The sequence below is a fragment of the Syzygium oleosum genome, unplaced genomic scaffold (genome assembly GCF_021117445.2).
Source record: "Syzygium oleosum isolate NSW1041296 unplaced genomic scaffold, Sole_v2.1 Sole_v2.24, whole genome shotgun sequence".
Classification (NCBI taxonomy): Eukaryota; Viridiplantae; Streptophyta; class Magnoliopsida; order Myrtales; family Myrtaceae; genus Syzygium; species Syzygium oleosum.
In genome coordinates this window covers 6,189,476-6,261,564 of record NW_026607508.1, presented here as the reverse complement: position 1 = coordinate 6,261,564, position 72,089 = coordinate 6,189,476, and the positions used below count along the sequence as shown (strand labels likewise).

Here is a 72,089-nt window from a genome sequence, read left to right as displayed (position 1 = left end):
AGTGGGACCATCTCGTGGATCTCTCCCTATGGATTAAGCACAGCACCGAACTACGTAAATCCATTATGTTCAGGTTTTATTTTTCTTCAATATAATTTTACTTAAATCTTTTCATTTGGTCATGCTTCCACGTTAGTTATAACAAATTAGTATCGCAGCACACGGTTATTGTTGACTGATAGTTTTGGGATTTTTTCTGTCTGCAATTGTCGTTATGGCTTCTATGAAATTTGGGCCGGAGAAATTTATTGATGAAAATAATTTTGATTTGTGGCGGATGAAAATGCACATATTGTTGGAGACATAGTCCTTGGATTGAGCATTGGAGGGAGGTGTTAGATTATCCTAGATTATAAAAGCGGAAGAAAAGGTTAATAGTTTGAAGAAAACGAGGAGTATTATCCTGTTGAATTTAAAGGATGACTTTTTGGTTGAAGTGGCAGATGAGATGAGTTTACTATAGTTTGGGCGAAACTAGAAGCATTGTATACGTCAAAATCGCACTCGAGGAAACTTATTTTGATTTAGCATTTCTTCACTTCCGAGATGATCGAGGGAACATCAATCTAGGATCACCAGAGTTTAATAAAGTCATCGATGATCCAAAGAATATGGATGAGGAGATATTTGATAAATGCAGGCTATGATGTTCCTTTGTTCTTTGTAAGGAGCACTTTCGTGATTCGAGTGAGACAATATCCGTAGAGGAGGTGAAGTTTATATTGTAAAGAATTGGCAGAAGAAGCTAGAGGGCAACAGTCGGAGAAGCGGCACTAAGGGTTCGAGTGGGGTTCTAGCAAAGAGATTAAAACCCTAAGTCTAGAGTGAAGAAGTCCTTTAGATGTTACAAATGTCAGAAAGAGGGGCACATCGAGAGAAACTGCTTAGAGCCAAAGAAAGCTCAAAGATCAAAGAGTGACGTTAATGTCGCATGGAGGAACCGAACTACGTTCTATGTGTATCTACTAGCTTGACTAGAAATGAGTAAATTGTAGAATGTGGATGCACGTACCACATGATATCATATAGGGACCCGTTTCCGAGGGGCAGTATTTATGGGCAAAAACGCTGAGTGCACGGTCAATGGTTTTGACTCTGTTGAGATCAAGATGTATGATGAGACCATCAGAACTTTGCGAGATGTTCAACACGTTTCAGATATGAAGAAGAATATGATCATTTAAGGTATGTTAAATTTTTTGAGTTGTCGGTGCACTTGTAAGTCTAGGACTTTGAAGGTTATCAGACACGCATTCATTTGTGAAGGGGAAGTGGACATGTGATTTTTATACTGAGATGCACAAGTAAATTGTGTTAGAAAGTCACATATCGGAGAATTAATGCGGTGTAGAGCGATTAATATATCTAAATTGACTCAAAACTTATTGGTTTAAGCTTTTCAGCGAATGTGGGTCTAATTGGATATATTGATAAACTCGGACTTGAGCTCCCTTTTAAAGATCTCATCGGGTGAATGTATTGTGTTTCTGCTGTACGCTCCCAACAAATGGTATTTGTGCTGGCTGTTAATTAGTGCTCCACCCTAATTTGTTACGGTGTTCGGTAATATCTCAAGGAATGAATATCATGGCCAATGTAGTTTTCGGGTAGTGGGTAGTGGGTGTTGTGGTGTATCAATGCGGTCTTGATGGCAACTTCCATGGTTCGATCTGGAGAAAGAGACCGTGGATGAAGGTCTGCGTTGGAAATTCAAGTTGAAATATCTTGATGGAGAAGTATACCTGAATTAAGGGAAAGTAGATCTAACCAGCTTACACATTAAGAGTAGATTGTTGAGATGAACGTGTGAATTGTGTTTAAAAATCCCACATTGGAAAATTGGGGCTACGTAGAGCAATTAATATATTTTAATTGACCCATAACTCATTGGCTTAAACTTTTGAATAAAGGTGGAGTAAACTGAATATATCGACAGACTTGGATTTGGGCTTCCTTTGGCGATCTCCCCACCTAAAGGTATCAGGCTCGACTCCTACAGTTTGATCCCACCTCGTCAGAGTCAAGGTCAGACAAGGTTACGACACACTTCACACGAGCAAAAAGCATAGTGGATTACATCCATTTAGATTTGTGGGTGCCTTTTCAAGTGCAACCAAATTGGAGATGTCAGGTGTATGCCACCCTTTATCGATGACTTTGGCCGAAAAGTCTGGATTTACTTTCTAAAGCACAAAAACGAGGTTTTTGTCTGTTTTAAACCGTTTAAGCTATTGATAGAAAGTCAAACAGGCGAGGAAATCAAGAGACTTAGAACTGATCACATGTTAGAGTAATATTCTAATGAATTCAATGACATCTGTAGAGAAAACGATGGCAGCCATCAAGGAGAAATGATTCACGGAACACCTAACTCGCAGCAATCAAAGGATGTGACTATTTTAGTGAACTTTTTTCGGTTTTAATTTTTTTGAGGATGAACTTTTTCGTACTCGTTGGCAAAGCAAGGATCAATCAATGCTGAAACTGATAAAAACAATCACAAGCCCCAATCAGCCACAATTTTAAAAACGTGCTAGACCTATAGAAAAAATTATTCGATATTAGTCTTGAATTTTTGCATGAAATGTCAATGTAATCTTTTTGATTAATTTTCATCAGAAAGCGTTGATGCAGCAGTATAGTCATCACTAACTGTCCTACAAAATCTTTGCAGAAATTGGCTAGAGGGATTATACATGAATTTCTTATAAAGGATTAGAGCTCAATTGGCAAAACTATAAAATTCAAGATTGAACTGGCTCCATTCAATAGGATTATAATTGATTGGACAATTTTCCTTAGTCCCATGTATACTTCTGAAAAAGAATATAAAACAAACATTGCACGATACTTTTATTTTATTAATATCTCTCTCTTGAGCTTTTCCTGTGAATATTTTCACTGTCTGGACCTAAAACATGCTTTTGAGGACAAGATTAGCTACGTTTACTCAACATGTTCCATTCGCTGCGTACGACATGTTAGGTCATTATAGTTCCGCCGCATGACACCCCAAAAAATTAAGAGAAATAAATTAATTAATTAAAGAGCATCTAAGAAGGTTCTATACATTAAAAAATAAAATAGAAAAAAAAGGGAAAAAAGAAAAACTTGAGATCCAAGTCGCCAAATGAAAAAAGATCCGCAATGACCGGCAAGGTGATAATTATATGCAAAATCTAGATATTGTACATATACCAATCCGGATATCCAGCATGAAAGTTGGCAGTTTAATATGAAATCCTTAGATTGAATTACCTGCTGATCTATCTAACAAGGAAACAAAAATCTCAAACCTTGAAATGCAAGAAGAAGTGGTGATCGGATCCCCAATGAATCTGTTCCGAGATCCATTCTTGAAAAATTAGAAACTTGAATCGAACCAGTTATACTTAGAATCGGAGAACTGACCCAACTAGCCAATTCCAAGCCAGGCCTTGGTTCTTAGGTAGAACTAGGTTTTTTTTGTAAAAATCGCATAATTGATATTATATGTATATTTTTAACCTACAACTAGTAAATTCTTATTAGTTAAGTGGTCTTGGGTGCCTACTTTAAGTTAGAGATTATGGGTTCCATTCTCCCTTAGTAGCATCTCACTATTGCCTTTCTTTACATAAGGTGTACAATCCTGGTTCGACCCTAGAACCGGCCTTCAAATCAAGAGTTGAATTGGTTCCTCTCAGAAATCGATCGAGTAAGACCTACTATGGATTGAACCGGCCTGATTGTCACCCTAGAATTTATAGGTAAAGCAAGACAATTTCTTGGGATTAAAAGTTGATCTCGATTCCATATTTTAATAGGACTTAAGGACACGTGCAAAATCAGTAATTTGATTTTTAAGTTGTGACTTTATAAGGATTGTTTGTGATGGTAGAGAGGCCAATTTGTAGAGGCTGATCTATAAGAGTATAAAGAATTCTTAATGACAAATTTTGCTATTTTTCATTAAGTTATCTGAAAATATTAGAACTATAATAATTAGCTATAACACATCGCAGTGAACAAGTCAACACTTTTGCTAAGTAAACTTCTATTAGGGTACGCTTGTTCGGGGAAAAATAAATAATTTGAAAAATATTTTCCTAAAAGTGATCATTTATATCACTTACAAAACTAAATGAATGAAAAATATTTTCATTGTCCATAAAAATGTTTAAACGTAAATTGTTGTTGATAACAAAAACATTTTTCATTGACTAATTACTTCAAGTGATATAAACAATCGTTTTTAGGAAAATATTTTTCACATCATTCATTTTCCACAAAATAAATATATGGGATTAGCCAAAATTTAACCCTAACATCTAACTAATGAGAAAGACCGACAATTCGAATGAAATGAAATCTATTATCCCGTTGTCAAAATAAGGTCGATAATGTTTTCGTTAAATTTGAATTATTTACAAACACCAAAAATAATAAAAGAGTTGATTACACAAACGGCCCAAAGTATGATGTCGTCTCTAAGCTTTTAATTTGTTTAATATGGTTCGTGAACTTTGGCCCAATGTATAATATCGTCCCTAAACTTTCTCAATCTAACCCCTAGACTAAAATATCCAACGTTATCCTTTCATTAATACAAATTAACAAAATTTGCTGATTTAGCTTCCAATCCGGTAAGTTTGAATGGTGGAGAAAAAAATAACGTTACATGTGGATTATACACGTAAGATATTCAACTCAAATTAAGATATAATAATCTACGTCATCAAATGACATGGATAAACTTATTTTAAATTGAACAAATTAAACAAATGAAAAGGATTATTATATTCTAATTTGAGTTGAATATCTTACGTGGATAATTCGCATATAATGCTTTTGTGTCCATCATTGACGTGTACATGATTGGAAACCAAATCAACAAATTCCGTTAATTTGAATTAGCGGAATGACACCATTGAACATTTTTATATATTACAAGACTAAATGAAATATATACTAAAAGTTAAGGGATCACATTGAATAAATTAAAAGATCAAACAGACATTATATATTTGGTCAAAGTTCATAAGTCAAATTAAATAAACTAAAGATTTATGAACGACATTGCATATTTAAAGTTAAATCTAACTTTTAAGGGCCTTTGATATCATTTTCCGTGGTTCAAAAAGCCATGAGCGGAGGAGGATTCATTATTGATATTGTCAGACGAAATTAAGCCGGGTGCAATGAAAAATTCACCAAACTGGTAAAATCTACCCTTTTTTTTGTTTGAGCCCTGAAAGTTAAAAAAAAAAAAAAGAAGAGTAAATGGTAAAAAACGAAAAAACAAAAAGCTTAACTAGACCTGCACCTGCACAGTAGGACCGCACGCTCCAGAGCGCTCGAGAACAACAAAATGGAAGCAGCCTCTGCCACGTGACAACCGACCCGACGACCTTCGACGCACGTGCCAACGCCCCCCCCCCCCCCCACGTGACGTCATCCCGCAGGTAATTGAACGCGGCCGGGTCCTGCTGTAATAAGGCTGTGGCCGCATCAGAATCAGACCGAGCTGCTCCTTTTTTTTTTTCAAACCTCACGTGTCTTCCTCCCGCCCAAAAAAAAAAAAAAATTTTTAACCATGGTCAAAAGAAGAAGAGATCCTTGTCAAAAAATAAAAAACACTCATATCTTGACTTAGGTTAACACCTTTAAAAAAAAATCAAATTGGTGCATCACGAATACTTTCAATCTCACACTAATTCTAGTCTCGCGAAAAGTTTCAAACCGACTCTACCGACCCTTAATCTAACATTTATGTCATATATGTATTTTTGAGTCGGGAGTATTGACTCGAGATTTTTTTATGAGACGAAAATTGGTTTGGTCTAAACGGATTGTGGAGGTATCGATTTGAAATTTTTTGTGAATCAAAAAATTAATTTGGAAAAAATGTCTTAAGTTCCAATTTGAGATTTCTAATGGCACAATCGTCCGATTTGTGTTTTTTTCTTTCAACTAAGCATGTAGACAAAGTTAGACGAAATCATTAAAAATAAAATATTTTAATTCATGTTATCTTCAAACTTGTTGTGTACTTGGTTTCGTTAATAGCAGTATTGAGACATGCAGGTGCGCACCTTCGAAAGTGACAGAGGAAAAGAGTAATTATCCTTTGAACGAAGAATGTGGATAATTTTAAGGATGTGCTTATTTATAAGGGTTAATACCGCAAAAAATCTCAAACCATACCCATCATCACACAAATACCAAATTTTTTTTTCGAGCTACTAAAAACCCTAAGCTTGCCCATTGTGATACAAATACCCCAAATTTTTTTTATCAAACTTATACAAATATGACAAATATCTAAATAAATAGTATATGTGGTACACATGTATAAGTTTTGATTTTTTTCGCAACCCAAAGGAAAGTTTATGGTACTTATATCACAGTGGATGAGTTTAAGGTTTTTGGTGACAAAAAAAAAGTTAGAATAAATGTGTCGCGGTGGGTATAATTTAATATTTTTGGGTGATATTCCCTATTTAATAACTACACCCTGATTTTTCAACTTTCTATCATACAAAGTCGATATAAATAAGAAAGATCCAATAAATGCAAAAATGAAAATTTACTTTTGAGTCAATAATATATCCGCTTCATAAGTAAATTTTTTTTTTTTGACGAGAAAGTTCGAATTAACTAAAAAGATCTGGATTAATTCGCACAGCGCTGTACTAAAAAAGCTTTCTCGTTTGTTAATCGCGAAAAAAGTTTGAAAAAATCGACGTCGTCGTCGCCTAGTCCCCATGAAACCAAGAAAGGAAAAAACGCAGGGGAGGCGGCGAATGACGGTTTTGCCCTCGTCCCCCCGTCTGTCTCCGTACGACCCCTGCATAAATACCTCCTCAACCACCATCTTCTCCGAACTCTCTCTCTCTCTCTGAACGCAGAGGCACCCTGTTCAAAAAAAAAAACCAGAGAAGAGAGAGCGAGAGACCTCGACCTTCTCTCCCTTTCTCTCTCTCTCTCTCCGACGAGCAATAAGTGAAGAAGAAGGGTCTTCGAGTACGGGCTCTGCTGCAGCGACAGTCAAGAGGAGGAAGAAACAAGAGAGAGTTAAACCCTAATTTTCTGGTCCCAAAAGCCCAACGCGCACACAGAGGAGGAGAGGAAGGAAAAGCTGCTCCTTTCCCCCCTCGTCCGCCATTGATGAGCTCTGCCCTGCGCCCCCACTCCCCCCCTTCATTCAAAGCGGGGGCACACTGCTCACTTTCCTCCTCCTCTGATCGATTCTTGAATCTCTTCTTTTAACCGACGAATCTCTGTGTGTGTGTGCGCGCGCGTCTCTCTCTCTCTTCGTTTCTTAGCATCTGATTCGGGGTTGCCAGTTCGAGCTAAGTCCAATGCACGAGTGATCAGATTCGTGCTTCGTCCTCACCTTTGTTGACTTTCTCTCCTCTGATCATTTTCCACCGGCTTTCGAATTGCTAGTCTCTCTTTCTGTCTTCTTCTTCTACTGCATCTTGTTCTGGAGAGAGAGAGAACCGGGGTCCGTGAGAGGGCGTCGGGGATTTACCCTTTGCTTGAGAGGATGATCGAGCATCGCCGTGACTCGGACGGTGAACTCAGCAGCGTCGAGACCTTGAATTCGGGCCACGCCAGTTCGATGAGCAGCAGCTCCCGCGGCAGCTGCAGCAGCTTCAGCCGCCTCTCCTTCGACGCGGCCCTGCTCGACCACCACCACGGCCTCGGCGCCGCCTCCGCCGCCGAGGTCCTGGCCATAAAGCCGCACCGGTCCTCCTCCGACTCGGTCTACTCCGCCATGCTCCGCCGCGGCGCGAGGCCCGGGTTCCGCGACTTCCGCCTCCACCGCCGCATCGGCTCCGGCGACATCGGCACCGTCTTCCTCTGCAGCCTGAAGGAGGGCCCGGGCGGCGGCGGCGATCCGGCGGACGGTGGGGAGACGCAGCAGCCGGCGCCCCTGTACGCGATGAAGGTGGTGGACAAGGAGGTGGTGGAGAAGAAGCAGAAGAGCCAGCGGGCGGAGATGGAGCGGCGGATCCTCAAGATGGTGGACCACCCTTTCCTGCCCACCCTCTACGCCGAGTTCGAGGCCTCCCACTTCTCGTGCATTGTCATGGAGTACTGCTCCGGCGGCGACCTCCACTCCCTCCGCCACAAGCAGCCCAACAAGCGCTTCTCTCTCGCCGCCGCGAGGTAACCCACACACACACACATTCCCCTCCTCCCGTCGTGTCACTGTGTTTGTTTGTCCTCTTCTTCCTTGTTCATTTCAAGAATGTGTTGTCTCTCTGGTTCATTTTTCTTCCTCAGTTTTTCTCAAACAATGTTCGTGGAGTTCTTCCTCCTTTCCCACGAACCCTTTTCTTCCCCATTTTTTCATGCGATGTTGTTTCGTTTCGTTTCTCTCTCTGCATGGTGCGATTCTCCATGTTTTGTTCTCATCTGCCCTTTTTTCCCCTCTGAGAGGTTACCATCTTGTCTGCTTCTCTGCTGCAATCAGCGACCTTCCATGGATCATCCTTTTTCTTCTTTTTAATCAGTTTTTCATTTACGAAAAAAAATATAAATAAAAGCAGAATCGCTTTCAACGTTTCCCTTTTTCCGCTCTGGAGCTGAGATTTTCCAGGATTATTTATCTGACAATAGCCGCAAATTTCCTTTTTGGAAAAAAATAATGCAATTCAATTTATTGTAAATAAAAATGAGAGAAAAAAGAAATAAAAAAGATTAAATTTTTTTTTATTTTTTGGTGGGATTTTTGGTTTTTTTTTTTCAGGTTTTATGCTGCGGAGGTGCTGGTGGCGCTAGAGTACCTCCACATGCTTGGAATCATCTACAGAGACTTAAAGCCCGAGAACGTGTTGGTCAGATCGGACGGTCACATCATGCTCTCTGACTTTGACCTATCCCTATGTTCCGACGCCATCCCGGCCGTTGAATCCCCGTCGACATCGGCGGTGGCGACCCCGGACCCCTCCCGGCACGACCCGCGACGGCAGACGGCGGCGGCGGGCGCCCCTCCTCCTCCCCCGCCTCCGTCCGCTTCGCCGTTCTCCTGCCTCCCCAGCCCCAACCGGCTCTTCCGGTCGCGCAAGATCCAGAGCCTCGCCCCGGGGAACCGGATGTTCGTGGCCGAGCCGGTCGGCGCCCGGTCGCAGTCCTTCGTCGGGACCCACGAGTACGTGGCGCCCGAGGTCGCCTCCGGCGGGTCCCACGGCAACGCCGTCGACTGGTGGGCCCTCGGGGTCTTCATCTACGAGATGGTCTACGGCCGCACGCCCTTCGCCGGCGCGTCCAACAAGGCCACCCTCCGCAACATCGTCGAGAAGCCCCTCGCCTTCCCGGGCCCCGCCGACGCGCCCCCCGCCGCCGCCCCGGAGCTCTACGCCCGCGACCTCATCGCCGGCCTGCTCTGCAAGGACCCGGCCCGCAGGCTCGGGTCGAGGCGCGGGTCCGCCGACGTCAAGAAGCACCCCTTCTTCAAGGGCCTGAACTTCGCCCTCGTCCGGTCCCTGACGCCGCCCGAGATCCCCGGCCTGAGGCTGAGGCGGCAGAGGACAACGACGGCGGCGAGGAGGCAAACGACAGCCTTCGATTATTTCTGAGCGGTGGGGAAGCAGAGAAACAGCGGTGGGCTTTCGGCCACGTGTCCGGCTAGACCTGCCAGGTTTTGGGCCACTGGCAGTTTGATAGTTTGTACATTTGTGTTTCCTTCTTGTTAATCCTATGTTTAGGAAGTAGGTTGTCTATGTCTCTTTAGGGTTTATCATGTGTACGAACTTGCCTAACTTCAGAAAGAGAAGTCCTATTCATATAGCTAATCTAATATCACCATATTAATATAAAAATCACATCACCAAAAATTTATGCAGTTTTTCTTTTTATTTCGTCCTTTCGCAACGTACCCACTATCGTGTTTTAGTACACAAATCGTGGGATGAATTTACTTTTTATTTATTTTTTTGTTGGGTTAAAAGAGCATGAAAGAGAGAATAATTTAATATCACTTAAATTAAATTAAAGTTGCCTTGATCACGATCGTGGGAGACCAAGTGACCACATTTACCTGTTCCAACGACAGAGAGAATCCCTCGCAGGGGATGGTGTTCCGCAATGCCCAGCAAGAGAGATCTGTCAATAGAAATTGCTTTCTAGACAGAAGGAATTTCCTTTGGAGGAAGTATATAAAAAAAAATTTGATGCATTGAATAATCGCCTAAGAAAGTCTTGTTTTCTGTACCTCCTGTTTCTTCATGTTACAAAACAGTAGTTTGTGTGAGCCGGTCCTATAATTGAAAGAAGGGTTTCTATCCCCAACAAATTTTATTGTCACGAAAGATCCAAAATTGGTAGCTTGCGCGTGCCAATCCGGTATCCCTAATCCAAATTTACTCCCCCCATATCAGACCCCAAACCGTAGATTTGGGGTAAATGTGTCGCGGAGTATTGGTTTGACATTTTTGGTGAGATGAAAATTAGTGTTGGGTCAATGCGTCATGGCTGCCGGTTTGGGATCTTTGGTGAGACGAAAAATAATTTGGATTGAATATGTTATCGGATTTTAGCTGGTGATTTTAATAGTATTAATCCCTTAAAGAAGCTGACAATCAACAATTCATGCATAAAGGGATTGATAAAAATGTGTTTGAAAGCAACCTGTGCCTTATCAAGAGAGACAAATAAACAAATTGAGCTCAATGGGGGTGGTTATGACTTATGAGATGATGCAATCCTCCATTGGCTTGGAAAAGTAAAAAAAAGCAATAAAAATAAAAATAAAAATTCACTTTTTCTAGGGTTTGAGTTTGACCACCTCATTTACTTTCTATACCAATCGAAGAATCTGATCCGGTAGCTTTAACTGGTCGTAAAAGGGTGCCCAAAAAATATTAAATAATAACTAATAAATAATGAATAATGAATAAATAAAAAGGTGGAAAATTCTCCCTAAATTCCGTTGCCTTTTGACTAACCTCGGTTATTCTTAGAAGGTCCAAAATAGAAAATTCCAAAGATGAGCTAAGAGCTAAGAGCCATTGTCTTTTGCTTGGAATATTACGTTTCGATTTCTTTTTTTATTTTATTTAATATTTGCATTTTTTTTTTAAATTGCACCCTAATTAACTCAAGGGGGACCCACCTAGAATATCCAACGTAGACAACGGGGAAAATGTCATGTGGGGAAGTAGGATCGTGCGGGGCATAAGCTCAGCAAAACTCAAACATTGGGAGATTTATTTATGTTGTGATATCTAGATTTTGTTAACTAGTGTTGATGGACACTTGTCGACCAGTCCACTCAAGCAAGGGAAATTCGTCATTTTCAAGCATTGTTTTTCTCGTGTTATGTACGGTTAAAATATTGAAAATGTCATTTTGTGTATGTTGGGTATTGCTAGACAAGTGACGTGAGATAGCCGGATTAGAAGCGATTTGCCAAATTCGATGAATAGTGCCCACAACCTTGATAACACGTTACAATGTCCAATCCAACCAGACCCATCAAAGGGGTTGATCAGGTCGAGTCAGGTCGAAAATGATCCGAGCCAAATAGGCCCATTTTCATATAGTACAAATCTAGTAATCCATACATAACCTAACCCATACGCAACTCATATTTGACTCGATCCATATTACTAAAACACTTCCACATTTAACCAAATCTAGGAACACTCATACGTGGATTGAGTGAGCGCCAAAATCGAGGGACGGCAAGAGAAAATGAAGAGAGAATCATATAGATGGGTTGGGTCTGAATAAGTTATAAATTCATTTATAATCTATTTACTAAATATAATTAACTTATATAACAACTCAACCATCATATATGAGTTAAGAAATGTGTCAATGACCCATTTTGACAGATCTAGTGAAGGGAGATTACGTGTATATAAAAACACATAAATCTTGTAGACAAGCGACGTTGATACTTTAATATATACGATTGACAAGACTGGTAAAATAATTTCATGGAGCCTTCTCTTCTCTTCAATTTGGATCATTCAATTCGATTCCACCTAGAATAAAACCATTCATGGCCTAGAAAGAAAAGGAACATCATTGACTTATAATTGCACCGAAAAGAGAAGGAAGGAAGCAAAAAAAAAATCATTGGGCGATAATGCATCGAGGGGAACCGAAGCTGAAAAAGTGCGTGACATATTATTGTGATTGGAAAGAAAAAAAAAAGAATTTGGGGGGACAGGACATATGGTCACGCGCTACGCGTCGCGTGGGGTGCCACCTCCTGACGTTGGTTTGACTCCTCTCCTACCGTTTTCATGGGCGGGCTCACTCCAACAATTCTTGCTCCCTATACTTTTTTGCCAATTTGATCAAATTAGACTAATCATATATTTCAAGAATTTACAAAATTCATAGTGAAAAATGTTCGATTGACCGTTAGTTCTATGTTTTTATTTTCAGTTTTGAATTTTGAATTTGGCCCAGTAAAACCTTTGCGCTTTATTTTCGGTTGTAAGAATAATTTCACGTCTCCCGAGATTGATTTCTAGGATTAGTTCACAAATCGACTGACAGTCTTTCCGTCAAATATTGCCAGCCTATGAAGATACATATCTCGCGCTATGTGATCCCTTTTCATATTGGTTTTGATATAGTTAGAACTGTTCTTTCTTGTGATTATTGTACCCTTTGTCTTTTTTTTTTTGGTCGAAATTGTACCCTTTGTTGGCATTCCATCATCTTTTGTTGTTAGGTATCCATGCAGGGGTCGACACTTCAAAGATGTTAGGTTTTTTGTCATTTCTATTATAAAAAGGGAGCTCTAGGAGACTTCATTTTTTTTTTTGTTGAGAAATGTACCTTATGCCTTCGTTGTACTAGTGGTTCAGAGATGCCGACAAATAGCTTTATGATTTTCATCGACGAATGCTTTTGGAGCATGAGTTAGATAACTAAATAGAGAAAAATCGTAACTTTTCAATGTAATATTATTCTTATGTTATGCGTAATGAATGCTTTGCAAATCTTAAGAGTTTTTATTAAGTAAGTCTAGCAAGTATCTTAAAGGCATTCGATTAGAGGTTGTGATTGGTCATATGAAGAAAGAACTATTTGCGATTTGGAGATTGATAAAAACCCAAGTTTTGATTTGCTTTTTAAATCGATTTGAGGTATGCTTACTCAAGAAAAAATAAAAATAAAATAAAAAACAATTGAGAGGAGTCGTGGGAACTGGAAAGTGAGGCTTAGGGATTCTTGTTTTGGGACAACACATGGGATGTCCTTGAGAACACCTGCCAACCAGGCAGGTGACTTAAACGCCCCTGTCCCCCTTCCTGTCCCCACCATCAATTCTTACCCCCACCTGTCCCCACACGTACACCTAATCAACACCTCAAAACGTGTAGTGCCCGGAGCCTGCCACGTGGCATCGCTTCCATCTAGCGCAATGAGATTAGCATTGGGAGAAGGTTTAATTAATGAAGATAGTATTGATACGATGGTAGTGAAGATATACCGTTCCTTGCAAATTAACGGGAAATGCAGAAAACATGAGGCACCGAGGCTTTATTTGTTTCGTTAAAAATGTGACATTTCTCAAAAGTGTTTTATAGGAAGTCATTTTCTTGTAAAATAACAATATTTTTCAGTGTTTGGCTAAAATTTGAAAATGAATTGAAAAATATTTTCCGTCATCTGATAAGAAAAATATTTTCCGCCATTTGATAAGGAAAATAATTTGATTTTCCTAAATAAATATACACTATTCAGACCCTAGTTACTTACATAGAAGCAATCGGGGAGCCGACTATGGGCACCAGGGTCCCGGGTTCGGCCTTGATGGACTTGGACACGAGTACAAGCATCAATCCTGGGTCCACAAAAGCCGGGCCTGAGAAGCCGATGTCCTTGCCCGGCTCCCTAGTGCCTTAGCTCGAGTCCATAGAGGCCGGGCTTGAGGACTCGGTGCCCATGCCTAGATCTTGGCACTCAAGCCTGAGTTCATTGAGGCTAGGCTCGGGTCAACAAAGGCTGAGTGTGAGACCATAATGCCAGGGTTCGGGAACCCAATGCCTGTGTTCGAGTCCCTGACGCTCTAGTCTTAGTCCATCGAGGCTAGGCTTGGGCTTGACCTTGATGGACCTAGGCTTGGCCTCGATGGACTTGAGCGCAAGCATCATGGATTTGAGCATGGGCACTAAGGGGTACCTCGATGGATACAGGTTCGAGTGACGAGGACTTGGCACTAGCACTGGGGTCTTGGGCCCGACCTCTATGGACCTAGCGCGGCGCCGTGGACACGAGCACGGGCCCCTGGGTCCCGGGCCTTGGCCTATATAAACAAAGGCTTGGGCACTAGGGACTCGAGCCTTGGCCTTGATAGACACTGGCTCGGGCTCTGGGAACTCTAGCATGGCCTTTGTGAACCTGAGCCCGGGTGTTGGGGATTTGGGCATGATTGTTAGTATCCCATGCTTGGCCTTTGTTGACTCGGGCTTGGGTACCAGGGTATCGGGCATGGGCATTGGAGCCTCAAACATGGCCTCAATGTATCCAAGAGCGGGCACCATGGACCCAAGCACATGCATTGGGGTCACGGGCCCGGCCTCAATGGACTCGAGCCTAGGCGCCGGGGGCCCAATCTTAAATGTCAGGTACTCGGGAATCGGCATTGGGCTCTCGCACCTAAGCGTAGAGTTTCTAGTTTAAGGGCCGATTTATAGTCATATTTTGAAAAATGATTTCGTTTTATTATAAAGGAAATCATTTTTTAACAAAATGTTTTCTGTTCATTCATTTTTCACTACACACATGTGCCTTAAGGTTCCGTTTATTTTACGAATAATTAATAATATGGAAAATATCTTCCTATTTTGATCATTTATATCTCTTAGGAAAAGAAATAACAAAAATTGTTCTCTTTATCAACAAAAATGTTTGGCCATGAGTTATTGTTAATAATGGAAATATTTTTCATTGAATCATTTTTGTAAGCAACAACAGATATTAAAGTTAGGAAAATATTTTTCAAATTATATTTTTTTCGCGAAACAAGCAAGCCAGTAAAAAGAAATGAAAACGTAGGTGTTGGTTCTTAGTTGAGTAACAGAATTAGGGGTAGTGAAATGAATGAATTTCAAATTAGCCTTGTCACCTAATTAACAGGTATTAATAATCCAAGAACTTTGAAGGCTTTTTACTAATATTATTAGTAATTTATTATCAACTTAAACGCCTAATAGAGAAATATTGTTGTTTCCAATTCATTCTCTCACTCGTGTTAGTTGTAATAATCAATGTATTGACAAACAACATATTTCAACATTAAGTATGATTAACAAGTATCCGAAGACACTCATTACCAAGATCCATATTATTATATTCTTAATGAATATCTTATAAGGATTTTATTAACAAGTGCCCAATAGCACATGATAAATACCCAGATTAAAGAAATTTTAATTTTTCCAAAAGCGCCGTTCTTGTCATATCATGTGTAATTAGTTAATCGGAAATCAAACATTTCTTCCTTTTCCAATGTTGTTTCTTTAACAAGCCCCTCAACGAAAAACAGTTCTATTTTTCAAGATGGTAACTTTTGATACATGTATTTTCAGTGTTTTGACAAATTCAAACTTTTCTCATCAAACATACATAAGCATAAGATTCTCATTAACCTAATTATATTATTTACAAAATCTCTTCTTGGGTAAGAACTAAGAGATCTAGTGCCAGTTCTCAAGTCTAGGCTGCTTCCTCGATGGGGCCAACCAAGAAGACAGATACGTTAAATTAGGGTTTGACTTTTGTACATATGAAACTGGCATCGCACAGAGCTCAGACTCAACTAGATTGTCTTCCAAAGCGAATATAATATTTTCGTGGGTTTTTGTGCAAATTGACTTATTTGATAGCCAAGAAGATGCTTTGTCGACTGGTCTTGGGTTGGCAATTTGCAAGTTGGGGTTTTGCTGCGTTGCCTCACAAGTTTTGCGGCTGTGATGCCGGCTCAGTGCTCGACCACACACGGCGTTCTCAGAATCATGAATAAAGAAAAGACCCAAGAACACCAGCATGTGTCATGCAGTACGTTGTACTGATCTTCTGGACATGTTGCCTTCTTATGTGTCGGAGATTTTGCAAGAGCTCAAGGAATTAGGAAATAGACTGTCATGACCCGCATGCAGATTAAGCTAAAGATTAATATGCTCGATGTCGGTAATTGGAACTTATCGATAAGAAAATCGGTCGTAGGAAGTTTTCTCTAAATAGAGATCTAGAAAAACATTACCATTAGTTTAAATTGGGAGAGGTTTACCTATGTCTGGAAAAACCATTGATGTTGCCTTCTGAATGAATGACACCTGATGTGTCTATTTATCATCACTTATTTGTTAATATGACATAAAAGCCTATTCAACGACGTTTTCCGGAGAATCATAAAATATACAACTTCGCAAACCGAGAGAGAGAGAGAGAGAGAGAGAGAGAGAGAGAGAGAGAGAGAGAGAGAGAGAGAGAGAGAGAGAGAGAGAGAGAGAGAGAGAGAGAGTTAACCAAAGTCCATGTGTATAATGTGAACTACCCTTAAAATAGGCATACTTCTAGAAGTCTTTATATACTTTAAAAAAACACTCATACTCACCCGTTAAAACCCCAAAATATAACCACGGGCAAACATTACAATGGTCTCATAGCACGAAACTTTCATCCATTTGAATCAATTATCACCCGCTAACATTTAGGTATTTAACATATGGTGATTGGCTTAGGTTGACAGAGAGTACTCTTGTCCGAGCAACTAAAAATCTCTTATTTAACATATGGTGATTGACTTAAGTTCATTTTTATAAGTAATAGAAGCGATCATTTTTAGAAAAAATATTTTCCAAATCATTCATTTTGTGCTAAACAAACGGAGCCTGAAAAATTTGAATAAAAAAGAAGAAGCCGTGTGCATGTGCAACTATGATTAAGTCTTGCTTAGGGTTTTGGTCTCATTAGTGGGTTAGTGTTATACTTTCTAAAAGTTAGTTTTGAAGTTCATCTAGCTCATCCATGAGCCATTTCAGGAAAAAAAAAAAAAGTGATCTCTGCGCGCCCACGGTTGGTCGTGTGCATCGTCGTACTTGAAGCTACATGATGTCGACCGACGATGGTCCTCATCCAAATCCACCTCCTCCATTAATCAAATATTCAAATGCTCTATATTTTCCGTGAAAATGTATATATGTTTTCTATCGTTCCTTGTCCTTTCGACAATTAAATCATTAATTTTTTCAAATAGATCAAATCTCGAAATGTTTTATCTAGGACGAATTAAAGGCCAAAAGCATTTGAATTTTGCTTTATACTGATTATAATTCCAAATTTACCCCCCTCCATATTTATTTTATTAAATCTTAAATGATTCTCAAAGACAAAAACTCCTTTCTTTCAGACCCAATTATGAACTGCAAAAGCTGCAAAACGAGGTACCATTTCTCATAATCGACCAAAGAGAGGGTGGGCCACTCGTCGGACAGTGTCGCCATGATGTTGTCGCACTGTTGTTTATCCACGGGGTTTCGGTCTTAGTGGTCGCTAAAAGCTTGAGAACTGTCATTCTCGTTTTGTTTTGTTCCGTGCGTCCACTTGAAATTTCAATTTTATGTTTGGGACAGAATTTTGCTATTTGGAATTTTCATATCGTCAGTTTTTGTTTTGTCAGAATAAAGTTGCTTTTAAACTTGAAGAAACTATTTTTTTGTTGGGATAAAATCTTTAAATGAATTCAACGTTGGATGAGATCAATTATGATCGTTAAAAAGCCCAACACACACACACACATATAAAGACATACAAACCCCGTAAATCAGCGATATTTGATAATTTAACATCTCTCTCACATGTAACTCGAAATGAAAACTGTATGTAGAATTTGACAAACAAATAAATTGGGCCAAAATTTGGCTAAGATATATTGCAAAAATAATCCACCTCAAAAATTTATACTTATAAATGTAAAAGGTATATAAAAAATGTATAAATCCCGTACATAAAGGATAAGTAATTTTTTTATCAATAGCGTTTCGGACACTTGGAATATAGTCACATTTCTCTCATCATGATTTTTGTATTTTTCCAAAGCTTCCTCATAATACATGAAAGGACAACACTATGAGGGAAGGTCATATTTAAACGAGAACAAGACAAGGCTAGCACTTGTTACCACTTTGATGATAAACGTGGCATATTCGAAGGTATACATCAACTTTTTGACGGGGAAAAACGAAATGGAGAGTACGTTATTTGCATGTAGCAATAAGAAATGCCATGTGGGCTTGACATGATTATGGCGCTACAAAATAGTATGAGAAAAAGAACAAATCAACACTCCATTTATTTTATGAATATTTGCACCAAAAAATGATTAGTTTTTAGTTATTATCGACATATGGTAGACTTAATTAATGAGAGCAAAATTTCATCATTTAAAAACAAAATTATCTATAACTTGATGAATTGACAGCTTGAAAGAATCGACAAAAATGGAGTGAACAATTTCGGATGCAACAATCAACGTAGTGGAATAAAGCAATCTTTAAGAAAGTAGAGTTAATCGAACTGTCAATTAAAGCATTTGGTGACCATTTGTAACCTTTGTTTGTAACCTCTGTTGATAACCGTCGATATCAACGTTGATGGAGGCTTTAAATAGCCATATCATACTTCAGAAACTCCCCCTCCTATGCACAAACAAACAAATGTGTTATCTTTCAATTATCTTTTAAATCCCCCACTGTAGTTATAGTTCCCAAATTTGTGTCGTCGATTAAATTCCAACGTGTTTCTTAGTTGTGATCTCCAGATTTGCGTCGTCGATTAAATTCTGATGTGTATCTTTGCTATATATCACGGTTGCCTTGTCGTTGATTAAATTTTGGCTTTTCATTTTTCCATTCTCAGACTTTGTCGTCGATTAAATTTTTGCATTATTTGTGTGCGTTTGGTTCTGTTTTAAGTGATTACATTCCCAAGCCTTTTGTTGATTTAATCTTGGCACAGTTCGTGTATGCTTAGTTCCATTTGAAGTGAAGTTATTAATTTTCTTATCTATTTGTGACATTTCCAATCGGAATCGCCACGAAACTTGTCTTTGTAATAAAAAAACTAAAGAACGACTTTTGGTGAAATGTAATTCATTGCGGAGTTGAATTCTAGCGAAACATCTTTTTGGCACACCCAGTGGGACTAGTGTGGTTGATTTGAGGAAGTACAATGCTGAGAACAAGGAATCATCCATAGTCTGATCATGCATCGGGCAACGGTGATACAGTTACCCTGTTCGAGACCTCAACCGCTCCAACAATAAAGCAAAGTCAAGGGGGCAGCATCAAAATACTGGAGAGCAGACGAGGGAGTTAGCACCAAACCTTACCTGGGGTGGCTACCATGAGAGGCTGCTCGAGGAATAGCATAATAAGATGACACATTAAGTAGCAAGTCACATTTATGATGTGATTAGTTCGATGGTCGTCAGTGTAATCAACGATGTTATCTCCAAGCTCAAGACATTCAATCAGTCCATACTGATCCAATCGAAAACGGTGGCTTCGGAGTATGTTCCTCCAACTTTAAATCAATAGAACTGTCGAAATAATTTAGGCCAAATGATCCCACCACCAGTGAGGATATTTCAAAGGCCTGAAAATCCTATCTACCCTGAGCTTTGGGGGGCAGGAAGGGTGTTAACTTGCGAATCATGATCGAATGGCCGAACTCGTTGTACAATAATTTAGTGTTGACAGAGGAATGGTTGGCCAGTATATATGAAGCCACATCTTGATTGGGTTGACACTATACCTTATCCAAGAAAATTCAAAATCCCCGACTCTGTTGTTTTCACTGGCGATGATGACCAGTTGATTGTTGAACACATTGGTCGATTTATTGCTCAATATGGAGATGCAGGAACAAATGAATTCCTAAGACTTAAGTTGTTCCCTTTGTCTTTATCAAAAACTTCCTTTAATTGGTATATGAATTTATCTCCTAATTCAATTCATAGTTGGGCTGAGATAGAAAGATAATTTCATTCTCAATTTTATAGAATTATACTTGAAGTATCGATTGCAGATTTGGCTAGAATTTATCAATATGATAATGAATCAATCGATTAGTTTGTTTCTTAATTCAAGAGGGCTAGGAATAGATGCCTTACTTCACTCTTAGAGAAAGACTTCACAAATTTGGCTTTAAGTCGATGACAAGGGGTAAATGATGAATATTGATTATCTAATTTAAAAGAATCGAATGATCGATAAGCCATTCCATTTAAATGGGGCATTTGTTTGCATAAAAAAATGACCAATTTATATTTAATATTGACACGTGACAGACTTAATCAATGAGAGCAAAGTTTGGCCATTATGAACAAAATTATCTACAACTTGAAAAGATCGACAACTTGATGAATCAACATCTTGATTGAATTGACAAAAAGTGGAGTCGACAATCTCATATTCACCCATCAAAGAAGTAATAGTCAATGTAGTGGAATAAGGCAACCATCAAGATAGTGGAGTCAAAGTAGTGGAGCCGATGTAGCCATTTGGTAACCATTTGTAACATCCCTTTGTAACTTTCATACTCTTCATAGCCCCCCTCCCCCGGGTGTACAAACTGACTAACATGTTATCTTTTAATTCTTGCATTATAGTTATAGTTCCAGATTCACGTCGTCAATTAAATTTTGACGTGTTTATTAATTGTAGTCTCCAAATCCGCATCGTCGGTTAAATTCCAATGTGTATCTTTGCTGTATATTCGGGGTGCCTCGTCGTTGATTAAATTTCGGCGTTGCATCCTTACGTTTTTAGGCTTTGTTGTCGATTAAAATCTGTCATAGTTTGTATACGTTCGGTTCCATTTGAAATGATTACATTCTTAGGATTTGTCGTCAATTAAATTCTAGCATAGTTCATGTATGTTTAGTTCCGTTTGAAGTGCATTTATTGATTCTTGTGTCTACCTATGATATTTCCTGTTTAAAATTGCCACATAACTTGTTTCGTCTAATAAAAATCGAAGAACGACTTTTGATGAAATGTATTTCGTCACAGAGTCAAATTACAGCAAAACAACGGAAAATAAATTATTTGAAAAATGTTTTCCTAAAAAATCAAAAGTCTATTTGTACAAGCGATTATATTTAGGAAAATGTTTTGCAAACCATTCATTTTGGCGATTTATGATGCCATGACAATAGATGAAGGATAAAATCATGATTCAAAAGTAGATGAAATCTCTACACTTGAATCTAAATTCCTTAAATCACTAATAATTTCAAAAAAATCTTCTTGATATTCGTAAAACAAATATTTTTTATTTCATAAAAATCACAGTAAAATTTTAAACGTTTTCTCAATAGGTTATCTATTTCTACTTTATTCCCACACTAAAAGGGCGAACACTTTACCCAGTGTATTATTAACGGAACTTGTGCAAATACTGTACACATCTACTTTTTTTTTTTTTTGGATCGAAGTACACATATACTTCAATAACGTGAGTTTCCACTTACTAATTAATGTGGCACCTCGACACAGCATCTACAAGTGACTACTTGTTATTCAAAGTTACTAAGATGCTCTCAACTATGATTCCCAAGTTCTACACTTTGTCGACAATCTAGATTCAGAGGGAAATGAAACTTAAAAAAGGAAGTTATGAGACAGGAAATAATTTGTGTCTAAAATCATTTGGATGCGTAATGCAACAACAACAACAACAAACAAGCCACAATTGGGCATGATAGCGAAATGGTAAATGGGTCGCACAGTATTCCATGACTTCACAAGTTTAAACAAGCGAACCCTCTAGTTTACTTGTGCCTCGGGCGTTTGCTATTTTATGTGGAGAGAACTTCTCTCGTCTTTTCTCAATTGGAGTAACACATACCTTTTTTTTTCTCATATGATTCTCACCAACATATGCATATTTGGCCAGGCCAAGGTGGAGATTCTCGAGTTGAGATAATGTTTGTGCGGAAGTATATCTGTATTAATGGGGAGCGAACCTAACAATAATGGCTGACAAATGAAGGGGGAATTTGTTAAGGTGCACATATGAGGGTGTTAGGCAAAAGAAATCTCATATTGGGGATGTGTTGTGATATGGAGTAGTTAATGGCCGTAATTCATTGACTTGAACTTTTAAGTGAATGTTAATTCAACTAAATATATTAACGTGTTTGAACTTGATCTCCTCTGTGGTGATCTCCCTAGATAAGAGTATTGGGTTTCTAATGCGTTGACCCAACATATATCATGTAATGTGATGATATATATTAGAGGAGCTCCAATTTTTTCGCTTTAATTCCATTGAAAATTATTGAACTTTAATTTTTAGGGCAAAAAAAAATAAAAATAGAGAACATCTTGCGTGGCGATCGCTTATTAAAGGAGCTAATGGAAAGGACAGCAAGCGAAGTAATTCTAAGCTTCCTGGTATATCAACTCCCATATTCCGAGCCCCAAAAACACACAGACAAAAAAGAGTAATTCTAAGTTAGATTGAGGTTGGGTTTGTCTTACGAAAAATTAATAATTTAAAATAATTTGTTAATATTTTTATCATTAACGAAAATGTTTAGATATAAATCTTAGATTTATGATGAAAATATATTCCGTTGACTCGTTTTTGTAAATGATACAAATGATCATTTCTAAGAAAATGTTTTCCAATTTTTGAGCCGTAATTTCCCTGACATCCAATCGACTACACTAATCCTTAGGGTTAAGTTCCATTTATACTCGAAGATTAGACAACTTTGATGACTGATGACTTGATTTGTCCAACCAAAATGACTACTCTCTCCGCAGATATGTTCCATCATCCATTCCAACTTGTTCTGTTCATCTTCTAGGCCTCTTGCCCCAAAACCCAAGCCGTAAAGCATAATCAAGATATCTCTCCCATCTCATTCATCTACTAAGGCAAATATCAGGACAAGAGCCCCTGAAACCAATGTCTCCAAAATACAACCGGACATCGAATTGGCTTCCTAAGTGGTACGCAGCCGAATTGAGTTAAATAGATCGAAATCGGGTAAAGATCATCAAACTATTACGGAGGGAACACGATTGAGCTGGTTGAACCCATTCGACACGATCCGATTTTCAAAAACTCCGGCTGACTAGAGTGGCTTCCAAGAAATCACGCTCGTTGGAGCTCAAATCAGCGATCACCCTCGCTCTAGAAGTAACTCTATAGTAAAGCTTAATCAACTTAACAAGCTCAACTTTACACACTATCAGTAGTCTACTGATAAGGATTTTCGTTTATTAGGATTTTAGGAGCGCTCGTTAAATAACCGATTTTTGAAATTGCATAGTTTTCAATGCATTGAGTCATTGACTGTTCTCGTGGCATATCAAATGATGCCATGAAGTTAAATCAATCTAAAGTTTGTATGTTTACTAAGTGTCACGACATACATGATCCTAAAAATATGTTTCGAATGTCTCAACAAAAAATATTCGATTCTCGAGATATCGCCTCTATATATCATAAGGACAGTCAACCCATTAAAAATTGTGAAAATCTCCTCATTAAATTTCTTACAAACCCCATAATAATAACAAAACCACAAAAAAGCCACCATCGCATTATTCACAATTAACATTACCCTAACAATAACATGTTTCAAATGTCTCACGAAAAAGTCTTTGATTTTTCAAGATGTGAATCTTGCATATCGTGAGGACAGTCGATATACTAAAAATTGGCGACATTTCCTCGTTAAATTTCTCACGAAATCCATAATAATAACAAAACTAGAAAATAAAAATAAAAAAGATTTACTACCGAAATTGTTCACATTTAACACCATCTCGTGGTCCTCGAACTTCTGACGTACGCAAAGCTTTTAATTCACAGTGTTTATCTGCATTTGTAATTTTGCAGGTAAAGCTGTGGACCTAACGCGCAGGCCCAGAAGCCTCTGCCACCGTAGGTCAACAGACGGCTGTCGTGGCGAATTCCTACTGGCCAGAAGCTGGCCCAGGGTCAAAGTCAACGGGAGGGCGGGGGGGATGGTTCGTGTGCGTCGGATCAGCATCAGACGGCGACAAATTCGCGAAAGAAAAATATCAAGTTTGAAAAAAGAGAAGGTGGTTGGTCGGGTCCTCTCTCTCTGACACACCGGCTCTGTCTGACAGATACGGCGCGACACGCGCGTAATTATTCTTTTTTATTTTCTTTTATTTTTTGGATATATTTTTTATTTTTTGAACCCCGGGGTAAATAATTGCAAGCTGTAATAAATTAATAATTATGGTGCAATAATTAAAGAGTTTTGGTCCCCCCCCACCACCCTGTAAAAATCTGCACTCGTGCTATTATCATTGAGCAGAGCGACGTGCATAATACCATTCCTCAGTGTGGTGAACACGTCAATTAAAAAGTGAAACCAAGAAAAAGAAACAGAGGAGAAAAAAAAGAGATCGCCTTTATTAACGAGTGTCTCGAAACAATAAATTAAGAAAAATACATAGCTTTCAACTCGTTCAGTGTAGTCGATATCTTAATTTGAATTATTGTTTTGTTAAATATACATAACTAATACGATCGCGCGAAAACAAAAGACGGGTTCATTGTGTTCACAAGCCAATGGGAAATGCATCGTAAAAGGTTTGTTTTGGTCATATCATCATAAAAGATTTAATGAGTGCCTCTGGAGCACTTATTAAGAATGCTGATTAACGGATATTACTTTCTTCGGAGTATTTATTATAATGCATGCATATGGAAATTTAAATAAATCATAGATAATTTGTCTATTTAGTGTCTTTGGTAAACTTATTAATCATATTTTTATGATGAATATTTCGATTTTCAAAGTGTTCGTGATACACTTGAGAAAAGTAATGCATAAAATATTAAAAGATTATCTTATTTGGTTGCATGCTTAATGAGTGTATATACGATTCGGGAGAATTATCCAAAAAGTTCTAAAATTATTACACTTTTGCCAATGCAATCCTAAATCTTTTAATTGTGCCAATTGAGTCATAAACCTTTTCACGTTTTGTTAGTTGAGTTAATCCAGTCAATTTTGGCAAAAAATTGCTAATGTGGATGCTAATTTGGTACATAACCAAAACAGTTAGTGCATTGAAAATTAAAATATTTCCTTATTTGATTTTTTTACGAGTGTATTCGGACACTTTATTACAAAATCTAATGGATATTCTAGATATGTATTCTATTCCAACACGTAGGGCCCTTTTTTGGCCAAATTGCCCGTTAGTTTCTAAATACAATTAGTCTCTATCTTTCAGGCTCTCTGGTCTCAAAATTACTTTCTCATCCATAGAATCCATTCAAAGTGGCAAGTGAAAAGCATACTTGCTGATAAAATTCATCATATCAAATAAAAATTACAATTCTATCATTCACACATCATCAGGCCTAGGAGAGGAAGATTTAGAAGAACATGTGAGGAAACATTGTAGGCTTTGGGAAATTTACTCTTCTCTCGGCTCTTGTTTTTATTCAAACAATTACCTCGCCTTATATAGTCGAGGTTAAGGGTAATAAAGACATTTTTCATGACCAGCTATGGTTGACATCATAAATTCTAATCCATAGAATCCATTGAAACTCAATCTTATGACAAAGCTTACGACTTTAATTTTACTAAAGCAGTCATGTAACCTTTGAAAGATTCCCTCATTTGTTGATGGGTTTATGATCTCGGTCAAGATCAGGATCTTTAGCGAAGCTAACATCTGGTTGCCACGTGTTTGCAAAGATAAGATTCTCCAGAGTCCTAAGGGTCTTGGGACAAATCCATAAGTCCGATCGATTCCGCTTATGTTCATTTAATGCCTGGTGTATGGCAAGATATGAGTGAGAATGATTCCATGGCATTTTTTTCATGAAAAGTATTAGGATATAAGAATTTCAAAATAGTCTTATTCTCTGAAACTACATCGAAAGGATGTTGTACCGGACTTTCCACATAGATTTTTTGCAACTTTCATATGAAGATCCATGCACCAAAGAAAGCACACTGTCCGAGTTTGTGGCCTCCATGGTAATCGACACAATGATAGTGCATTGGCTAACTACAACTTCTTGTAGATTAGACTTCTGATTGCCAAAAAGGGAGCCAAACCTCCTGCTTTGTCCATACTAGGGTGGAACTGTCTAAAACCAATATGTATTTTCTTCCTTACCTCTTTGATTCCATCTTCACCGACCTTGGGCTGTATGACTTGTGCCACGGAGAAGGAAGATTGATCACTGTAAAATTCAAATGCCTAGCTCCAATTCCAAAGGCGCCATGAAACAAGGACCTTTCAAATTCCAATCAGACACAAATTGCTTAGATTCGTGTCTCGTAATGTGGCTTAAGAAGGTACATCGGTGAGATGATGCATTGATATGATTTCGTCTATACATTATCTAATCATCTTTACTTTCAAGAGAGTCTTCTATACATTATTTGTCATGTCAACAAGGTACGATGTTTTGCCCGTCTGTTCAATTTTAAAGACGTGCGTCCGTTAGTGTTTTGTGGGAACAAAACACGATTGCTAAATTGCCGCTAGAAATATATGATAGGCAGTGCATTAAACATCAAAGGTGTCAAATGTTTGTTCTTTCGTGCCAACATGGCAACACAATCTACTAGTTGAAAATGAAAGTGCTCGACAAGCAAAGCGACTTGCTGCTACATTTAACATTACAAGATCCTCATAGACGGGAACGACTAAAGCGATTCTTTGATTAACATTTTAAGTAATATATTGTGAATTTTATGCAAAACTGCACAATGACGCCCGATATCGGATTATCAGCTATAGAGTTCATCATTACCATGCCCAGCTGCAGTTAACACACCAATGTCACAGAGACCAAAATAAGACTAGGCACTAGAACTATATGCAGAAAACATAGCTCATAGTCACAAAACATGTTCTGGAGAAGAAAATGCAGAGACTTGAACAAAGGGAACAAAAGCATGCACTTCTTGGGGAGTGACCATCTGTGAGCGCTTTTCTTCATCAACAAAATAGGAAAGACTCCCACTTGCGAAGTTTAGGTTCAAAAACTACACCAGAAGGCGTGCAGGATGGCCGCTCAACCATCTCTGCCTTGAAGCATGGTACGAAGTCTCAGCAACCATAAAGAATCCTCGCCTGTGTATGCAGAACAAAATCATTAAAAACAGTACATCATAACAGACTGCTGCGAAGAGCTACGTAGCAAAATTATTCTGCGACTTAAAGCAAGACAAGGGTTCCTCACCATGCAAGTGCGTCAACCGGCAAACCCCTAATCATAGTCAACCCCATATCTAGTGAAGTCGTCCCAATCAGAGAATTCAGGGTAGTTATCACTATCAGACAGATCGAGGTCATCAAACTCATATGCGTACTGATTATCAAAGGAAAACTCAGATTCATCATCATCATCATCAAAGTACTCGACATCGTGAATTGCAGCATCAAATTCATAGTCATCTGCGGGGTCATATGGACGCCTTAAATCTTTGATCTGTTCAGTGCATCTTTTCCCCAAATTACCTCCCAGATTAACATTGAAGCACTGGCGCAAGTCGAGATACTCAAGATGAGGACAACCGTCGAGAATCGCCTTCAGACCTTCATTTGTCATCTTATTCCCGAACAGTTGGAGGTGGCGTAATTCATGCATGTTTTTTGCTATAGCTTGTGCCTCATCATCACATTCTATGTGCGGATATCTATATCCCTGCCTATTCAATTTGAAGGACTTCAGAAGAGGACAACATTGGCCAACAGTCTCTAGGGCTTCCTTCGAGAACGAGCAATAAGATAATTCAAGGACCTCCAGCAAAGGAAGTTTTGTGGCTGCTTCAGACAGACCCTCATCTGAAATGTCAATGCAAAATACAAGTCGCAGACGTCTAATATGATTGCACCTGAAATGGAATAAGAAATGCGTGAGAACAACGATGGTTCAACCGAAAAACAGACATGTTGCAGAGTAGCAATAATATTGTTAACCACTAAGATAAAGAACAAAGCGCTTATTGATCTAGAGCACGGGCTGTAGAGAGATTTTTTCATCAGCGCAAAAAGTTATTGTATTTCAACAAAAGGAATTTCTTAATCAGTATCCCTTGGGCACTTTTTCAGTGGCCAACAAAGTGCCCCATGGGCACTACACGTTTTAATGCACAAGTGTTCTAGTGAAGTGTGTAATTAGTGTTTTGGAAAATGGAACTTTCCTTATGTAGTATGCTTAATAAGTGCCCTACGGGCACTCGTTAACAAGACATGTCCATAAATAGGGAAAGATGATAAAATCACCCAGAACCCTAGATCACAAGAATACTCTATGGATGCAGCCTCTCATTGGAATTCTTACAAGTAATGTTCAAAACAGTCAACTATATGACTTTTGTTCAGGAAGTCTGCTTTTGCATGCCCATGGCATTACAAGATTGTAAACTAAACAGAGACCTATGCAATTGAGAGATGCAATACTTGGTCCACTATTGACCTATCGGTATAGCCTTTTAATAAGCAAGACTTCCATATTTTATCTGAAATAATAATATGACATGGAATACATAAAATATGTATAGAAGTTTTCGATAACAAATATAAAGGTACTGAATCAAGACATCAAGAAAAGTAAGATCAAATTCAAAACCTAAATTAAATCAATGGAAATTATGTTCTATTCCAGTCTCAAACCATAAGAGATGTTTCACAATAAACATGATATAGGCAAAATTCCAGCAGTCAACAACCCAACACAATCCAAAAGCTCTGTTCTCAATGCTCGGTAAAAGAAAGAAAAACTCCCTTGAAGAGAGAAACTTCAGTCAATAAAGAGAGCTAATCTGATCACAGATCTAAGGATTAACATATAAAAGACTTCGTTCAAAAACAACACAATAAATAAAGTTTGTTGATTTTAATGCAGTCTTTCTCATGTTATGTATAATTAGAGTATTGGAAATAAAAACCTTTACTTATTATGTATGATTAACATATATCCCAGAGGCACTTGCTAACAAGACTTCTTATACAAACCTTATTCTTAGGAATTCTATCGACAAAAGCAAACCTAATGCTATTAGACTCTGAAACTCATGTTAAGAACCAAAAGGACTCCAAAACGAAAAACTTCCATGCCAATTGCAGTAAATCATGAAGTAACTCAAGTTGTATACTCTGGAATCAAAACACTGACAGTGCCATCCACTAGTCAGATCAAGACAATTATGTACCTATCCAAGACCTGCATAAATACCATCAAATGAATCTAAGCTGTCTCTGCAAGCTCAATGAAAACTCAATGATGAAGACTTGAGCACAGAGTCTGGACGAGGAAATAGAAGACAAACTCCACAGTGAATTAAACTAGAATATTTTCTTTGCTGAACAAAATAAGGGACAAAAAACAGTTTAAGAATGATATCACTGGAATCTGAAGCATACTCAAGTGTTTTGGCAAGCATCGGTTGAAGCTACACTTGTCCTGAATTAAAAGGCCGAGAAAGTGATGGAGCTGCATGGCTATACCCTATTTTGTTGACCTATATACCTTCTACCACACCAAACTTTAAACAATATCTGAACATAACTAATAGCAAACACAAGAGGAAATGTGTCACATAAAACTGATCAAAACGTAAAAGCACGTAGGAAAAGAGAATCCTAGAGTGAAGTAAAATAGAAGTGCTTTTTCCATATCAAGCACTTATGGAAGCTCTGTCACAATTCATGTTCCTCACTTTATTTAGTAATGCTCAATACTCACCAGATGGCATTGTATTGGGATATTTACAACCTTAGTTCAGTGTTCCTTAATGGTTTCAATTGGGTTGAACTTTTGCCTCATCCTAAGGTTCAAATAACAGCAAAAATTGAAAGATACCAAGGCTGAACATACGGGATGTAGACACAGCGTAAAGAAGCCATTTGAGAACTCCCAAGGAGAGAGAAAGTAACAAAGGTGGCGTCCTTTCACATAAAACTCTCAACCCTCGTTCTTGGGAGCTATTGCAGGATCAGAACTCAATTTCCTTGCATGATTTTTTCATCAGTTAGTTTCCGGAACATGTAGCTGATTGAGCCGACATCGCACTTGTATATAATAAGACGGCCCACACAACTCAGAAGTACCAAATCAGTCTAATGTTTAAGATCCACTAAATCCAGTCATGCAACAAGGCAAACCTCTGAGTACAAGAAAGAGGGTTTTCCAAATACAATTTGCTCTCACCATCCGGCGTGTTCGTCTTCTGTTATTTTATTTTCAATTCTTGAGGACACTTTGCAAGAGGGAAAGAAAGGGACTTTCAGATGTGCAGAATGTCCACTTCCTCAGGACTCATTGAAGCCTCATATTTTTATACCTTCGCGTCCCAAAGAGAAGTAAACTCGTGCTCAATATGATTCCTAAACAATTTCGACGATTCCTATACAACTTCGACCAAATGACATCGATGGTATACACTCTTGGGATTAACCATCATTTCAATTCCCCACCAACGACAACGTATGCGTAAGAGCCAGACCACGCGCTGCAAGTACAAAATCTGCGCGAATTCAAGGGGGGGGGGGGTGAATCGGCGAATTACCGGTCGGTGGTGTACTCGAGGAGCTCGTCGGTGCCGAAGTACTCGATGTTGATGTGGACGCAGCCGCCGTGGCTGCGGTCGACGGCGTCGCGGCACATGGCCGCGGGGTCGTGGTCCATGTCCGAGAGGTCCCCCGCGTTGCGCATGTCGATGGACCGCCACGTGGCGGGGTCCTTGCAGATGGAGCGCCAGGAGGTGCACACCTTCTGCGCCGTCGTGAGGATCTCCACGGCGCCGAGCTTCAGGAGGATCGTCGTCGCGATCTCCCGCGGGAGCTCCAGCCAGTTGGGCGACGGAGGATCGTCGGTCGCCATTGTTGTGGAGTGTGGATGGAGTGTTGTGTGGGGCTAGGGCATCTGCTGTTGCAGAGGAGAGAGAGAGACGAGCGAGCGCGTTCGTTTGACCGGAGGAGAATCATTTCGTGCCATTTTGGTCTTTTTTTTATTTCGTTTGATAAAACTTCCAAATAGAAACTCGAAATGTGATTATTGTGTCTCGAAAGAGAGTTTTTAGTAAATGATGCTCAAATTGAAAAGACGAAAAAAAAAACGTGCTTTACTTAAGGTTTAGTTCACATTTTACTAATTTTTTTTGAAGAAATAAAAAATTTAAAAATAGTATATGTAGTTGATCCGATCCGATTTCTTTTGGAACAGAGAACCGGACTGGCCAGACACTGGTTACACTTTTAGGAATCGGACCAAACTAGCCGATCCGGTCCAGGCGTTTCCTGGTTTGGGCGATCCGTTTTACACACCCCTAATGGGAAGGGGGAGGTGAGGAGTTCGATTCCCCACCTTCTCAGGGGAGCTAGGGTGGGGATATCTAGTTTTAGATGTGGGTTTCGACTCTCACGCTCTGTAAAGAGGCATGACAAAAGTTTGAAAGTGAGTTGAGAGTTAGAGTAGGACAAACTTAAAAAAAAAAAAAGAGTTCTCGAGCTCAATGGCCAGTCAAATCTCCGTCAATCAACTTGCATGTGCCACTCTCGTGCTTATTTTGGCAGCTAAAGCGGAGATACTTTTGTCGGAAATTTTTGCTTTAACCCAATTTGAAAAAACCCTATATTGAAAAGTAAATTGAAGAAGCAAATACAATGCTAATGTAAATAGGCAAAACAAAACCTAAGCCGACCGGATGTCAGTCTCCTCGTACGTCGTGCCTCCTCCGTCCTCGGTCGAGGCGATAAGAAGCCGGGGAGCACATCTCCGTCGGCAGGCGCAACAGAGACACCATCGGAGGCATTGCCAATGTTTTAAGTTTCTCTTTTCGGTATGTTCAAAAACAAATTCATTTGACCTATCAAATTGTTTCCGCCATAAACCCTGTCTCTCACCTTGAGCCCTTGTAGATTAGTTGCTGAAAAGGCAAAGATTGGAAACCCAAATAACCATGTGTCGCTCCGATCTTTAATTCATAAATCACCTCAAGACCACCATCTCGGACCCTTCTTCACTCCTCTCAATTTCACTAAAACCCGCCTCACGTTTCTCCTTCAATCTCACTATCAAGTAGGAGTGATCGGTTTCTGATCCAGTCCGGTTCCAAGGTGGAATCGGGAGCCGGACCGGTTCCCAATTTTGAGAATTGGGGACTGGACCGATCCGGTCCGATCCAATAAAACCGGTCACTTTCATATTTTTTTCCCACTACAATGAGAGAGAGCGATAAATTAATCTCAACATATTGACAGAAGCGACGATGAATGAAGAGTCATTATGGTGCGAAGATAAGGGAAAAGTATTGTATGTGGGTTTAGTTAACATTTTACTAACTTTTTTGAAGAAATAAAAACTAAAAAAAAAGTATATGTAATCGGTCCGGTCCGGTTCCCCCTTGGAATCCGAAACCGCACCGTCCGGACACTGGTTCCACTTTTAGGAACCGAGAACTGGACCGATACTTCTGGAAACCGGACCAAACCGGCCGGTCCGGGCGGTTCCCGGTCCGGGTGGTCCGTTTTGCACGTCCCTACTATTAAGTGCTCACTCTTCAATTTATCAGTCTTCACTTTATGTACCAATACCTCGCGGTCTCCTCGAGAACTCCAAAAATTTCGAGTGCATTTAGTTCAACTTTCCTAAAGGACTTTGGACGTGGAAAATCTCCACAATACATTGTCGTTCCTTGCTCTAAGGATTGAGGGAATTAGGGCTTGCTTTTTGCTTCTTCAATTCCGGCTCAAAGTGAGATTCGCTCTTGACGATGCAAAGCCAGAGCCAACCAGCTTCTTAGTCCTCCTCGCGTCAGCCCTTCTCCATGCGTTAGCCTTTCAATTCGTTTCACTCGAAGGAATTAATCACGGACATGAGGAATTTCTCCGTGAATCGACTGAGTGGTGGACTTCAAAGCGATCAATCTCTTTCTATATAGGCTCGAGCTTGGTCACTCGCTTGTAAATGAGGGTGGCGGAAACTGCGAACAACCCTCGTGACAACCAGGTATTTGTTCTTTTGTTCTTTTTTTCCTAAATTTAATTTTCGTCATTTCTAATGAAGTATATGTGCATTTGTCTTGTGTTTTTCAGTTTTTGCTATTCTTGTTACGTGTGTGATTTTAGTTAGAAGCTACATGTTTGGGGCTTGTTGCTATTGTTTCCTGTGCTGCCTATCAGTTAGCACCTTTCATTGTTTCCTCGTGGTCGTCATCGTCACCTCTAGCAATGGAAATAGCAAAAGATGTGCTCAAAGTCCTCAGGTTCTTGAACATAATTTAATTGTACAAGAATATTGGTTGATTATCGTGGTAGTCAATTGTTCCTAGGATATGAATTGCGTTGTTTACAGTTCGCTTCAATCGATGTGATGTGTTCGACATTTAACTTGCGAGTTGACTGTCATTTTGCTAGCAAGTTTTGTTCGTTGACATTGGAGTATTACTAGGTTGAATAGGAAGTAATGGTGAGTTCATTCAATTGTTGACTCTTTATGTTCGAATATTGTTTTTAGCTATTAGTTTATGACTTCGTATGGTTTTTAACATAATGAAAGTAACAATGATGATAGCTCATTGGACGAGAGTGATAAAGAACCAAATATATTAGATGATGAAAAGTCGGTGACAAGGGGAGATGATGAGAGAATTCGAAAAAGCAAGAATAGAGGATGAGGCAGATGATGGGTAAGATTCGGTTGTAGGTTCCACCGATAGTTTTTTTTACGAAGATGAGGCAGCTAATGAAGAGGTAGATTCTCTAAGTGGACCCGATATTGATGATTTCAAAGAAATCAATGGCATATCGACCTAATGGTTAATAGGTATGATTCTACGTGTGACCATAATGAGGAAGTGTTTAGTTTAGGCATGAGATTTGAATCTCATGAACGGTTCAAGAATGTTGTGAAAGGTATGTTGTAATTAATGGATTTGACATTTTTGGCCAAAGAGTGAATATAAGAGAATGGAAGCGAAGTGCGTAAAAGGATGGGGTGGAAGGTTGTATAGCAGTTGAATTCAAAATGATGAACTTTTCTCATAAAGAAAGTTGGACATTTCCATAATTGCAATATAAGTCTAAAAAATAGATAAGCCACTATTACATGGCTTGCTCAAGAGTACGTGCCCAAGATTAGAGCCAAACCTACTTACTCTGCTGCAAAAATGCAGGTAGATGCAAGAGAAAGGTTTGCTTTAACACTTAGCAAGAAAAAATGTAATGGAGCTATATGGAAAGCTCTTAGTGATATAAGGGGCTATATATAATATGCTGAGATCTTATTTGGCGGAGTTGAAGAGAGTTAGCAAGGATGAAACATTTGACATAGAAGTCAACCTAGTAACCAAAGTATTTGAGAGATTTTATATTGATTTTGATGAGTTTTTTTTTTTTTTGCATGTAAGAATTTTGATGAGTTAGAAAAAGGGTTTTTAGCAGGATGTAGGCGTGTCATAGGCTTAGATCGGTGCTTTCTTAAGACTAGATTTAATGGTATGTTGTTGTAATATGTAGGACAAGATGGAAACAATCAAATGTTTCCAATAGCTTGGGCAATTGCAGAAGTTGAGTCCAAGGCATCTTGGAATTGGTTTCTCACCCTGTTATTCATTGATTTGAGCGTGGACACGGGCGAGGGTTGGACTTTCATTCGTGATTAGCAAAAGGTGATATATCAACTTTTGTCTTTATTGGTTATTACCCTTTAATAGTGCAATGTGATTTTTTTGTTTTTTGTCGGTTGATATTTTGGTTGCAGGGACTAATGAATGCAATTTCATACCTATCTCCACAAGCAGAGCAACTAATTGTGCAAGACATGTATATGCTAATTGGAAAAATTTGCACAAAGGAGACGCTCTTAAGAATCTTTTCTGGAGGATTGTGAGGGGTACATTTGAAGCTGAATTTGACCTACCAATGATGGATTTGAAGGAGGAATTCCTAAAGGTGTTGAAGACTTTATGAGACAAGGCCTTGAGCACTTTTGTAGGGCTTTCATCAAGACAAATACCAAATGTGAAGAGGTTGATAATAACTTAAGTGACACCTTCAACTGATACATTTGCATAGCAAGAGCAAAACCTATACTCGAGATCCTTGAAAGAATAAGAACTATGTTGATGGAGAGAATGACAGAGAGAAGTCAGTTGATGGTGGCTTGAACATATCCAATTTGCCCAAGGTTAGAATGAAGTTAAATAAGACTAAGCTGGAGTCCAGGTATTGTATTGTATTGCTAGAGTGGCAATAGGGAATAACTTTGAGGTTCAAGTATTTGACAAAAGATTTATGGTTAAATTGGCTGGGAAGACATGTGCTTATAGGGAATATGATATATTTGGAACACCATGTAAACATGTCATATGTTGCATTAGTTTCATGAAGTTAGATATCAATGATTACATTGATGTATGCTTCAAGAAAGATGCTTATGAGAGATGTTATCAATTTCCCCTCCCAGCTATGATTGGACAACAAATGTGGTCCAGATTCAGTGGTGAGCCAAGCAAACGCCCACCTTATAGAAAGAAAAGGGGGGAGAGAGAAGAAAAATAGAATCAAGGACAATGATGATGATGATAAGACATTGATGAAAGTTGGAGTCCAAATGCGATGTTCAAAGTGCCTTTAGTATGGGCATAACAAGAAAACATGCAAGAATCTTACAAAACCAAGGCCACCCAAAGAATTTATTTGACAATTTTGTAACTTTTAATAATAACTTTTTTGGGGCTATAATGATCGTTAATGTTGGTGTTTTTTGTGTTTTTTACATGTAAGCAAAAAGAGGAAGACCTGTCACGCCCCGAACCCCAACGGGTTCGCGACACCCCTTCCACGGTCGTATTGAACGCGACGTCCCAGGACGCGTCGCCGACCCAAACGAACTACGCAAGCGGAAGCGAAATAAAACAACCCAGACAGTAAAATATGACTAAGGGATAACACAAAACAATAATTCCAAATACACAACATTAAAACGGAGTAGTGGTTGGATATCCTACTTCGCTATACAAAAGAGGGGCACACAAAAATATGGGGCAACTTGACCCGTACTTGATCTCCGAGATACCCTTGCAGCGTCTCCAGTCACTCATGCTCGCGGATCTGAAATGGTTATATAATAACCGTGAGAACGAGTCTCAATAAGCAACCCCCTACACCCTACGTAGGCCAATGCGTACCCAGACAAGTCGTACATGCAATCTACTCCACAACATATAAAATTCACGTCATTGTACTTACCTCGCCATCAAACGCATGCTCTGCACGTTAGTTAAACGTGACAATGCAATATTAATAGTCTAATAACATATCACAATCACTCAAGCACCAACCACACTAGCACTCAATCAATCCAACCAATTCAATCACACATTCAATCAGCCAGTCCAATCAATTCAATCACACTCAACTCGCATACGTGGCCGAACAACTTTCCACGACCTCCCAGGTCCTTTCACACTGCCCGCGCCACTGCGCCTCAGGCCCAATCTCACAGCCCGCGCCACTGCGCCTCAGGCTCAGCCCTTAGATCAAGCCGGGCTCGGTCCCGCGTAACCACGCCTCAGGACATTTCTCTCGACCCGCGTAACCACGCCTCAGGTCATTACTTGCCTTTCTAGCCACACCCGCGTAACCACGCCTCAGGTTGGCAGCCCTCAGATCAAGCCGGGCTCAGTCCCGCGTAACCACGCCTCAGGACATTTCTCTCGACCCGCGTAACCACGCCTCAGGTCATTACTTGCCTTTTTAGCCACACCCGCGTAACCACGCCTCAGGTTGGCAGCCCTCAGATCAAGCCGGGCTCAGTCCCGCGTAACCACGCCTCAGGACATTTTTCCCTTTCCAATGACCCGCGTAACCTACGCCTCAGGTCTAACTCACCTTTCATAGCCTGCGTAAACACGCCTCAGGCTCAGCCCTCCGATCGATCCGGGCTTTTCTCATGCACATGCACCACAATACAAAATTCACCATGCTCTTAGTCATATAAATCAATTTCAATCACCACCCATTCACCAATGTCAATCTATCACGCCACATCAGTCAACTCAATTCATGCTCCCGACATCGGCCCACCGACCCGACATTCAAGTCGGCACATTCAATTAATCCAATTCACCCACAAGCGCCACGACAATTCGATCCAGGCATATTTATCTCGATCCAATCACTAAATCAGCCCGCACAATTATCGCCACAATAATTCACCAATTAAGCACACTCAATCTAATTAGCCCACGCTTAAATTAATTCCTAAGCCGGTACTAAATTTCACCCTAAACAAGTCTAAAAATACCCAAAGTACTAGGTAAGGTTTAGGAAGTCACTTACCTAAGTTTGGCCCGGGAAAAGTCGGCTCGGGCCCAAAATGGCCAGGGTGAAAAGATCGACGGGCGCGGGCGCGGGCCAACAGGCGCGGTGGCCGGCCAATGCGGGCACAATGGCCGATCGGCGTGTCTCGGCGCGCTGGCGCGATGGCCGTGCGGCGTGCCAAGGGGCGCACGGGCGAACGGACGGGCGACGCGCCTAGTCGGACGGCGACGCGCACCTGTCGGACGGCACGCAGCGCCGGGCGAGCTCGGCCACGGCGCTCGGCCATGGGCATGCCCTCGGCCACGGCACAAGGCCCGGCCACGGGCACAAGGCCCGGCCACGGGCTCGGCCACGGGCACACGCGCGGAACGGGCACGGGCACGGGCACGGGGCACGGCGACGGGCGCGCGGCTTGGTCGCGTGGGCGACGAGCCGGCTACGGCTTGGGCCGGGCTGGTCTGGGCCGGGCTGGTAGTTGGCCGGGCGGCGACGGCGGCGACGACGGACGCGCGGCGACGAGCTGAACGGGGGAGAAAGAGAGTGAGCGGGGAAGCGAGGTGAGGAGAGAGGATCGGGGCGGAGGAGAGATGGCGGACCGGGCGGTGAGCCGGCCGGGCGAAACGGGCGATGGAGGAGCCGGCCGGCGAGCAAAGAACGACGAGGACGGGCTGGGCGACGCGGGGCGACTCGGCAGCAGCCGGCGGTGGACGGCACGGAACGGACGAGCTCGGGATCGGCGAGCTCCCAGTGCGCGAACAAACGAGCGGCGATATGCGACGGCCGGGAGCCTCCGGCGGCGAGCCGGACGGACGGAGCGGGAGCAAGGCGGCCGGCCGGCAGCGACGGGCCGAGACAGTGCCTGGCGGCGAATTTAGCTCGCGCGCTGGGAAGGAAGGGAGGCGACGCTCGGGCGGGGCTTCCGGGCGACGCGGCGGCGCGGCGATGGCGCGAGGAAGACGGCGGCGGCGCGGCGGTCAAAGGGCTCTGGGCGGGTCGGATGGGCGAGCAGGAGCGGGGCGAAGCAGAACCAGACGCCTGTGAAGAACAAGGAAAAGAAAGAAGAGGAAAAGAGAAGAAGGAAGAGAGAAGGGAGGAGAGAGAAGAAGTGTGTCAGGGGGGGTTGGTCTGCATGGCATGGGCTGAGGGGACGCTGCATGGGGAAGACGTGCGCGCAGAGGAGGAAAGAGAGAGGGAAAGAAGGAGAGAGAGAGAGAGAGAGAGTGTCACGCCCCGAACCCCAACGGGCGCGCGACACCCCTTCCACGGCCGTATTGAACGCGACGTCCCAGGACGCGTCGCCGACCCAAACGAACTACGCAAGCGGAAGCGAAATAAAACAACCCAGACAGTAAAATATGACGAAGGGATAGCACAAAACAATAATTCCAAATACACAACATTAAAACGGAGTAGTGGTTGGATATCCTACTTCGCTATACAAAAGAGGGGCACACAAAAATATGGGGCAACTTGACCTGTCCTTGATCTCCGAGATACCCTTGCAGTGTCTCCAGTCACTCATGGTCGCGGATCTGAAATGGTTATATAATAACCGTGAGAACGAGTCTCAATAAGCAACCCCCTATACCCCACGTAGGCCAATGCGTACCCAGACAAGTCGTACATGCAATCTACCCCATAACATATAAAATCCACGTCATTGTACTTACCTCGCCATCAAACGCATGCTCTGCACGTTAGTTAAACGTGGTAATGCAATATTAATAGTCTAATAACATATCACAATCACTCAAGCACCAACCACACTAGCACTCAATCAATCCAACCAATTCAATCACACATTCAATCAGCCAGTCCAATCAATTCAATCACACTCAACTCGCATACGTGGCCGAACAACTTTCCACGACCTCCCGTGTCCTTTCACACCGCCGCGCCACTGCGCCTCGGGCCCAATCTCACACCGCGCCATCAAGGCCGGACTCAGCCCTTAGATCAAGCCGGGCTCGGTCCCGCGTAACCACGCCTCAGGACATTTTTCCCCTTCCATTGACCCGCGTAACCTACGCCTCAGGTCTGGTCATGCCTTTCTCGCCACACCCGCGTAACCACGCCTCAGGTTGGCAGCCCTCCGATCAATCCGGGCTTTTCTCATGCACATGCACCATAACACAATTCGCAATTTTCACAAATCATACCAATCGAACTCAAGGCATGCTCATCACAATATTCCACCAACCCGACCTTCAAGTCGGTCACATTCAGCTATCAATTCCACTCACAAATGCCACGATAAGCCAATCATTGACCCACCAACAATAGCCACAAATATGCACCCTCAATCATCCCAATTTCAAATCACAAGCTCACGATTCCGACATTCAAGTCAACACATTCAATTAATCCAATTCACCCACAAGCGTCACGACAATTCAGTCATGCTATTTATCTCAGTCAATCACTAAATTAACCACACAATTACCGCCACAATAATTCACAAATTGAGCACAATCAGTCAAATCAGCCCACGCCTAATTTAATTCCTAACCCGGTACCAAACACATCCTAAACAAGTCTAAAAATACCCATAGTCCTAAATAAGGAATAGGAGGTCACTTACTTGATTTTGGCCCGGAGAAAATCGGCTCGGGCCTAAAATGGCCCGGGTGAACAAAGGCCGAACTAGGCGCGGGGCACGGGCCAACGGGCACGGTGGCCGGCCAACACGGGCACGGTGGCCGATCGGCGTGCTCGGCGCGCGGACGCGGTGGCCGAATGGCGTGCCCGGGCGCACGGCCGAGCGGGATGGGCGACGTGCCCGGACGACGGCCCGGCCGAACGGGCAACGCGCCGGGTGCACGGGCGAGCGACCGAACGGGACGGGCCAAGGGCCGAGCAGCGGCGAGCGGCCCGGTCGCGTGGGCAACGGGCCGGCCACGGCCTAGGCAAGCTCGAGCACGGCTGGGCAAGCGGCCTGAGCTGGCCTGGGCTGCTGGCTGGCCGGGGCTAGGACGGCCGAGCGATGGCGGCGACGGCGACGCGGCGGCGAGCGAGCGGCGGCGACGGGCGGCACGGCGGCGACCGGCTGGCGGGCGAAGTGTTAAGCAGCGGCCGGATGAACCGGGCCGGGCGGCTGACTCGCCGGACGCGGGCGGCCGGACGGCCTGAGCCGGAACGGGGAGGGACCTGGGGAAGAGAGAACAGGGGGAGAGGGACCGGGGGAAGAGAGAAACAGGGGAGAGGTGGGACTGGGCGCGCGGCGGCACGGCGGCGTCACGGGTGGCCGGGCGACGGAGGACAGGCCGGCGGCGGCCGGGTGCCAGCCGGCCGCGGCGCTGACTTCGGGGCTGGGCGAGAGCTGGCTGCTCGTGTGCAGCGCGGACAGAGCCGGCAACAAGCGGACAGGGCCGACGAACGGCGTCACGGCTCGGTCGGGCGACGGTGGCGCGAGGCGGACGGCGAAGGGCGGTCGGCGGCGACTGGTTGGACGAGCAAAGGCAGAAGCAGAACCAGTCGGGGTCGACGAAGGAAGAAGGAAGAAGGAAGAAGAAGGAGAGAGAAGGAAGAAGAAGAGAAAGAAGGAGAGAGAGAGAGATGCGTGGATGAGTCTGACAAGGGGGGGCCAAACGTGCGCAAGGGGAAAAGGTGACCGGGTAGAGAGAGAGAGAGAGAGAGAGAGAGAGGGAGAGAGAGAGAACGTGTGCGGTCAGAAGGGGGAGCGTGCGCGCGGAGGAGAGAGGAGAGAGAAAAACAATAAAAAAAATTAACTTCAATCAAATATTAAATGCGATCCGATGACCCAAATTCAAAACCAAAAGCGATCTACCGGTCCAAAATAAGCCTCGCATATAAAAAGGGACAAAGGCCGAATTAATTAAATCAAACTATAGCGAGGGAGGTCTACTAGTCCAAATTCGCACCTGGTCAAAAACTCCCCTTTTTCCATTATTCCTGACAATCTCAACGCTGGCTACGATAATATTGACACCGTCCAATTCATTTCGTCCTGAAACTCCCGAAAATCGACTGCCAAGTTCGGGGTCTAAATAACGGCCGAATTCGATCGAGCGCGATTCTAGCGAAATCTCAATTTTAAAACAATAACCGAGAGTGATCAGTTCCCGGGCGAGATTTTACTATAAGCACACTGACGAATTACACGTTTTATAAATCCCAACTATGGGCCGAAATTCGGAATGTCACAACTCTTCCCCCCTTACAAAAATTTCGTCCTCGAAATTTACAATCCAACCCAACTATTCAAACAAATGGGGGTACTGGTGTCGCATCAACTCTTCACTTTCCCACGTCGCACCTTCGGTTCCATGGTGTTCCCAAATCACTTTAACCATCGGAATTGTCTTGTTCCGCAACACTCGCTCCATTCTGTCCTCGATCCGAACTGGTTTTTCCACGTACGACACTCTGTCGTCCACGTCTATTTCCTCGTAGTTCAGCACGTGGGTCGGGTCCGGTTTATACTTTCTTAACATTGACACGTGGAAGACGTTATGAACTTGCGACAAATTCGGCGGCAAGGCGAGACGATATGCCAACATCCCAATCCTTTCCAAAATCTCGAATGGGCCTATATACCTTGGACTTAGTTTCCCTTTCTTGCCAAACCGAGATAGTCCTCTCATCGGTGAGACCTTAAGAAACACATGGTCGCCAACTCGAAACTCCAACGGTCTACGCCTTCGGTCTGCGTAACTTTTCTGACGACTCTGAGCTGTTCTTAGCCTTTCCCGGATAATCTTTACTGTTTCTACCGACTGTTGAATCAACTCTGGACCCGTTATACTTCTTTCCCCCACTTCATCCCAACACAACGGTGTTCTACACACTCTGCCATAAAGTGCTTCAAACGGCGCCATCCCAATACTCTGCTGAAAGCTGTTATTGTAGGCGACCCGACTAAATGCACTGTTCCTCCCAACCACCTTTAAAATCCAAAACACATGCTCGCAAAGATGTCTTCCAATGTCTGAATCGTCCTTTCAGACTGGCCGTCCGTCTGAGGATGATAGGCCGTACTGAATTGCAACTTAGTCCCCATGGCCAATTGCAGACTTTTCCAAAAATTCGCAGTAAACCGAGGATCACGGTCCGAAGTGATCGATACCGGTACTCCATGCAATCGGACTACCTGCCGTACATATAAATCTGCATATCTTTCTAGCTCAAAATCCTTTCGCACTGCCAGGAAGTGCGCTGATTTGGTTAATCTGTCCACTATCACCCAAATAGAGTCGTGTCCCCTCTGGCTCCTTGGCAATCCCGTTACAAAATCCATTGTAATATGTTCCCATTTCCATTCTGGGATTTCCAACGGTTGCAACATCCCACCAGGTTTACAATGCTGTGCCTTCACTTGTTGGCACGTCAAGCACTTAGCCACATGCCTGGCCACATCCGCTTTCATTCCGTTCCACCAATAGTGCTGTCGGAGATTCTGGTACATCTTCGTGCTGCCCGGATGAATGCTATAATTGCTCCTATGAGCTTCCGATAAAATCTCTTCCTTAAGTTCCAAATCATCGGGCACGCACAACCGTCCTCGAAACTTAAGAATTCCGTCCTCGGACGCTTGGAAGTCCGGTTTCCTCTTAGTGCCATCCATCTCCGTAATTTTCTGAATCTCAGGGTCCGTAGACTGTAACGCCTTAATCTTGGTTTGCACTTCCGGTTCAATCCTTAACGTTGCCACCAAACTGGAGAGGCGTCCTACCTCGAACTTAAACTCTGAGTCTCGCGCTTCTTCCAATAAAATCCACTCTTTGACTATTAATTGCGCGATGCTCGATTTCCGGCTTAAGGCATCCGCTACCCGGTTGGCTTTTCCTGGGATTATACAAAATATCACAAGTCATAGTCCTTCAAAAGCTCCATCCAACGCCTTTGCCTCATATTCAATTCTTTCTGCGAAAATAAATACTCGAGGCTCTGATGGTCCGTATAAATTTGGAACCTTTCTCCATATAAATAGTGCCTCCAAATCTTAAGTGCGAAAACAATTGCTGCCAATTCCAAGTCGTGAGTTGGATAGTTCATCTCATGAGGCCTTAACTGACGCGATGCATAAGCAACCACCCTTCCATGTTGCATTAGCACGCATCCCAATCCTTTGAGCGAAGCATCGCTGTAAATCTCATATCCTCTCGAACCTGAAGGGATCGTTAGCACTGGCGCAGTCGTCAATCTCTACTTCAACTCCTGAAAGCTCTCTTCGCACTTCTCCGTCCATTCAAACTTAGTCTCCTTCTTAAGCAACCTTGTCAATGGAGTGGCTATTGCTGAGAATCTTTCCACAAATCGTCTATAGTAACCTGCCAGTCCTAAGAAGCTTCGAACCTCAGTAACCGTCGTCGGTCTCGGCCAATCCATCACTGCTTCAATCTTTGCCGGGTCCACGGAGATTCCTTCTCCGGAAATTACATGCCCAAGAAATGCTACTCGGTTCAGCCAAAACTCGCACTTGCTAAACTTAGCATACAGTGCATGCTCTCTTAACGTTCGTAGAACCTTTTCCAAGTGTACCTCATGTTCCTCGGGGCTCTTTGAATACACCAAAATATCATCTATGAAGACGATGACGAACCGATCCAAAAACTCCTTGAATACCCGATTCATTAAGTCCATAAAAGCAAACAGGGCATTAGTCGGTCCAAACGGCATTACCGTGAATTCATAGTGCCCATACCTCGTCCCGAATGCCGTCTTTGGGATATCCTCCTTTTTAATCCTCGCTTGATGGTACCCCGTCCTCAAGTCGATCTTTGAAAACATCGATGCTCCTTGCAACTGATCAAATAGGTCATCTATCCTTGGTAGTGGGTACTTATTCTTAATGGTCACTTGATTTAACTGTCTGTAGTCTATGCACAACCTCAAAGATCCATCTTTCTTTCTCACGAATAACACCGGTGCTCCCCATGGAGACGCACTCGGGCGGATAAAGCCTCTATCTAGCAACTCCCGCATTTGGACCTTCAATTCCTTCAATTCACAAGTGACATCCTATAGGGCGCTTTCGAGATTGGTTCCGTCCCTGAGGCTAACTCAATCACGAACTCCACTTCTCTATCAGTGGCATGATCCCAATTCCCGAGGAAAGACATCGGGAAAATTGCACACCACGGCTATATCTTCTAGCTTCGGCTCTCCAAATGCCGAATCAACTACATTTGCCGAAATCCTTGGCACCCTTCATCCGGAAGCTTGGCTACTTCGAGCGACGAAATCCAAGGGATCGAGGTTCCTCTTCGGTTTCCCACAAACTCAAATCTAGGATGTCCAACCGGATTAAATTGGATCACCCTGCTACTACAATCCATAACAGCTCTCTGTTTGACTAGCCAGTCCATACCGACAATCACATCAAAGTCATGCATAGATAAAACCGCCAAATCTATCCTTTCTTCCCTATCACCGATCACTATCTTACAATCGGGACATCCCAACACAATCAGTACTTTATCATTCAGCGGAGTAGTCACACACAGCATAACATCAAGCGGTTTTGGCTCAATCCCAGATAATTTAACGAACTGCTCAGATATAAATGAATGCGACGCCCCCGGATCAAACAAGGCATATGCAGCATGATCACAGAGAGAGACCGTACCTGTGACCACGCCAGGCGCGTCCTGAGCCTCCCTCCTTGCCATTGCATACACCCGTCCTTGGGCCGGCGGCCTATTCTGATTGGCCGGCTGGATAGTTCTAAACTGATTCCCATTCCGGGGTGGCGGCGGCGGCGGCAGGAGTGTAGGTGACCCGGTCTGCCTATTGTTAGGACATTCCCTCATCTGGTGGCCCCTTCCACCACATGTAAAACATACTCTGCCCCTATTTGGGCAAGGTCCATTCCCGTGCCTTCCTCCACATAGCCTACACTGGGCGTTCTGATAACGGTTTGGCTTCCCAATATTCCTCCGAACGGAAGGGACAAAGCGACTATTTCCTGCCATGGGTCTTTTCCCAAGTTGACGGTCGTCCCTAGCCGGGGCATACCGCGATCCAGAAGCGGCAGCCCGATCCGTTTGATCTCGCTCAATTGCCTGGGCCCTTTCATATATCTCGTTATAACCCCTCAAGTTCAATGAGATCATCTGACTGCGAAGGTCCGGCTTCAGCCCATCCCGGAACCTCCTAGCTTTGTCCATTGGGTCCTCCACTATTCTGGGGGCAAATTTGGACAGCCTTGCAAACTCGGCTTCATACTGATCTACCGACCTCTGACCTTGGCGGAGTCTCATGAATTCTGCCAGTTTCTGTTCTCGGGCACTTTCTGAGAAATACTTGCCGTTGAAGGTCTCGGTAAAAACGGTCCAATTTGGGGCAGTACCAGCGGGGAACACTTGACCTTTGGTGGCTCTCCACCAATCGCTGGCATTTTCCTGAAGTTGGTAGACTGCTAGCGTTACCTTATCTTCCTCAGTACACCCCAGCACCTCAAAAGCTTTCTCTAGCTCTTCTACCCATCTTGGTGCAGCCTCGGGGTCACCTCTCCCATCAAACCTTGGGGTTTCAACCTCGAAACTGCCGACCGGCTTGGACATTGGCCTCGATTGCATTTACTACGCACCGGACCAGGATTTCCACCAATCACATTATTCCCCCGACCTCCATTATCCCCAATAATCTCACTAGCAGCTGCAGCGGCGACAGTAGCACTTCTTTCCCCCGTCTGTCTACCTGATAATATTCCCGCATCCTCTAGCGCCCTCCACATTTCATCTACCCTGGGGTCCCCCATTAGTTCAGCTAGCGGGACTACGCGACCTCGACCTCGACCTCGACCTCGACCTCTACCTCGACCTCGGCCACTCATCTTATTGATTCTCACAAACGCTCACCTGCTAAGTTCCACGCAAGAATTAAAAACCTAGGCCAACTATACCAGTCTAAGCTCTGGGCAGTGAATCACAACAATAATTCACTAAGCAGACAGCCAATCACATACATCACTCAATCTCAGTCAACCGAGTTCGTGCACTTACCTCAAGTCCCGACGCACCTGCACCTCACACATTATTGCATAAAAATCACTTAGCAAATCACAATCACACGATCCGAGTACGCATTGCACACAAATTTCCCTAACCGGCTACCCCGAAGTCATCGCTCCTTATCACTCCAGATTTCGACCACTTGGATCGAGCTGACCTTGCTCTGATACCAAATCAACAGGGATGTCACGCCCCGAACCCCAACGGGCTCGCGACACCCCTTCCACGGTCGTATTGAACGCGACGTCCCAAGACGCGTCGCCGACCCAAACGAACTACGCAAGCGGAAGCGAAATAAAACAACCCAGACAGTAAAATATGACTAAGGGATAACACAAAACAATAATTCCAAATACACAACATTAAAACGGAGTAGTGGTTGGATATCCTACTTCGCTATACAAAAGAGGGGCACACAAAAATATGGGGCAACTTGACCCGTACTTGATCTCCGAGATACCCTTGCAGGCGTCTCCAGTCACTCATGGTCGCGGATCGAAATGGTTATATAATAACCGTGAGAACGAGTCTCAATAAGCAACCCCCTATACCCCACGTAGGCCAATGCGTACCCAGACAAGTCGTACATGCAATCTACCCCATAACATATAAAATCCACGTCATTGTACTTACCTCGCCATCAAACGCATGCTCTGCACGTTAGTTAAACGTGGTAATGCAATATTAATAGTCTAATAACATATCACAATCACTCAAGCACCAACCACACTAGCACTCAATCAATCCAACCAATTCAATCACACATTCAATCAGCCAGTCCAATCAATTCAATCACACTCAACTCGCATACGTGGCCGAACAACTTTCCACGACCTCCCAGGTCCTTTCACACTGCCCGCGCCACTGCGCCTCAGGCCCAATCTCACAGCCCGCGCCACTGCGCCTCAGGCTCAGCCCTTAGATCAAGCCGGGCTCGGTCCCGCGTAACCACGCCTCAGGACATTTTTCCCCTTCCATTGACCCGCGTAACCTACGCCTCAGGTCTGGTCATGCCTTTCTCGCCACACCCGCGTAACCACGCCTCAGGTTGGCAGCCCTCCGATCAATCCGGGCTTTTCTCATGCACATGCACCATAACACAATTCGCAATTTTCACAAATCATACCAATCGAACTCAAGGCATGCTCATCACAATATTCCACCAACCCGACCTTCAAGTCGGTCACATTCAGCTATCAATTCCACTCACAAATGCCACGATAAGCCAATCATTGACCCACCAACAATAGCCACAAATATGCACCCTCAATCATCCCAATTTCAAATCACAAGCTCACGATTCCGACATTCAAGTCAACACATTCAATTAATCCAATTCACCCACAAGCGTCACGACAATTCAGTCATGCTATTTATCTCAGTCAATCACTAAATTAACCACACAATTACCGCCACAATAATTCACAAATTGAGCACAATCAGTCAAATCAGCCCACGCCTAATTTAATTCCTAACCCGGTACCAAACACATCCTAAACAAGTCTAAAAATACCCATAGTCCTAAATAAGGAATAGGAGGTCACTTACTTGATTTTGGCCCGGAGAAAATCGTTCTCTAAAATGGCCCGGTGAACAAGTCTTAGAACTAGGCGCGGGCACGGGCCAACGGGCACGGTGGCCGGCCAACACGGGCACGGTGGCCGATCGGCGTGCTCCGGCGCGCGGCGCAGCTGGCCGAACGGCGTGCCCGGGCGCACGGCCGAGCGGGATGGGCGACGTGCCCGACGACGGCCCGGCGAACGGGCAACGCGCCGGTGCACGGGCGAGCGACCGAACGGGACGGGCAAGAGCGAGCAGCGGGCGAGCGGCCCGGTCGCGTGGGCAACGGGCCGGCCACGGCCTAGGCAAGCTCGGGCACGGCCGGGCAAGCGCTTGAGCCGGCTCCGGGCCGCTGGTTGGCCGGGCTGGGACGGCCGAGCGATGGCGGCGACGCGACGCGAAGGGCGCGACGAGCGGCGGCGAGGGCGGCACGGCGGCGACTGGGCAAGGCGCGGTGCTAAGAGCGGCGGCCGGACGGGCGGCTGCGGGCTGGGACTCGCCCGCGGCGGCCCGAGGCCAGTCGGAGCAGAAACAGGGGGAGGGACCGGGGAAGAGAGAAACAGGGGAGAGGGGACCAGGGAAGAGAAAAGGAGGGAGAGGGAGGAGTCGCCGCGCGGCGGCACGGCGGCGTCACGGGTGGCCGGGCGACGGAGGACAGCCGGCGGGCGGCCAAGGGCAGCCGGGCGCATGGCGGACTCCGGGCAATAGGCTACTTCTCGTGTCTGGCCATGAAGAGCCGGCAACAAGCGGACGGGAGGCCGAAGAACAGCGTCACGGCTCGGTCGGGCGACGGTGGCGCGAGGCGACGGCGAAGGGCGGTCGGCGGCGGCCCAGTTGGACGAGCAAAGGCGAGAACGAACCCGGTCGGGGTCGACGAAGGAAGAAGGAAGAAGGAAGAAGAAGGAGAGAGAAGGAAGAAGAAGAGAAAGAAGGAGAGAGAGAGAGATGCGTGGATGAGTCTGACAAGGGGGGGCCAAACGTGCGCAAGGGGAAAAGGTGACCGGGTAGAGAGAGAGAGAGAGAGAGAGAGAGAGAGGGAGAGAGAGAGAACGTGTGCGGTCAGAAGGGGGAGCGTGCGCGCGGAGGAGAGAGGAGAGAGAAAAACAATAAAAAAAATTAACTTCAATCAAATATTAAATGCGATCCGATGACCCAAATTCAAAACCAAAAGCGATCTACCGGTCCAAAATAAGCCTCGCATATAAAAAGGGACAAAGGCCGAATTAATTAAATCAAACTATAGCGAGGGAGGTCTACTAGTCCAAATTCGCACCTGGTCAAAAACTCCCCTTTTTCCATTATTCCTGACAATCTCAACGCTGGCTACGATAATATTGACACCGTCCAATTCATTTCGTCCTGAAACTCCCGAAAATCGACTGCCAAGTTCGGGGTCTAAATAACGGCCGAATTCGATCGAGCGCGATTCTAGCGAAATCTCAATTTTAAAACAATAACCGAGAGTGATCAGGTTCCGGGCGAGATTTTACTATAAGCACACCGACGAATTACACATTTTATAAATCCCAACTATGGGCCGAAATTCGAATGTCACAACTCTTCCCCCTTACAAAAATTTCGTCCTCGAAATTTACAATCCAACCCAACTATTCAAACAAATGGGGGTATTGGTGTCGCATCAACTCTTCACTTTCCCACGTCGCACCTTCGGTTCCATGGTGTTCCCAAATCACTTTAACCATCGGAATTGTCTTGTTCCGCAACACTCGCTCCATTCTGTCCTCGATCCGAACTGGTTTTTCCACGTACGACACTCTGTCGTCCACGTCTATTTCCTCGTAGTTCAGCACGTGGGTCGGGTCCGGTTTATACTTTCTTAACATTGACACGTGGAAGACGTTATGAACTTGCGACAAATTCGGCGGCAAGGCGAGACGATATGCCAACATCCCAATCCTTTCCAAAATCTCGAATGGGCCTATATACCTTGGACTTAGTTTCCCTTTCTTGCCAAACCGAGATAGTCCTCTCATCGGTGAGACCTTAAGAAACACATGGTCGCCAACTCGAAACTCCAACGGTCTACGCCTTCGGTCTGCGTAACTTTTCCGACGACTCGAGCTGTTCTTAGCCTTTCCCGGATAATCTTTATTGTTTCTACCGATTGTTGAATCAACTCTGGACCCGTTATACTTCTTTCCCCCACTTCATCCCAACACAACGGTGTTCTACACACTCTGCCATAAAGTGCTTCAAACGGCGCCATCCCAATACTCTGCTGAAAGCTGTTATTGTAGGCGAATTCGACTAAATGCAGCTGTTCCTCCCAACCACCTTTAAAATCCAAAACACATGCTCGCAGCATGTCTTCCAATGTCTGAATCGTCCTTTCAGACTGGCCGTCCGTCTGAGGATGATAGGCCGTACTGAATTGCAACTTAGTCCCCATGGCCAATTGCAGACTTTTCCAAAAATTCGCAGTAAACCGAGGATCACGGTCCGAAGTGATCGATACCGGTACTCCATGCAATCGGACTACCTGCCGTACATATAAATCTGCATATCTTTCTAGCTCAAAATCCTTTCGCACTGCCAGGAAGTGCGCTGATTTGGTTAATCTGTCCACTATCACCCAAATAGAGTCGTGTCCCCTCTGGCTCCTTGGCAATCCCGTTACAAAATCCATTGTAATATGTTCCCATTTCCATTCTGGGATTTCCAACGGTTGCAACATCCCACCAGGTTTACAATGCTGTGCCTTCACTTGTTGGCACGTCAAGCACTTAGCCACATGCCTGGCCACATCCGCTTTCATTCCGTTCCACCAATAGTGCTGTCGGAGATTCTGGTACATCTTCGTGCTGCCCGGATGAATGCTATAATTGCTCCTATGAGCTTCCGATAAAATCTCTTCCTTAAGTTCCAAATCATCGGGCACGCACAACCGTCCTCGAAACTTAAGAATTCCGTCCTCGGACGCTTGGAAGTCCGGTTTCCTCTTAGTGCCATCCATCTCCAGAATTTTCTGAATCTCAGGGTCCGTAGACTGTAACGCCTTAATCTTGGTTTGCACTTCCGGTTCAATCCTTAACGTTGCCACCAAACTGGAGAGGCGTCCTACCTCGAACTTAAACTCTGAGTCTCGCGCTTCTTCCAATAAAATCCACTCTTTGACTATTAATTGCGCGATGCTCGATTTCCGGCTTAAGGCATCCGCTACCCGGTTGGCTTTTCCGGGATTATACAAAATATCACAGTCATAGTCCTTCAAAAGCTCCATCCAACGCCTTTGCCTCATATTCAATTCTTTCTGCGAAAATAAATACTCGAGGCTCTGATGGTCCGTATAAATTTGGAACCTTTCTCCATATAAATAGTGCCTCCAAATCTTAAGTGCGAAAACAATTGCTGCCAATTCCAAGTCGTGAGTTGGATAGTTCATCTCATGAGGCCTTAACTGACGCGATGCATAAGCAACCACCCTTCCATGTTGCATTAGCACGCATCCCAATCCTTTGAGCGAAGCATCGCTGTAAATCTCATATCCTCTCGAACCTGAAGGGATCGTTAGCACTGGCGCAGTCGTCAATCTCTACTTCAACTCCTGAAAGCTCTCTTCGCACTTCTCCGTCCATTCAAACTTAGTCTCCTTCTTAAGCAACCTTGTCAATGGAGTGGCTATTGCTGAGAATCTTTCCACAAATCGTCTATAGTAACCTGCCAGTCCTAAGAAGCTTCGAACCTCAGTAACCGTCGTCGGTCTCGGCCAATCCATCACTGCTTCAATCTTTGCCGGGTCCACGGAGATTCCTTCTCCGGAAATTACATGCCCAAGAAATGCTACTCGGTTCAGCCAAAACTCGCACTTGCTAAACTTAGCATACAGTGCATGCTCTCTTAACGTTCGTAGAACCTTTTCCAAGTGTACCTCATGTTCCTCGGGGCTCTTTGAATACACCAAAATATCATCTATGAAGACGATGACGAACTGATCCAAAAACTCCTTGAATACCCGATTCATTAAGTCCATAAAAGCAGCAGGGGCATTAGTCAGTCCAAACGGCATTACCGTGAATTCATAGTGCCCATACCTCGTCCTGAATGCCGTCTTTGGGATATCCTCCTTTTTAATCCTCAGTTGATGGTACCCCGTCCTCAAGTCGATCTTTGAAAACATCGATGCTCCTTGCAACTGATCAAATAGGTCATCTATCCTTGGTAGTGGGTACTTATTCTTAATGGTCACTTGATTTAACTGTCTGTAGTCTATGCACAACCTCAAAGATCCATCTTTCTTTCTCACGAATAACACCGGTGCTCCCCATGGAGACGCACTCGGGCGGATAAAGCCTCTATCTAGCAACTCCTGCATTTGGACCTTCAATTCCTTCAATTCAGACAGTGACATCCTATAGGGCGCTTTCGAGATTGGTTCCGTCCCTGAGGCTAACTCAATCACGAACTCCACTTCTCTATCAGGTGGCAGTCCCGGCAATTCCTGAGGAAAGACATCGGGAAAATTGCACACCACGGCTATATCTTCTAGCTTCGGCTCTCCAGCCGTCGAATCAACTACATTTGCCAGAAATCCTTGGCACCCTTCATCCAGAAGCTTGGCTACTTCGAGCGACGAAATCCAAGGGATCGAGGTTCCTCTTCGGTTTCCCACAAACTCAAATCTAGGATGTCCAACCGGATTAAATTGGATCACCCTGCTACTACAATCCATAACAGCTCTCTGTTTGACTAGCCAGTCCATACCGACAATCACATCAAAGTCATGCATAGATAAAACCGCCAAATCTATCCTTTCTTCCCTATCACCGATCACTATCTTACAATCGGGACATCCCAACACAATCAGTACTTTATCATTCAGCGGAGTAGTCACACACAGCATAACATCAAGCGGTTTTGGCTCAATCCCGGATAATTTAACGAACTGCTCGAGATATAAATGAATGCGACGCCCCGGATCAAACAAGGCATATGCGGCATGATCACGCGAGAGACTGTACACCGTGACCACGCCCGGGCGCGTCCCGAGCCTCCCTCCTTGCCATTGCATACACCCGTCCTTGGGCCGGCGGCCTATTCTGATTGGCCGGCTGGATAGTTCTAAACTGATTCCCATTCCGGGGTGGCGGCGGCGGCGGCAGGAGTGTAGGTGACCCGGTCTGCCTATTGTTAGGACATTCCCTCATCTGGTGGCCCCTTCCACCACATGTAAAACATACTCTGCCCCTATTTGGGCAAGGTCCATTCCCGTGCCTTCCTCCACATAGCCTACACTGGGCGTTCTGATAACGGTTTGGCTTCCCAATATTCCTCCGAACGGAAGGGACAAAGCGACTATTTCCTGCCATGGGTCTTTTCCCAAGTTGACGGTCGTCCCTAGCCGGGGCATACCGCGATCCAGAAGCGGCAGCCCGATCCGTTTGATCTCGCTCAATTGCCTGGGCCCTTTCATATATCTCGTTATAACCCCTCAAGTTCAATGAGATCATCTGACTGCGAAGGTCCGGCTTCAGCCCATCCCGGAACCTCCTAGCTTTGTCCATTGGGTCCTCCACTATTCTGGGGGCAAATTTGGACAGCCTTGCAAACTCGGCTTCATACTGATCTACCGACCTCTGACCTTGGCGGAGTCTCATGAATTCTGCCAGTTTCTGTTCTCGGGCACTTTCTGAGAAATACTTGCCGTTGAAGGTCTCGGTAAAAACGGTCCAATTTGGGGCAGTACCAGCGGGGAACACTTGACCTTTGGTGGCTCTCCACCAATCGCTGGCATTTTCCTGAAGTTGGTAGACTGCTAGCGTTACCTTATCTTCCTCAGTACACCCCAGCACCTCAAAAGCTTTCTCTAGCTCTTCTACCCATCTTGGTGCAGCCTCGGGTCACCTCTCCCATCAAACCTTGGGGTTTCAACCTCGAAGCCTGCTTCGACCGCTTGGACATTGGCACGATTGCATTTACTCGCACTTGGACCAGGATTTCCACCAATCACATTATTCCCCTGACCTCCATTATCCCCAATAATCTCACTAGCAGCTGCAGCGGCGACAGTAGCACTTCTTTCCCCCGTCTGTCTACCTGATAATATTCCCGCATCCTCTAGCGCCCTCCACATTTCATCTACCCTGGGGTCCCCCATTAGTTCAGCTAGCGGGACTACGCGACCTCGACCTCGACCTCGACCTCGACCTCTACCTCGACCTCGGCCACTCATCTTATTGATTCTCACAAACGCTCACCTGCTAAGTTCCACGCAAGAATTAAAAACCTAGGCCAACTATACCAGTCTAAGCTCTGGGCAGTGAATCACAACAATAATTCACTAAGCAGACAGCCAATCACATACATCACTCAATCTCAGTCAACCGAGTTCGTGCACTTACCTCAAGTCCCGACGCACCTGCACCTCACACATTATTGCATAAAAATCACTTAGCAAATCACAATCACACAGTCTGGAGTACGCATTGCACACAAATTTCCCTAACTGGCTACCCCGAAGTCATCGCTCCTTATCACTCCAGATTTCGACCACTTGGATCGAGCTGACCTTGCTCTGATACCAAATCAACAGGGATGTCACGCCCCGAACCCCAACGGGCTCGCGACACCCCTTCCACGGTCGTATTGAACGCGACGTCCCAAGACGCGTCGCCGACCCAAACGAACTACGCAAGCGGAAGCGAAATAAAACAACCCAGACAGTAAAATATGACTAAGGGATAACACAAAACAATAATTCCAAATACACAACATTAAAACGGAGTAGTGGTTGGATATCCTACTTCGCTATACAAAAGAGGGGCACACAAAAATATGGGGCAACTTGACCCGTACTTGATCTCCGAGATACCCTTGCGGCGTCTCCGAGTCCACTCATGGTCGCGGATCTCGAAATGGTTATATAATAACCGTGAGAACGAGTCTCAATAAGCAACCCCCTATACCCCACGTAGGCCAATGCGTACCCCGACAAGTCGTACATGCAATCTACCCCATAACATATAAAATCCACGTCATTGTACTTACCTCGCCATCAAACGCATGCTCTGCACGTTAGTTAAACGTGGTAATGCAATATTAATAGTCTAATAACATATCACAATCACTCAAGCACCAACCACACTAGCACTCAATCAATCCAACCAATTCAATCACACATTCAATCAGCCAGTCCAATCAATTCAATCACACTCAACTCGCATACGTGGCCGAACAACTTTCCACGACCTCCCAGGTCCTTTCACACTGCCCGCGCCACTGCGCCTCAGGCCCAATCTCACAGCCCGCGCCACTGCGCCTCAGGCTCAGCCCTCAGATCAAGCCGGGCTCGGTCCCGCGTAACCACGCCTCAGGACATTTTTCCCTTTCCATTGACCCGCGTAACCTACGCCTCAGGTCTGGTCATGCCTTTCTCGCCACACCCGCGTAACCACGCCTCAGGTTGGCAGCCCTCCGATCAATCCGGGCTTTTCTCATGCACATGCACCATAACACAATTCGCAATTTTCACAAATCATACCAATCGAACTCAAGGCATGCTCATCACAATATTCCACCAACCCGACCTTCAAGTCGGTCACATTCAGCTATCAATTCCACTCACAAATGCCACGATAAGCCAATCATTGACCCACCAACAATAGCCACAAATATGCACCCTCAATCATCCCAATTTCAAATCACAAGCTCACGATTCCGACATTCAAGTCAACACATTCAATTAATCCAATTCACCCACAAGCGTCACGACAATTCGGTCATGCTATTTATCTCGATCAATCACTAAATTAACCACACAATTACCGCCACAATAATTCACAAATTGAGCACAATCACCAAATCAGCCCACGCCTAATTTAATTCCTAACCCGGTACCAAACACATCCTAAACAAGTCTAAAAATACCCATAGTCCTAAATAAGGAATAGGAGGTCACTTACTTGATTTTGGCCGGAGAAAATCGGCTCGGGCCTAAAATGGCCGGGTGAACAAGTCTTAGAACTAGGCGCGGGCACGGGCCAACGGGCACGGTGGCCGGCCAACACGGGCACGGTGGCCGATCGGCGTGCCTCGGCGCGCGGGCGCAAGTGGCCGAACGGCGTGCCCGGGCGCACGGCCCGAGCGGGATGGGCGACGTGCTCCGGGACGACGGCCCGGCTGAACGGGCAACGCGCCGGGTGCACGGGCGAGCCGACCGGCAACGGGGACGGGCCAAGAGCCGAGCAACGGCGAGCGGCCCGGTCGCGTGGGCAACGGGCCGGCCACGGCCTAGGCAAGCTCGGGCACGGGCCGGGCAAGCGGCTTGAGCCGGCTCTGGCCGCTGGCTGTTGGCCGTCACGCTGGGACGGCCGAGCGATGGCGGCGACGGCGACGCGGCTTGGCGACGCATGGCAAGCGCAGCGGCGATGAGCAAGCCGCGACGGGCGGCACGGCGGGACGACGGCTTGGCGGCGGGCAGCGGCAATGGGCGGCACGGAACGGCCCAGCGGCGGCCGGGACTCGCCGGGCCACGCGGCAGGACGGTCGGAGCCGAAACAGGGGAGGGACCGGGGAAGAGAGAAACAGGGAGAGGGACCGGGGAAGAGAGAAACAGGAGAGGGACCGGGTGCGGCGGCCGGAGGCGGCACGCGCGGCGCCACGGGTGGCCGGGCGACGGAGGAGGAAGGCCGGCGGCGGTGGCCGGGCCAGCCGGGCCGCGGCGGACTTGGCGAGGCTGCTTGCTCGTGCGCGCGATGGACAGAGCCGCAAAAGCGGACAGGGCCGACGAGCGGTGTCACGGCTCGGTCGGGCGACGGTGGCGCGAGGCGGACGGCGAAGGGCGGTCGGCGGCGACTGGTTGGACGAGCAAAGGCAGAAGCAGAACCAGTCGGGGTCGACGAAGGAAGAAGGAAGAAGGAAGAAGAAGGAGAGAGAAGGAAGAAGAAGAGAAAGAAGGAGAGAGAGAGAGATGCGTGGATGAGTCTGACAAGGGGGGGCCAAACGTGCGCAAGGGGAAAAGGTGACCGGGGAGAGAGAGAGAGAGAGAGAGAGAGAGGGAGAGAGAGAGAACGTGTGCGGTCAGAAGGGGGAGTGTGCGCGCGGAGGAGAGAGGAGAGAGAAAAACAATAAAAAAAATTAACTTCAATCAAATATTAAATGCGATCCGATGACCCAAATTCAAAACCAAAAGCGATCTACCGGTCCAAAATAAGCCTCGCATATAAAAAGGGACAAAGGCCGAATTAATTAAATCAAACTATAGCGAGGGAGGTCTACTAGTCCAAATTCGCACCTGGTCAAAAACTCCCTTTTTCCATTATTCCCGACAATCTCAACGCCGGCTACGATAATATTGACACCGTCCGGTTCATTTCGTCTCAAACTCCCGAAAATCGATCGCCAAGTTCGGGGTCTAAATAACGGCCGAATTCGATCGAGCGCGATTCTAGCGAAATCTCAATTTTAAAATAATAACCGAGAGTGATCAGTTCCCGGGCGAGATTTTACTATAAGCACACTGACGAATTACACGTTTTATAAATCCCAACTATGGGCCGAAATTCGGAATGTCACAGAGAGAGAGAGAGAGAGAGAGAGAGAGAGAGAGAGAGAGAGAGAACAGACGTGATGATGGAGGGGGGTGAACGTGCGCGGAGGGGACGTGCTCAGCGCGGCAAAGGGAGGAGAGAGAGAGAGAGAGAGAGAGAGAGAGAGAGAGAGAGAGAGAGAGAGAGAGAGAGAGAGAGAGACTCAAAGTCAAACCTCTCACTCGAGTGCGATCCAACGGACACGGTTCAAACCCGAAAACGATCTAACGGTCCCCTATAATCCTAATTAATAATATAGGAAAATGGCCAAAATAAAATATGCCGAAACACACCACGAGGGAGGTCTACCAGTCCAAATCCGCACCCGGTCAAAAATCCACTTTTCACATACTCCGGGTAATACCGACGCTGGCCACAATAATATCGACACCGTCCAATTAAATTCGTCCCGGAACTCCGAGAAATTCGACACCAAAGTTTGGGCTCTAAATAACGGCCAAATTCGATCGAGTGCGATTCTAGCGAAATCTCTAATTTTAAAAATAATAAAAACCCAGGAGTGATCAGTTCCGGGCGATATTTTATTATAAGCGCACTGACGAATTATACGTTTTATAAATCCCAAAAATGGGCCAAAATTCGGAATGTCACAACTCTTCCCCCCTTACAAAAATTTCGTCCTCGAAATTTACAAACCAACCCAGCTATTCAAACAAATGGGGGTATTGATGTCGCATCAACTCTTCGCTTTCCCACGTCGCACCTTCAGTTCCATGGTGCTCCCAAATCACCTTGACCATCGGAATTTTTTTGTTCCAAGACTCTTTCTATTCTGTCCTTGATCCGAATCGGCTTTTCCACATACGACACTGTCGTCCATGTCTATCTCTTCGTAGTTCAGCACGTGGGTCGGGTCCGGTTTATACTTTCTTAACATTGACACGTGGAATACGTTGTGCACTTGAGACAAATTTGGTGGTAGCGCGAGACGATAAGCCAAGGTACCAATTCTCTCTAAGATCTCGAATGGGCCCACGTACCTCGGGCTCAACTTCCCTTTCTTACCAAACCGAGATAATCCTCTCATAGGCGATACCTTGAGGAAAACGTGTCCCCCACTTGAAATTCCAAAGGCCTACATCTCCGGTCCGCATAATTCTTTTGGCGGCTCTGAGCGGTCTTAAGCCTATCCCGAATTACCTTGACTGTTTTCGGGATTCTTGAACCAACTCAGGACTGTGATGCTCCTCTCACCAACTTCATCCCAACAAACCGGTGTTAAGCCCCGCCATAGAGTGCCTCGAATGGTGCCATTCTGATACTTTGCTGGTAGCTATTGTTGTAGGCGAATTCCACCAAATGTAGCTGTTCCTCCCAACCACCCTTAAAATCCAAAACACATGCTCGTAGCATGTCTTCCAAGGTCTGAATTGTCCTTTCAGACTGGCCATCCGTCTGGGGATGATAGGCCGTGCTAAACTGTAACTTCGTTCCTAATGCCGCATGAAGGCTTTTCCAAAAGGCGGCAGTAAATTTAGGATCCCGGTCTGAAGTGATTGTCACTGGCACTCCGTGCAGACGAACTATTTGTCGCACGTAAATCTCGGCATACCTTTCCAAGGCGAAGTCCTTTCGTACAGGTAGAAAATGCGCTGACTTTGTCAATCGGTCGACTACCACCCAAATCGAATCATGACCCCTTTGACTTCTCGGTAATCCCATTACAAAGTCCATCGTGATGTGTTCCCATTTCCACTCGGGAATTTCCAATGGCTGCAACATTCCACCCGGCTTACAATGTTGTGCCTTCACTTGCTGACATGTTAAACACTTGGCCACGTGCTTAGCTACGTCCACTTTCATGCCGTTCCACCAATAATGCTGGCGCAAGTTCTGATACATTTTCGTACTACCCGGGTGAATACTGTAATTGCTACGGTGTGCTTCAGACAAAATCTCTTCCTTCAGTTCTGTATCACTTGGGTACACATAACCGTCCACGGAACTTTAGAATTCCATCCTCGGATACCTGAAAATCCGATTTCCTTTTTGTGGCATCCATACTCAAAATCTTCTGAGTCTCCGGGTCCGTCGATTGTAAAGCTTTAATCTTAGTCTGTATTTCTGGTTCAATCCTTAACGCTGCAAGTAGACTCGAGACATGACTCACTTCAAACTTAAATTCTGAATCCCGAACTCCCTCCAACAGAGTCCACTCCTTGACCATCATATGCGCAATGCTCGATTTCCGACTCAGTGCATCTGCTACCTTATTAGCTTTTTCAGGGTGATACATAATCTCGCAGTCGTAATCCTTAAGGAGTTCCATCCAACGGCGCTGTCTCATATTTAATTCCTTTTGGGAGAATAAGTACCTTAAACTTTGATGGTCCGTATAAATCTGAAATTTCTCCCCACACAGGTAGTGTCTCCAAATCTTAAGAGCGAAAATAATCGCGGCCAATTCCAAGTCATGCGTCGGATAGTTCTGCTCGTGTGGCCTCAACCGCCGCGATGCGTATGCCACTACTTTCCCGTGTTGCATTAGCACGCATCCCAATCCTCTTAACGACGCGTCATCAGTAAATCTCATATCCTCCCGGCTCGACGGGATCGTTACACTTGGCGCGGTCGTCAATCTCTGTTTTAATTCTTGGAAGCTCCTTTCGCACTTATCCGTCCATTCAAACCTCATCTCCTTCTTTAGTAACCGCGTCAACGGCGTCGCTAATGCCGAAAACTTCTCCATGAAGCGTCTATAATAACCTGCTAGTCCGAGGAAGCTCCGAACCTCGGTTACTGTTGTCGGTCTCGGCCAATTCGTGACGGCTTCAATCTTTGTCGGGTCCACCGCAATTCCTTCCCCGGATATCACATGTCCTAAGAACGCCACTTGGTGAAGCCAGAATTCGCACTTACTGAACTTAGCGTAGAGTGCGTGTTCTCTTAAGGTCCGTAGAACCTCTTCCAAATGTACCTCGTGCTCGGCGGAACTCTTTGAATACACCAGAATATCATCTATGAACACGATCACAAACTGATCTAAAAATTCCTTGAATACCCGATTCATTAAATCCATGAAAGCAGCGGGGGCATTAGTTAGTCCAAATGGCATTACTGTAAACTCATAGTGCCCATATCTCGTCCTAAATGCCGTTTTCGGTATATCCTCCTTAATCCTCAATTGGTGGTAATCCGTCCTCAAGTCGATCTTTGAAAATATCGATGCACCTTGCAACTGATCAAACATGTCATCTATCCTTGGCAACGGATACTTATTCTTAATGGTCACCTGGTTCAATTGTCTGTAGTCAATGCACAACCTCAAGGATCCATCCTTTTTCCTTCACGAACAACACTGGCGCTCCCCATGGAGACGCACTCGGCGAATAAAACCTTTATCCAATAACTCCTGCGTTTGGACCTTCAATTCCTTCAATTCCAACAGTGACATCCTATAGGGCACTTTCAAGATCGGTTCTATCCCTGGGGCTAATTCACCCACAAACTCCACTTCTCTATCAGGTGGGCAATTCCGGCAATTCCTGAGGAAAGACATCAGGAAGATTACACACTTCGGCTATGTCCTCTAGCCTTGACTCCTTAACCAACGAGTTAATCACAAGATAGTTATCTTTCCACACCTCAAAGACGAGGCTTAATCCCTCCAATTTCAATCCAACAGTCTCCCAAATTAAATCACCCCGGTTCTTTACAAAATCTGAAATTTCTAAGCAATACTCATCCTTCCAAACCAGTCCAAAAATATCATCAGTAATTCAGAAATCTTCAAAATGATTGCACCTATTCACCATAAGTGATTATAAGTCTTACATGACCATTCAAGTAATAACTTCAAAATCATCTCCTATTGTACCCAATACCATTTCACAATGCATCTAGACTTTCAAGGCACATCCTTCACTTCCTTCTCAGCCACAACATACACTTTTCCTTACATCCTTAGTCGATTCTGATAAATCTGCGAGGCAGCTCTCGCTTAATGTCCTACCTGCGGTCGCTGCGATTGCATTAGTAACCTAACCTATCGGTTCAACAATTTCTCACTTGGTGACCTTACTATCCACATCCACAACATGCTCCACTTCTACCTTGGCAATAGTCATTCCTATGCCTCTTTCCATAAGACCGACATGCGGCGTTGGAGTAGTAGTTCGACTTTCCAAAGTTCCTATTGTCCCTAGTCGGCGCGTATCGCGATCCATATACGGTAACCCTCTCATTCATATCCCTTTCAACCGTTTAAGCCTTGTCATACAGCTCATTACAATCCCTTAAGTTCATTAACATCAACTGACTGCGGAGGTTCGGTTTCAGTCCATCCCGAACCTCCTTGTCCTATCCACACGATCATTAACTATCCTTGGTGCGTACTTAAACAACCTTACCAACTCTACCTCATACTGATCAACTGACATTCAATTTTAGCGAAGCCGAAGAAACTCTGTCATTTTCTGTTCTCGCGCACTCTCTGAAAGTACCTCCCATTGAAGGCCTCGATAACGACACCCCAGCTTGGAAATATGCCCTCTGAAATATCCCACTTCGGGGCCCTCTTACCAATCCTTTGCATCTCCTTAGAGTTGATATATAGCCAGGGTCACTTTCTCCTCACCAGTGCACCCGAATACCTCCAAAGCAATGTAGCCTCAGGGTCACCTTTACCATCGAACTTCAGAGGTTTCGATTTCAAATATTTTCCAACCAGCTGACGCATCTATCTGACTGCATTAACTTGCCCTTGACCTTGATTCCTAACATTTCCATTAACGGCGACAATAATGGCCTAAGCATCGGTGGCATTAGTAGCAACAGTAGCATTTCGCTCCTCAGTTTGCCTTCCCATTAAAATTCCAACTCCCTCGAGTGCCCTCGAAATCTCATCCCATCTGGAATCCTCTGCAACTCTAGCTTGCGGACCTACATGACCTCGACCTCGACCTCGACCTCAACTGCTCAAACTCACAAGGTCACACCACTCACTTACCTGCTATAATTCCCCTCGAGAATTAAAGACCTAGGCCAACTATATCAGTCTAAAGCCCTAGGCAGTGAATCACAACAATAATTCACTTAGCAGGCAGCCAATCATCCATGACACCAAATCACAACCACAATTCACAAAGCGGGCGGCAAATCACCAACATCACTCAATCACAACCAACGGGTTTCACGCACTTACCTCAAGTCCCGACGCACCTTTGCATTTCACATGTCATTGCATATAATCACTCAAAGAATCACAATCACACGGTCCGGGGTACGCATGGCACACAAGACTCCTTAACTGACTACCCCAAAGTCATCGCTCCTTATCACTCCAGGCTTCGACCAACTTGGATCGAGCTTACCTTGCTTTGATACCAAATCAACAGGGATGTCACGCCCCGAACCTCAACGGGCTCGCGACACCCCTTCCACGGTCGTATTGAACGCGACGTCCCAAGACGCGTCGCCGACCCAAACGAACTACGCAAGCGGAAGCGAAATAAAACAACCCAGACAGTAAAATATGACTAAGGGATAACACAAAACAATAATTCCAAATACACAACATTAAAACGGAGTAGTGGTTGGATATCCTACTTCGCTATACAAAAGAGGGGCACACAAAAATATGGGGCAACTTGACCCGTACTTGATCTCCGAGATACCCTTGCAGCGTCTCCAGTCACTCATGATCGCGGATCTGAAATGGTTATATAATAACCGTGAGAACGAGTCTCAATAAGCAACCCCCTACACCCCACGTAGGCCAATGCGTACCCAGACAAGTCGTACATGCAATCTACCCCACAACATATAAAATTCACGTCATTGTACTTACCTCGCCATCAAACGCATGCTCTGCACGTTAGTTAAACGTGACAATGCAATATTAATAGTTTAATAACATATCACAATCACTCAAGCATCAACCACACTAGCACTCAATCAATCCAACCAATTCAATCACACATTCAATCAGCCAGTCCAATCAATTCAATCACACTCAACTCGCATACGTGGCCGAACAACTTTCCACGACCTCCCGTGTCCTTTCACACGCCGCGCCATCGCGCCTCGGGCCCAATCTCACAGCCCGCGCCACTGCGCCTCGGCTCACCCTTAGATCAAGCCGGGCTCGGTCCCGCGTAACCACGCCTCAGGACATTTCTCTCGACCCGCGTAACCACGCCTTAGGTCATTACTTGCCTTTCTAGCCACACCCGCGTAACCACGCCTCAGGTTGGCAGCCCTCAGATCAAGCCGGGCTCAGTCCCGCGTAACCACGCCTCAGGACATTTCTCTCGACCCGCGTAACCACGCCTCAGGTCATTACTTGCCTTTCTAGCCACACCCGCGTAACCACGCCTCAGGTTGGCAGCCCTCAGATCAAGCCGGGCTCAGTCCCGCGTAACCACGCCTCAGGACATTTTTCCCTTTCCAATGACCCGCGTAACCTACGCCTCAGGTCTAACTCACCTTTCATAGCCCGCGTAAACAGGCCTCAGGCTCAGCCCTCCGATCGATCCGGGCTTTTCTCATGCACATGCACCACAATACAAAATTCACCATGCTCTTAGTCATATAAATCAATTTCAATCACCACCCATTCACCAATGTCAATCTATCACGCCACATCAGTCAACTCAATTCATGCTCCCGACATCGGCCCACCGACCCGACATTCAAGTCGGCACATTCAATTAATCCAATTCACCCACAAGCGCCACGACAATTCAGTCAGGCATATTTATCTCAGTCAATCACTAAATCAGCCGCACAATTATCGCCACAATAATTCACCAATTAAGCACACTCAATCTAATTAGCCCACGCTTAAATTAATTCCTAAGCCGGTACTAAATTTCACCCTAAACAAGTCTAAAAATACCCAAAGTACTAGGTAAGGTTTAGGAAGTCACTTACCTAAGTTTGGCCCGGGAAAAGTCGGCTCGGGCCCAAAATGGCCCGGGTGAACAGTACCGGACTGGGCGCGGGCGCGGGCCAACAGGCGCGGTGGCCGGCCAATGCGGGCACAATGGCCGATCGGCGTGCCAGCGCGCTGCGGCGCGATGGCCGTGCGGCGTGCCAAGGGACGCACGGGCGAACGGACGGGCGACGCGCCTAGTCGGACGGGCGACACGCCTGGTCGGACGGGCACGGCGCGGCGAGCTCGGCCACGACGCTCGGCCATGGGCACGCCCCTCGGCCACGGGCACAAGGCCCGGCCACGGGCTCGGCCACGGGCACACGCACGGGCACGGGCGCGGAACGGGCACGAGCACGGGCACGGCGACGGGCGCGCGGCTTGGTCGCGTGGGCGACGAGCCGGCTACGGCTGGGCTGGCCGGGTCGGGGCTGGGCCGGGCTGGCCGGGCGGCGACCGGAGGCGACGACGACGCGGCGGCGACGAGCCGAACAGGGGGAGAAAGAGAGTGAGCGGGGGTGAGGGTGAGGGAGAGAGGGATCGGGCGGAGGGGAGAGATGAGCGGACCGGCGGTGAGTTGGGCCGGCGAGTGCGATGGATGAGGAGCCGGCCGGCGGCAGCAAGAACGACGGGGACGGGCAGGGCGACGCGGCGCGACTCGCAGCTAGCCGGCGGTGGGCGGCACGGAACGGACGAGCTCGGATCGGCGAGCTCCCGTGTGCACGAACAAACGAGCGGCGAAGGCGACGGGCCGAGCTCCGCGGCGGCGAGCTGGACGCGGGAAGCGGAGCAAGGCGGCCGGGCCAAGGCGACGGGCCGAGACAGCTGGCGGGCGGCGAGCCGAGCTCGCGCGCTTGGGAAGGAAGGGAGGCGGCGTCGGGGTGGGGCTTCCGGCGGCACGGCGGCGCGGCGACGGCGCGAGGAAGACGGCGGCGGCGCTCGGCGGTCAGGCGGGCTCGGGCGGATGGGCGAGCAGGAGCGGGGCGAAGCAGAACCAGACGCCGGTGAAGAACGAGGAAAAGAAAGAAGAGGAAAAGAGAAGAAGGAAGAGAGAAGGGAGGAGAGAGAAGAAGTGTGTCGGGGGGTTGGTCTCGCATGGCATGGGGCTGAGGGACGCCGCATGGGGAAGACGTGCGCGCGGAGAGAGGAAAGAGAGAGGGAAAGAAGGAGAGAGAGAGAGAGAGAGAACAGACGTGATGATGGAGGGGGGTGAACGTGCGCGGAGGGGACGTGCTCAGCGCGGCAGAGGGAGGAGAGAGAGAGAGAGACTCAAAGTCAAACCTCTCACTCGAGTGCGATCCAACGGACACGGTTCAAACCCGAAAACGATCTAATGGTCCCCTATAATCCTAATTAATAATATAGGAAAATGGCCAAAATAAAATATGCCGAAACACACCACGAGGGAGGTCTACCCAAATCCGCACCCGGTCAAAAATCCACTTTTCACATACTCCGGGTAATACCGACGCTGGCCACAATAATATCGACACCGTCCAATTAAATTCGTCCCGGAACTCCGAGAAATTCGACACCAAAGTTTGGGCTCTAAATAACGGCCAAATTCGATCGAGTGCGATTCTAGCGAAATCTCTAATTTTAAAAATAATAAAAACCCAGGAGTGATCAGTTCCGGGCGAGATTTTATTATAAGCGCACTGACGAATTATACGTTTTATAAATCCCAAAAATGGGCCAAAATTCGGAATGTCACAAGACCAAAGAAGGCCGGCGGTGTACAGGATAGTGCACAAGCTAGTGGACCATCTAATAGAGAATCTGCTATGATCAGGAAGGAGAGAGTTCAAATTAGTATTTTTGTAGCCACATTTTATTTTCATAATACTTGTGTATATTGTGATTAATATTTTATGCTCATTTTGTATCTTCAAGCTCAATAAGGATATGATATAGACTTTTCAAGTCTAAAACTGGGAATTCATATTTAAGGATAATATCTTTGTCTAATGTTTTATATGTATGTTGATAAGAAAAACAATTTCATATGTCAGATTTTTCTTTTTTACCGCAAATGCCTAGTAGTGATAGAATTGTTGACATGGGAGGTCCATTTTTCTCCAATGAACAAACATGAGTAAGGAATGTTCAAGTTTCACCGAGCCAATCTTCAATTGATATAATAGGTGGTAGATTGTGAAGTTGTGGACCAAGAAATACTAGTGCATGTTCAGTGCTTGCCATTAGATGAGGTCATTTTGTAGTAGACTAAGAAGTACTAGTTTTTACGTTTTTTGTAAGTGGATTTAGATGTATATCATGTGTAGAAGGGCGGGAGTTACTTGGATCACTAGTTTCCAAGCTTCTTGCTATTCATCCTATATGAGCATGGGCGTGTTTTTCCCTCGATAACACCCATGCATCTCTCGTGCACCTTACGTGCATCTATTGTGAGATGCATCAGCTCGCTAGTTGGCGAAAATTTGGCTGGTCAATTGTGTATTTCAGGTAGCTATTTATTAGCAGGAGAGAAGATCAAAGGCCTCTTATTGGACACAAGGAACAGATAATAGTACAATCATAATGCTTTGGATTAAGCTTAAAAAACAACTAGTACCATAAACCCATAATCGTGATTTTAAATAATATACTTTTGAGATTTAAAAGCTCTTTAGTATCATGTAAGAGGCAAATCTAACAAGTAGTAAAAGGCCAATACATGTATAACACCCATACCGATGCTTCCCCTGAGCCTTGATAATCTTCAAAGGATGCCATGAGGGGTCGGTTAAAAGCTCCTCCCAAAAGGAACAAATCATAGAAGCTCTTTCTTTGGAACACTTCAATGAATAGCCTAGTATCAAGCTCACCCATCCTATTAAGACAAATATGAGCACTCGATATTTCTTTAAATGCCTACATGATGAGTTGAGTGATTCAAGTATGAAAAATTTCTAAAACTTGAAATGAAGGAAGGAAAGAAAGGAGAAAGTCACATAGATCACTAGTTTTTGAGCTTCTTACAATCCATCTTTGCTCTGGCGCTCCATTGTGATGGGAGTGAGATTTAGCTCTTCTGCCTCCTAAAGTTTTTCTTCCTTTTCTTTCGAATCCCCAAGTACAACTTCCATACGCTTCAGAAGGTCAGCCTCCTTATCCTCCATTAGAGTGATTGTCTGCCTCACACATTTGTTCTGCAGTTTCAATGCCTAATTCTATGTTCCAAATGGATGTCCTCTTTCCTCTTAATTGAATAGACAACAAATACACATTTGGTTTCATGGGTTTAGAAATATACTTGAGATTCTCTACAATGTAGGAGCTAATTTTTAAAAGGAAATTACTCCAAACAAATAGCAATGCAACAATTTCAGTCACTTTTAGAAAATGGTGAAGTCTCTTACACTTTTTTTAGCACCTCTTGCTAGTAAGTTCTCTGAGATCTTGCTTGTTGCAGCATAAAAAAACAAGAGATATAAAAATCGCATCCGATATTTCGCAACTTCCTTTAATTAATAAACTTGTTTTGATGAATCTAAAAGGATAGAAGTGTAAAGCACACCTTCATTATAAAATTGCCCGAGCTTTCGTTTCTTAGCGATTAAGTTTTCCCGAGAGTGTTGGAAATCTCATTTGATCTTTCTTCCTTGTCTTGCAATGGCATATTCTTAAGTTCAAGCTTCTTCTCCAAGTATTATTCATCATCCAATTCCAGGTCCTTGTGAGATTCATCTTCCTGATTTTCCATTTCAAACCAAGTCTTTTCTGTAACGTGGACACATACTCAGTATTTAGCAGCATATAAATGATTGCCAATTATGATTTTTGAAAACACGATTGACGGAGTGTACCATGGTTTACAGGGATTGTGCACCATTGTGTGGGATTTCAGGGAAGGACATGGATTAACATGGCAGAGATGAATGACGATCAATGAAGACTTCAATATCTATTCGGACAAAACAAAAGCTTATAAAGAAAAACTCATCAAAATCTCGAGCAATCAACTCAATTGTCTAGAATTATCAAGTACCTCACGCAACTCACAATCTCTCTGTAATGTTAAACATATATGTGTAACTTCATGGATAACGTAATACAAAACCTAAATGCCACGTTAACATACTACGAAGATGAAATGCCATAACCGGTATATTGGGTTCGTGTCACACCTTGACTTTTAACTTCGGTTTACATGGTGTCCTCGACGAACTACATTTAAATAAGAGGGGCTCCCACCTTAAGCGAGGATAAGACAAAGCGACGTTGGAGGAATCGAGGAGAACTCTTAGTATTGGGAGCAAGGAGAGGACCGAGAATTGAGAGTGGGTGTTGACGAGGATGAGAGCCGAGAGAGAGTCGCCTAGTGTGGTGGTGGTGGAACCGAGAATGACGAGACCGGGGGGGGGTGGAGATATGAGAAAGTTGGCTGGTGGTGATGAAGATGATTGGACCGAAAGATGAAGGTGAGGTGGAGATGATGGAGTTTGTGCGTTTAAGAGGCAAAATGAGATGAAGAGAGAGTGGTCTCAAGAAGGACGAAGAGGGCCAAGAGTGGAGAGACTTCAAGTGCGTGTGTCTCAATTAGAGAGGGATGAAGAGAGCAAGTGGGTTTCTAAAGAAGAGAGAGAAGAGATGACCCTAATATTGGAGAGGAGAGAGGGAGTCAAGGAGAGGGGAAGGAAAGAGAGTGTGGTCTTCCAATTGACATCACCCATGCATGTTTTGTCTCTCATGACCGCGAAAATATTCGGTGATTTATTACTACCACATTAGCCGCTGAGGTGGTATTTATTTTTTACTTAACAAAATGACATGTGTTTGATGATGTAGAATAAAAGTAAAAAAAAAAAAAAATCTGCATTTGTTCGTCCATGGAAGCTTTTGCTCCGTCATGCTTTTGGTCGCCTTCGTCTTCCTCCATCGTTGCTTGCGGTCGGCTCTATTGTCCCTTGGATTCAGCTCGTGGTTGAACCTGTCAACAGCCAAGCCACCCCTCCATTGTCACAGCGGCTTCTAGTCATTTTTTTCGTCTAGAACTGAACTGGAGTCGTATCTCCAAATCTGGTCTTGTCCATGTCGATGAGAGAGGTCGAGATCTCAAAGGCCATGGACAAAGCTCAATTATCAAGAAAAAAAAATAGAGGAAGCCGTCTTCTTTAAGTTGTACCTTGTCGTCAGCTCGTGGTCGGCCATGGCAACAGGCGAGGTTGAGATCTCGAAGGCACGTACAGAGCTCAAATATCGAGATATGTCGTCCCTTGTCGTCGGCTTGTGGTTAGCCATGGATGAACAATAGAGATGATGCCTTAACGCGTTCAATCATGGATGAATGACGCCGAAAACGGCCATGGATGAGAGCTGACAATTTCGGCCATGGACGATTAGATCTTGAGATGGAGAAAACAGAGTGAGCCGGCCATGCTCGCTTGAATGTAGTGGTGGTCAACTTGGTCAGGACGCCGGTGACTCTGTTGGTGGTGATGACGAGGGAGGAGCAAAGATTAGGCAGCTATGGACTGAGGAGGAAGAAAAGAAAGAGTTGAGAGGTGAAGTGATTTTTAATTTTTAATTTAGATTCCACATCACCTACTGATATTGATTGGTAGACAGGTGTCAAAATATTGTGGATATGAATGAAAATTATATGCCACATATGATGGTGATGTGGCAATAACAAACCATTGAAAATTGGGAAAATTTCAAATCATGGCCTAAAGTGCCTTTATTTTCTTAAAGGGAAAATTCCAAATAAGGATATGAAGTGCCCTCATTTTCTCAAATAAGGGGTTTGAAGTGAATTTTGTTTCAAATAAGGGCATGAAACTGCTATATTTGTTTCAAAAAAGGGCCTTGCTTATTGGATGGTCAAGGTATTTTCGTTTTTTACTCTTTTGAATTTTTTTCCTTTCTTTTCTTTTTTCCTTTTCCTTTTTTCTTTCTTTTCCGGTTTTCTTGTTTTTCTTCGCCGGTGGCCGGCCGGCTACTGGCCACCTGCGAAGCCCGAGAAGGGCTAGGTGCTGGGCGACCCTCACCTAGCTCGATTTGGCAAGTGACGGCCTCGCCTGTGCGAGACGACCCTCACCCTGGGCGAGGCCGCCTGCACCGGCCTTGGGTGAGGCGGGCCCTTGCTAGATCTAGGCAAGGGTCGCCTCGTTGGCAACGGGTGAGGACGACCTCGCCTGCGCGAGGCGACCCTCACCCTGGGCGAGGCCACCCAGGCCAGCCATGGGCGAGGCGGGCCCTTGCAAGATCTAGGCGAGGGTCGCTTCGCTGGCAACGGGCGAGGATGGCCTTGCCTATGCGAGGCGACCCTCACCTTGGGTGAGGCCGCCTTCATCGGCCATGGGCGAGGCCCATGGCCGGCGAGGATGGCCTCGTCTGTTGCCGGAGAGGGTCGCCCCTGCGTAGCCCTTCTCGGGCTTTGCCGGTGGTCGGCTGGCCACCGGCGAAGAACAAAGAGAAAACTAGAAAAAGGAAAAACAAGAAAAAGAAAAAAGAAAATAAAAGAAAAGAAAAAAGAAATAAAAATAATTTAAAATTAAAATGATTTTTTTGGCGAAAATACCCTTGATCGGCCAGAATATTTTGCCGCTCGGCAACCGGCGAGGTCAGGTCTTTATTTGGGACTCTCATGGCCACTTTAAGCCCTTATTTGAGACTCACATGCCACTTCAGATCCTTATTTGACACAAAGTCCACTTCGGGTCCTTATTTGAAAAAAAATGAGGGCACTTTAGGCTCTTATTTGAAATTTTCTCTTTTCTCAAATAAGGGCCCGAAGTGGACTTTGTGTCAAATAGGGGCTTGAAGTGCCATCATTTTCTCAAATAAGGGTCTGAAGTAGATTTTGTTTCAAATAAGGACATGAAGTGACTATTTCTGTTTCAAAAAAGGGTTTGACTTATTGGATAATAAGGGCATTTTTGTCTTTTTACTTTTTTTTTGAATTTTTCCTTTTCCTTTTTTCTTTCTTTTTCTGGTTTTCTTCTTTATCGGTGGCTAGCCTCGCCTAGGCGGGTCTGTCCCTCACCGGCAGATGGTGAGGCGACCCTCGCCTAGATCTAGCGAGGGTCGGCCTCGCCCATGGCCGGCGAGGTTGTCCCTCGCCTATTGCCGGCGAGGGTCACCCTCGTGTAGCCCTTTCCGGCCACCGGCGGAGCACAAAGAGAAACCCAGAAGAAGAAAAAAGGAAAAGAAAGGAAAAAAGAAAGAAAAAGAAAAAAAAGAAAAGAAAAAAGAAATAAAAATAAAAATATTTAAAATTAAAATGGTTTTTGGACGAAAAAGCCCTTGACCGGCCGGAATATTTTGTTGGCCGGCGACTAGCGAGCGACCGACGAGGTCAGGCCCTTATTTGGGACTCTTATGGCCACTTTAAACCCTTATTTGAGACTAACATACCACTTCAAATCCTTATTTGACACAAACTCTACTTCAGATCATTATTCGAGAAAATGAGGGCACTTCAGACTCTTATTTGAAATTTTCCCTTGAAAATTTTGTCCCCAGGACCTCACCTGACATGGCTTGGTCTCTCATAGGGTTTTAACCAAATTTGACTAGAGAAAAGGAGGGAAAGAGGAAGGAGAGTGGCACCAGGCCGGGCCAGGTTCTTCAGACCCAAATTCGCCTTGGCCCTCATTTTTTTCCTATTGCCTACATTAAGTTTGGAAGCTTAATGGGCCAAGAAATTAGGCTTAATGAGCTTGGATTGAGCCAAAAAGTTCAATTGCGGTTTATTGCAACAAGTTAGATCGGGTTGGTGGCAATGGTTGGCTTCTAGGCCTCCATCGGCCAAAATTTTGGTTGCCATGCCCAAGGTCTTGAAGCTATG

At 44.6% G+C, this 72,089-nt stretch overlaps 2 protein-coding genes and 1 pseudogene across 2 annotated transcripts; 2 read left to right on the top strand and 1 right to left on the bottom strand.

The window, feature by feature from the left end:
- Positions 1-6,872: 6,872 nt before the first annotated feature.
- On the top strand, positions 6,873-9,780 carry LOC115684132 (protein kinase PINOID). Its single transcript, XM_030608828.2, has 2 exons — positions 6,873-8,157; positions 8,741-9,780. The coding sequence occupies exons 1-2, from the start codon at positions 7,532-7,534 to the stop codon at positions 9,567-9,569; spliced, it is 1,455 nt and encodes a 484-aa protein (XP_030464688.2). The 5' UTR covers positions 6,873-7,531; the 3' UTR covers positions 9,570-9,780.
- A 16,899-nt stretch (positions 9,781-26,679) lies between these two features.
- LOC115684159 (F-box protein SKIP19-like) lies at positions 26,680-30,928 on the bottom strand. The gene is made up of 3 exons (XM_030608858.2): positions 30,563-30,928; positions 27,232-27,886; positions 26,680-27,122 (listed from the first exon to the last, which is right to left on the bottom strand). The coding sequence occupies exons 1-2, from the start codon at positions 30,874-30,876 to the stop codon at positions 27,259-27,261; spliced, it is 942 nt and encodes a 313-aa protein (XP_030464718.2). The 5' UTR covers positions 30,877-30,928; the 3' UTR covers positions 26,680-27,122; positions 27,232-27,258.
- A 2,033-nt stretch (positions 30,929-32,961) lies between these two features.
- Positions 32,962-66,208, top strand: LOC130134851 (uncharacterized; annotated as a pseudogene).
- The last annotated feature ends 5,881 nt before the right edge of the window (positions 66,209-72,089 follow it).

Excerpts from the sequence above, each read along its gene's own strand:
- LOC115684132 (XM_030608828.2), top strand. The coding sequence starts at position 7,532 with ATGATCGAGCATCGCCGTGACTCGGACGGTGAACTCAGCAGCGTCGAG. Across the intron at positions 8,158-8,740 it reads TTCTCTCTCGCCGCCGCGAG|GTTTTATGCTGCGGAGGTGC; the intron begins GTAACCCACACA and ends TTTTTTTTTCAG.
- LOC115684159 (XM_030608858.2), bottom strand. The coding sequence starts at position 30,876 with ATGGCGACCGACGATCCTCCGTCGCCCAACTGGCTGGAGCTCCCGCGG. Across the intron at positions 27,887-30,562 it reads CTCGAGTACACCACCGACCG|GTGCAATCATATTAGACGTC; the intron begins GTAATTCGCCGA and ends ATTCCATTTCAG.